The sequence below is a fragment of the Neopelma chrysocephalum genome, unplaced genomic scaffold, assembly GCF_003984885.1.
Source record: "Neopelma chrysocephalum unplaced genomic scaffold, ASM398488v2 Primary Assembly neopelma1_81, whole genome shotgun sequence".
Classification (NCBI taxonomy): domain Eukaryota; kingdom Metazoa; phylum Chordata; class Aves; order Passeriformes; family Pipridae; genus Neopelma; species Neopelma chrysocephalum.
The window spans coordinates 2,860,500-2,930,483 of NW_020897743.1; the positions used below are offsets into that span (position 1 = coordinate 2,860,500).

Here is a 69,984-nt window from a genome sequence, read left to right on the forward strand (position 1 = left end):
GACACCTTCCACTAGCCCAGGCTGTTCCAAGCCCTGTCCAACCCGGCCTGGGCAGTCTACGACCTCTCTGGGTTGTTCCAGCTCCTTCCAGCCTTCCAGGTGCCCACTCCTCTGCCTCTTCCCTTGTGGGAAATGATGATGTGCCCATGCTGGTCACCAGAGTCACGTAGCAGATGGGAACTCCTTTGGTCTGTGAGAGGAAGTCCTAAAGACATGCAAATACTTGAACCCAGAACCATGGACCTTCCCACACCGCAGCCTTCCCCTGCTGACCAGGCCCTCCCACTTCCCAGATGAGCTGTGCCCATGGGAATGGTTCCATCACAGGCTGAAAATCTCCTTTCCTCAGAGCCAGTGGTGATATCTCAGGGAGGTTCCCGATGGGGATGTCCAGGTTCACACCACTCCCACAGCATGTGAGAGTTGACATGTGATAGTTCTGAGGTGAGTTTGGTTCCCTGGTGTGATGTTCCAAGACAAGAAGATCCTTATGCAGAGAACTCTAAACCTTGTTCATTTACAACCTTTAAACTGAGTTGGATCTCACCAGATTGTGCCAGTGTTGCTCCTCCAGGAAAACTCCAGGAAAATAAAGCTCCAGAAGACATGTAAAGGATGAGTTCTACACCCTGTGCAGGTAAGGAAAAGGCATCTCATGTGCCAGCTTGTAGCAGCTGCTCCAGGGTTACTCACCAACACACCGACCCCCTCGGGAAGGGAACTGTTGCAAAGAAATGAAACTGGGCAAAGAAATTCAAATCACCACTGACAAAAATAGGAATTCATTTCCCTCTCCAGGTCCCTCTCCCTCAAAGTATTCCTTTATCCCCTCCAAAAGGGTCGCTGGGTTCTGCCTGTCAAGGGATTCTGAACTGCAAAGGAGGGAGAAGAAGTTTCAGCAAAGACAAGCACTGAGGTTATTTTTAGCACCAGCTGGATGGAAAATACTTCTCAGAGTCTCTGGCTGGTGAGAGGAGAAGACATTTCCTCCTTTTTAGCTTCTGCTGAAAAACAGAAGTCAGGAAACAACCAACAATAACAAAGGGCAACGGTTCTGACGGGCAAATCCTTGTGGCTGCTGTCGGCAAACCCCAGACAAGCCCAGGAGAAAAGCTCCTGGAGCTTCCTCCAGCTCCAGGGATCCAAGGTGCTCAGCTGCTCCTGGTAAAACCTGGGGCAGGCTTCCAAGGTTTTGGGTACCCCAGACTTGAAAGCATCCCAAGATTTCCTTTCCCTTTCTGCTGCCAGAGAGGACTGTTTTTGTTTTGTAGGAACACTCGGTGTGAACGTTTTCAGTTCATTCTTTATCCACAAGTTTCCAGAGCGCAGGGAAGGGAGCGACTGCCGTGGGATGCAGCCAGGGATGGGCTAAGGCAGAGCCAACAGGCTTCTCTATTAAGAAATGCTCCTGTTTTGAATTAAAAATCTCTCCATTTCCAACAGACTCGGTCTCTCTGTCGGGCAGAAGTGCTGTGTGTGTGTCTGTGCTGGGAGCAGAGGAAACAATTAAAACATGGTTTAGCTCCCAGTGTAATTGTGGCTCTGGAACAGCACAAGAGTCTCTAACAAGCAACGAGGCTTCAGTGGCCAGAAAATGCAGGCAGGGAATTCGAGATTATTTCTCACAGTCCACCCCGTTCTTACCTTTTCCATGTGGCTGCTGCTTCTTTTTTTTTAGTGAGGGAAAAAGTATTATCAGCTCAGGACCCAAATACAGAGATGAAAGGGCAGAATTTTGCAATGTTTGCCACTCTCTGTTCCTTTTTTTGTTATCTGACTGTTTATAATAAACAACACATTTATGTAATTTAATCTCCATATGTGCTTTGCACTTTCTAAGTCACTGTACTCCTTTAAATAAGCCTCTAAATTTTCCATGGGAAGAATCACAGAATCTGGATATAAAGATTTATTTTCTGCTTGACACAGTACACCTTCTGACTAAACTTAGATAAACTTCTTGGTAGTATCTTTTGCTGAATATCTGCTTTTCCACACTACAAAGTCTTGAGTTGACAGCAAAATCAATTTGCTATCCCTGCTATGACATGAAATCTAAGGCTTTATTTCATTTATTGGATGCTCCACCCATGTTATTATTATTTATTGGATGCCCCATCCCTAGAAGTGTCCAAGGCCAGGTTGGACAGGGCTTGGAGCAACCTGGGCTAGTGGAAGGTGTCCCTGCCCATGGCAGGGGGTGGGACTGGATAAACTTTAAGATCCTTTCCAACCCAAACCATCCTGGGATTCTGTCATTTCAGACAAGTGTTAATGATTATATAATATTGTTAAAATTTTTATATACTAATGCATTGGGGTTTTTTATATATATATTAATAATAATTCAGACATGCAACTGTTTTTCCCCTGGTTCCTACTAAAGGGCTGTAATTTGTCTTATTTGAGATTTTTTTTCCCCTTCTTTGATTTCTCCCCTTGTACACGTGGAAAACATCAGACCTAAAAACCCAATTTACCAATATCCCAGGACTAAAGCACACTGGTGCTGTCACTGCCTGGTCAGCCCTTCGGATTTTGGGAAAGAGCTAGGAAAGCAAACAGGAGCATGAAAAAGGCACAGAAACGTGTTTCTACGTGTAACAGATAATTCTTTTGAGTGTGATCCTTCTTTTGAATGTGATCCTTCTTTTGAAATCGTTTCCCTTGCAGCAAACAGGCAAACGAGGAGCCATTTTTCTGCATTAAAACCACAGGATTGCTCAATTATCCCTCACACAACGGTGGCAGCGCCGGCATCGATGCCCAGGTGGTTTTGCAGGAGCCAAAGTCTCCTCTGATACAGGTAATTATGTTAACTAATATTTCTGGGAAGCGGTGGCCAAGAGCAGGAACAGCCTAGTGCTCCAAAAATCGAAGTTTTGCCTCCATAATTGGGGCAAAGGGCTCTGCAGGGAGATTACAGCTGTAACCAGTGGAACTGGCTGCAGAATCTCTCGAGTCAGGCCCCTTTATCAGCAGAAAAAGCCACTTCCTTGCCCTGTGTCCGCAGGATAATTGACAGGCAACGCTGATGAACAAGGCTGGAATCCTCCAGGCTGCTTCTACCACAGTCCCTTCTACACCTGAAGGGTACAAGACAGTGCTCAGGTCACCCAGAAGCTTTTGGAATGTTTGTAACCTCCCAGCTGAGCTTCACAAAAGCCCTGGTAGCAAAAGTCCTTCCGTTTGGGGCAGGAAAACGTTCTCCCCTCTTTGCAACTGCATCAATTGAAGCAAGAAGAGCACTGTGTGGTGATTTTAGATTGGATAAATCCCAGCAAATATGCTTCCATTGCTGATTGAAATAAAAATCAGCTAAACAGGATGTGCTGATAAACACTGAGCACCAGCCAAACCCTCACTATTGCTTTGCATAAGCCCATACAAATAATTTTAAAATAAACACCTGGCAAGCTCCCAGCTTGTACCAACCTCCTTCCACAACTCATGGAAATGGGACTGTCTGGAAAGCACAGTGCTGGATTTTAGGGTTTGCTTGTGTGGGGCGTGAATTATTTGAATCAGACCCATTAGTTTTGGTTTCTGAGGTTCCTGAGCAGTCAGACATCAACACCTCCATTGTCCCCACGTCAGGTGATCGCTGCAGGGATGTTTGACTTCACACTCAGACCACAACAGAGCAGAGTTGAACTGCCAAGGGCAGGGACAGTCAAGTTGAACTGCCAAGAGCAGGGACAGGCGTGTGCTGGGAGCCAGAGGGAGATCCCAGAGGGGCAAACCAGGTCAGATTCCCGGTGGCTTTCTGAAAATCCAAACCATTAGATCCTCCAGGGGGGTGAAGCCCTGGCCTCACCCAAGTGTTCAGCCCCTGGGATAAGGGAGGCTGGATCTGTGCCCCTTCCTTGAAGCAATGTCACAAGTGCCACCCTTTGGCACTGCTGGCAGGGAGCTCCAGCGAGTGTAAACTGAGCTGCTGGCTGATTCAGATCAGGAGAAATGTCAAGCAAGGCTCACACAGTGCTAAAAAAAGCCATTGGGAAGTAGGACCTCATCCCCAAGATCGAGCCCGAGGTGGGACAGAGCAGCCACCAGCTGAGGCTCCTGCACAGAGGGCACTGTCCTCAGTCAGGAAGGGAGAGTAAAGCTGAGCTTCCAGGGAGGAGCAGGCAGGACCCTCGGGGGTGTTTCCATGGTCAGCTCAGAGCTGTGCTTGGAGAGGAGGAAGAGCTGGAGAGGAGGAAGGGGTGCCCTGCACCCAGCTCCCCTGGGGACCTTCTCCCACGTGGGTGCCGAGCCACCCCGGCGGAGCGACGGGAGAGAAAACACGTGGGACAAAGGCACATAACCCAGTTTTGGGGCCGCTGGGAACACACACCTGGCCGGGGCCGAGCTCAGCGGGGCTGGGAGCCGAGCGATTCCCAGCGGAGCAGCAGGGACTGGGATCCAGCAGCCCCAGCACCGCCCGCAGGCAAAGCAGCACCTTGTGGCCCCGTGATGTCACCCAGGTCCCCGTGCTCGTGTAAACGGGGCTGGAGTGGGGCAGAGGGACTCGGCACTTCCTCCTGAGCCGGGCTGCGCTGAGCTGGGCTCTGCCTGCAAGGTAAGGCTGCTTTTAAACTCTCTCCTTGGATCTAGAACCACCTCAGTGCGCCCCGTTGCTGCTCCCTGCAAAATCCTCCCTCTCCTCCTGCTTTTGCTTGGGGATTGGCTCTTGACAGGAGCAGATTTGTGGCACTTTGAGTCTTGCAACAGCAGCAGCCGCTGTCCTGGTGTGGCAACCCTCTGTGTGAACACATGGAGGAGTTGAAACAGCGGCTGCTGGCGCTGGAGAAAGCAAAATGTTAAGCGTGGGCAATTAGAGGTGCTCCAACTCTCCTCCAGCATCATTACTAGGCACAGTTACAATTTCCTTCTCTTGCCTGATTTTTCGGGGAATATATTGTATTTAGAAGTCATTCTCTGCAATAAGAGCAACTTGCAAATCTGTTTTTTCCAATGGTGATTTGTATTGCCATAAAAAAACCTATGGGCTGCCTGTTTTGTGCCACCCAACCCTCTGTGACTGAGCTGCAGCAGGAGGAAATTATTAATAGTCAGGGGACACAATATGACAAAAATAGCAAGATTGCTTGGACAGGCATTTGTTAATGAGAATCCTGAGGTGGTTTTAATTCATAATTCAAACTGCAGTCACTGCTCTGGATTAAACCTTAACTTAAAGGACTGAAGTTTTCAGCTGTAATTTGTAAAAGGTGTTTTTTTGCAGTTTTTGGTTTCACTTGCACCAGCAGCTCAGCTCTGCTGGGAGCCCAGCAAAGCAGCACGTGTGGGTTTGGTGCTCACAGACAGGATTTGTGCTGGGTGGCCCCTGAGTGTGACATTTCTTCAAGTGAATGGAGAGGGAATCCCAGGGAATGGGGGTCAGGATGTCAGACTGCAGGAGAGGGTTCCTCAGCAGGCTGGAGCAGGAGCCGTGCAGGGAAAGCGGGATTTTGGTTCTAGGACATGTTTTTCAGTGTCAAGTGAAAGTGCTGTGACTTTGGCTCCGGTGCCAAGATCCCCAGCCACGGGAATTCCATCCATGATGCAAATCCCTGCATGGGACAGCCCTTGCCCTGTCTGGGAGGAGCTGCAGCTGCTGCTGCAGGAGGGAGAGTTGTACCGGTGCTGCAAAATGAAAATTTCTCAGAAAACCCAGATCTGCTCTTTTTCTGTGAAGAAAAAGTCCCTTTAACTGCTGAATGTTCCACTCCGAGGGCAGAGGTTTCGCCTCGTTGCAAGTGCAGTGGGTCAGTCACAGCCCTGCTGGGAGGGCAGAGACGTTTGTGTCCTCATCATATCCATCAACCTCTCTGCTCATGGGCTTCTCAGAAAGATCCAGCACTCTGGAATGACATTCCTGTGCTTCTCAGTCCTTTCCAGAGGAACACCTTTTTCCTAGAAATGCCATGGTTATTTTCCAAAGATCCAGCAATAACACGCACACTTATTGTGTCCTTTCTGCAACAGCCTCAGAAATACAGACTAACAAAAATGTAAAAAATAGTAGTTAGATCACAGCGTATTTGTTTATCACTAATTATTTTTTTTAAATTTCATATTCTGAGAGCCATGTTGCAGTAGGAGCTGTCTCTGCAACATGTAAATCAACACTGATAAAATCTGATGGAACTTAGCCTTCTACAGCCTTTACTGCACGCACACATCATGCAGAGAAGGACTTTGCTTTCTTGACAGCTTTGGAAACCTCATTTTAAGGCACTTAGTGGTATTTCTGTGTGTCTGCTTTTGTGCACAGGTGGGAGGATAAGGGGATGGTGTGGGATTGAGCTTCAGTCTCAGCAGAAGTGGAAGGAAGGGCAGAAACGCAGTAATTTTGTGGTCCTCTGTGCATATGTCTGGGAGCATTTTGTTTAAAGAGATGGTTTAATCTGGTTATATTTTTATGGCTTTGTGGTGAAGTCGTTCATGCTCAGGCTGATGAGCCAGCAGACACCACCCCTGTGTGCACTAATTGTGTTAATGCCTTAGCTCTGCCAGCCAGGTCACCCTGCTCAGCCCCTTCCCTTCAGTGGCCTGACCCCTAGTTCCCTGGATGCAGAGAGGGATTTTCTGACTCTCCCTCTCTACGTTATATTTGCTTGGGGTGGTGGGGCTGGGACATCACCTGCATTCCCACAGAGTGGGTTTTATAACCTCTTGGCTCCAAGGTTCACCTGAGCTCTGTGGTCTCCATCAAAGTGCAGCTTTCCAGGACTCTTCTACCTGTAAATAGAATCACAGAATCGTTTAGGTTGGAAAAGACCTGTATGATCATCAGCAGAGATGACACCAGCAATGGGACCACTCCTGGGTGCATTTTTCCCCTAATATCAGATATTCAGCAACACAAGATATTTTCAATTTGGTGTCACTCTAGAAGATAACAACACTCACACCACCACCTCTGCCACTCAGACAGCACTTGGGGGTTAGAAGTGTAGCTTAAAGAGGGCAGAGAAATGAAATCTTGATTAACTCTGACACCTTGTGGACAATTAGCAGAAGGAGGTGGGAGCTGGATGAGGGGGAGCCTCCCCACGCTGTGGGGTGTGCTCAGCCCTGGGCTGCTCCCTGTGCCTGGGCATGGTTTGCTGCCAGCAGAGAGTGATGGCTGAGCTCTGGTGTCACCCTCGTGTCACAGAAACACATCCTGGACACGCTGGTTTACCCCAAACAGCCCATTCAGAGCCCAGTTTGAGTCAGCACCAACCCCCCGATCGCTGGCGCTGCGCTCTGGTCACACGGGATGTAAATAAGGACTAACTGTAGCTGAGGACCTCAGTGAGCAACTGGCTGATGTGACTCACTGGAGTGAAGAACATGCACCCATGGCCAGCATTTAAATATAAACCTGGCCTTAAAATACAGCATTTTGCAAATGTCTCTAATCCTCCGTGGTTTCAGTGGCCATCGAGCTGTTGGGTTTGGAGGAGCACCAGCCAGTCAGTCACACCTCGACATCCAAGGGAAAGCAGGCAGATAATGACACTGAAAATGGCTCTTTAATGGCTTCTTAGCAAAGTGGGAGATCACCTGAAGGGACAGTAGTTGGGTGTGGAGAGCAGTGCTCTTACCAGAGAAAGGGCAGCAGATGGCCACATCCAGCTGGAGCTGCAAAACCAGATGGAAATGCAACATCCTGAGCCCCAGAAATTCTCAGCACTGCCAGGAAATGGGATGTAACCCACATGTACTGTTCTGAGAAGCAACAGCCTGAGGGAACACCCCAGTGCTCAGCTCCATGCCCTGCCACTCCCTGTCTCAGTGTCCTGAACACCAGGACGGAGAGTGGGAGGCCTCCAGTGCTGCTTCTCAGAGTGGTGGAGACAAATCCATGAGCCAGCTGCATCTTTCCACTGTGTTTCCAGCACCATTTGAGCCTCTTCCCTCTTCATGGGCGTGTTATGGTGTGAGAGGAGCAAGGCTGTGGTGTCCTGGGATGGGGCAGCTGGGGAACATGAACATCTTGTCCCAGAGCTGCCTTGTGGGGAGGGTTATTGGGAATGAACTGGAGGGATAAAACCAGCTCTGAGGCCTCCAGCAGTTGCGCCATCTTGGAGGAGGAAGGGGACTAGACAGAGAGTTTCTCAACTGCAGCACTTCTGAGATGTTTGGTGCAGCTGAAGGCGCAGGATATAAACGTGCAGACCTTGCTTTTTGAAGGCATGAAAGATAGGTTGAAAAAAAAAAAGCAAGAATCTGCCTGGGGAGCCCACAGGAGCAGTGTCACTGTTGGTATCAGCCAGAGCCAGGGCACCCATGGTGAGGGTGGCTGTGTCCCATGGGGACCTTGACATCTCTGGGCTTTCTGGGGCCTGAATCCCAACCCTTCCATGGCAGCCTGGAGCAGTGTCTGTATGAGCTGCCAAATCCAAGCACTTCAATGACTAACAACCTGAAAAAGCAGCTACTGGTGTTCTGTGTCGCTGAGAGCTCCAAACTCAACCCTTTTTTTGTAGCATGAAGGAAAAAAACCTTAGTAACGGGGTAGGAGTTAATAATATGTACCTACAGAGACAGTTCTTCTGGCAAATGCCCCTTGCCAGTGGTGCAGGAAATGAGTCAGAAGCAGTGAATCAGTGTCTGCAGTGCCACATGAAATAGGAAGCTGATATTCAGTTTTAACCGTTATATTAACACAGGAGGGAATCACTGTAATGAGAATTATAACCCTGGCGGGAAAACCCCGGCAAAACCAAACTCCTCCTGCCTGTGTTGCCTTCCTGAAAACAAGTTACACAACTTACTGGTCCCAGTTCCAAAAGCTGACAAGACAAAGGTGGCCCAACAGTTCAACACAGGGTGTTTCACCAACACAGTTGTACCCAACAGAGCCCAGCATACACCTTAAAGTGTCCAGGGCCAGGTTGGACAGGGCTTGGAGCAACCTGGTCTAGTGAAAGGTCTCCCTGCCCTTGGTAGGGAGCTGGAATGAGATGGCCTTTAAGGTCCCTTCCAACCCAAATCATTCCATGATTCCATGACTCAGTGGTTGTCACCCACATTTTGATCACTGGGCAGTGTGATTGCTCACATACAGAGGTTGGGCTATGGGCCACCTTTCGCCCCTGATACCCAGAGACCTAACCACAGGTGACCTCGAGGAGGTGGCCAAAAGGACAGGTAGCTTCTCATGCTGCTCTATGACCAGTATAGTACAGCTTCACCCGTGCTTGCGGGACTGACACACCAGGAATGGTTCCCAGTTCTGTGGGAACAGTGGGACCTCTGGAAGGGCAGCTTTGAAGAAGGCAGCAGAATGCCTTATACAGACAACAATTCCAAACCTCTACTTTGCACTGAACAGTCAAACAAGAAAGGCAAACATGAACATTGACACCTCCCTCAGTGCCTTTGCCTTTACATCCCATTTTTGTTCCTGACAGGAATGACCCACCTGCCTCACACCACCACAGACACTTCCAGCAGCCCAGTCATGATCCAGAGCAACCAGTCCTGCTCCAGTGACAACATCACGTTCAAGTCCACCCTGTACGCCACCACCTACACCCTCATCTTCATCCCCGGGCTCCTGGCCAACAGCGCTGCCCTGTGGGTCCTGTGCCGCTTCATCAGCAGGAAGAGCAAAGCCATCATCTTCATGATCAACCTGGCCGTGGCTGACCTGGCCCACGTGCTCTCGCTGCCCCTGAGAATATACTACTACATCAACCACACCTGGCCTTTTGGGAGCTTCCTCTGCCTGCTGTGCTTCTACCTGAAGTACCTCAACATGTACGCCAGCATCTGCTTCCTCACCTGCATCAGCATCCAGCGCTACTTCTTCCTGTACCAGCCCTTCAGGGCCAAGGACTGGAAGCGGCGCTACGACGTGGCCATCAGCGCCGTGGTCTGGCTGTTCGTGGGGGTGGCCTGCCTGCCCTTCCCCATCATGAGGGGCTACGGGCTGGCCAACAACAGCCACACCTGCTTCGCCGACCTCCAGGTGCTGCCCCTAAAAAGCAGCGTGACCACGGTGCTGATGACGGGCATGGCCGAGCTCTTCGGCTTCGTGGGCCCACTCGTCATCATCTTGTTCTGCACCTGGAAGACAAAGAACTCTCTCCGGGGCTTCCACGTCCCACAGGAGAACAGCGGCGAGAGGCGCAAGGCCCAGAGGATGGTTTCCATGTGTGCTGTGGTGTTCTGCGTGTGTTTTGCCCCCTACCACATCAACTTCTTCTTCTACATGTTGGTGAAAGAGAACGTCATCACCGACTGCTTCCTGAGCACCATCACGCTCTACACACAACCCTTCTGCTTGAGCCTCGCCAGCCTGGACTGCTGCCTGGATCCCATCATCTATTTCTTCATGACTTCAGAGTTCCAGGACCAGATAACCAGGCACAGCAGCATGGTCATCAGGAGCCGGCTCATGAGCAAGGAGAGCGGCTCGTCAGTCAAGGAGTGACAGGAAAGCCAGCTGAAAAAAACTCAGATATTTCATAGGAGATCTGGGACTGTTCTGGGATACTCAATTACCAACTCCGTTGTGGAAGATCCTGCCAGTGCAGGGGAGTTTTGTGGCAGTGAAAATCTTTGATACACAGAAGATAAAACTCTGTCTATGACTGGTGTGTTGGAATCTGATGAGAGACCCAGCTGGCGGGACCCTTCCCACCCCTGGGCCACCCACGCCTGACCTGGCTGGACTAGAAAACATAGAGGAGGGAGAGACAAAGCTTTTGCTAGGAAGTGGTGGAAAAGTCCCAGGGGCTTTTCTTCTATTTTCCCAGCTCCATGGCTCTAGGATGAAGCCAAAGACAATCCCACATCCATACACTGACATCTGCTGAAGTGTCTTCTCTGGTAAAACCACACAAGAACATAAAAATGGCCAGTAATCATAAGAGAGAACTGGGGCTGTGGACAGGTGGAGGTGTTGAACTGGCTCCAGCCCACTCCTGGCTTTGTGTGCATCCCACTGCTCACCACCTCTGCTTCACCCTTCCCACACTCACCTTCCCACTCCCCTCCTCCATTTCCTCCTCATCCACCTCTGTTTGCTCCTTAATTGCTGACACATCCTATAACTTGCACATACAGCTGGTGCAAGATCCCCTGAAAGACAAGTCTCCTCCAGCACCCCAGAGAGTGGCACCTTCCCTTGCTCCAAGTGACTTTCTTCCCCTGTTGGCAAGGGGGGCATCAGGACATGTTCTTCACCTTTGGACCCCAGGGGCAGGACCACGGTGGTCCTGCCATTCGTGCAGGTGGATTTATTGATGGTGGTGGTACCACTCAGGTCCTCACTCTCTTCTGTGTGGGGCATCTTGGGCCAGAGGTGCCTGAGGTGAATCTGCCTCATAAAACCTCAGCTCAACGGGTTCAATTGATGCAGCTTTTTAAAAAAGAGGTCCTTGCCAAGGTGATTCCACTAACAGAGCACAGCCTAAGTTCATAAATTATTGTGGGTTTTTTCCACCAGCTCCTGTCATGATCCTAATGTTTACATTTTTATGTAGCTGTGCAAAGCAGTGACAAGGGGGGATGTCATTTACCCCTTACATTAAATTAGTAACAGTGTGATACCTGGGAGTTGATTTGGCTGAACACAGGCACCGATTTATTGCCTTTGAAAACTTGTATATTTTCAAGAGAATGTGTACAATTTGTACAATGTACAACCTTGCAACAGAAAATATCTCACATGTTGCTACAAAACCAGCAGAACGACCAGAAACACTTGCTAAGTGTATTTTAAACCTTACCACTCAATTCCACTGAGTCACATTTTAACTCAGCCAAATATTTTCTGTATATTATGTTTTCCCACTTCTCTGTTTTACAAAACAAATGGGGGAAAGCAAACAGTAGCCAGGTTTAAACAACCCTTTCACTGGAGTTGCTCTAAAAGGTGCTGGCACACTGACTAAGCACAATAAGCTCCCATAGTTCTCCTCCCACGTGTGAGAAGATGATTGTGGGCTGCAGTAGCATAAACTGGATCCTGCACTGGGGTTGATGGAAATGTTTTCTGTGAGGTAACTGGCAGTTTGGGATGCCAGTGACACCCAGAATTGTTCACACACTGCAAGTAGTCCCTTCACAAAGGGGTTGATGCTCAGGTACAGAGTTAACCAGAATAAAATTGTTCTCAATTCAGCAGTTTCTCATAAGCTACACTCTGTATGACATTGTCAGTGAAGGAGACTTCAGTTTTGATGGTTGTTTTGAGGGTTTTTATAGACTTTGCTCGGATGGCACGTGACTGGGAGCTGTTTCCTGTCATTTCTTTCTCGTACGATCCTCCCTTGATCAGGTGAAAACAAGTCAAAGGCACCGTTACGGGAACTGTGTAGCTTGTTCTATGTTTTTCTTCCCAGGAACTGATGCTTTAAAAAATAAACTCAGTTTTGCAAACATCAGCTGCATTTCGTGGTTACAACTGGTATCTGGAAAACTCTGTGGGATCAGCTCCTCCTTGGAAAGAGGAGTTCAAATGATGGAGCACATCAACTTCTATAGATTTCTTGCTTGTCCGCAGAGAGGTTTTCACTCTCACTAGTGTTTGTTTATTTATTTATTTAAATCTACTTAGAAGCTCCTCACTTCCAACCACTTGAGTCATGTCACTGTGACGTGCAGGTGACCAGACAACTTGGTCTGAAGGTCTCTTGTGGTGTGTGGGGGAGTGCCCTGGTTTGGGCTGACCCTGTTCAGCTGCCAGATGGGGTTAAACCACGATAGAAAGTCAGCCAGGATGGTCATGAGGGTGAACTGGCCTAGAGAGCAACAATTCGAAGCAAAAAGAAGTCAAGGAGAACTTGGAGTTTTCTGAAAGCACCTAAAAAAGCAAGGATGATCAGTTTGGCCTCCACAAACCCAGCTGTGAAATGCAAAGGTTAGTTCAGGTTCTCCAAGGCCTCAGTGTGTGTCTCAAGAGAAGAACAGACAAATCCAGAGTTCTGTTGAGGAGAACAGTATTTCAGTTGCCCTCAGGGCTGGTTGGGGCTTGATCTGACACAGGACCTGAGCTGCAGGTGCTGGTTTATCTGCCAGTGCTCTCAAACATTCAAAGGCACAACATGCCCTGCTCCAGTTCCTGTAATTCACCCCATTTCCTGTGACCAGAAAACATGTTTATTATTTTGACAAGAGGAAACACAATTTCATGATGTTGCTCCTGGATTATCTCTTGTGCTGGTCCCACTGCCCAGACTCACCAGCTATAAAAAGGCATCTTCATCTTTCTTGGGCAGACACCAAAAAAGTGTTTCAACAGAGATGCCACAGAAAGGCAGAATTTAACCAGATCAAAAGGTTGGGAACAGCACAATGCCAGGAATGTGAAGGGTGGATCTGAAGGGCTCGTGGTGCTTGAACATCTTTGTGTCCAGACTGATCCTGAAGGGAACTGCTCAAGGTGGAAACATGGTGAGGTCTCCAAGCCACCTGCACTGACACAGTGCACGTCCCTATGGCACAACCCTGGGCAAAACCACAGCATGACCTGTTCTTTTCCTCTAGAACACGAGCCATTCACCTGTCAGCAAAAGAAAATGTGTTTTCTGCAGTGCCACCCCATTTTAACTGGTATCAGAGGTCTGGTATCTCCTCTCCTGCTTGAAAGAGCCCTCCTGTGCACGACAGCAAATGTTTTTGGGAAGAATCCCTGTGGGATTTAATGCCTTTCTGCAGCCTCAGGTTCTGAGCTGCAGGATCTCGTGAGCACCCCAGCTTCATTTGCTTCCCTTAAATGAAATTACTACCCCTCTGCACAGAGAAAAAACAAAATATACTGCAAATGCAGGATAACAGCTCAACAACCCAAAAACATGAAACTGCTTCATTTCATTGAAAAGATTTTGGGGATGACTGGTGCACTTTAACCAAAAATGCTGGTTTGTGGATTGGACGAGGGCTTAGCCCAAAAAGTAAGGGAGTGATTGACAATTATTTGCTGCACAAATAAATCCAACCTTCCCCAAAATGCTGCCCCTGTAGAGAGAACTGGGCAGGGCTGAGGGGGACTCACCAGCCCCACGGGCCACGTGCCAATGGCTCAGCTCAGCCCACAGCAAGTCTGCACAAGGGTGAGCTGCTTTGTGTGAACAAACCCTCCTCCTCCCCTTGTTTTTCATACATCCTTCAGGTGCATCCTGTCAGATATTCTCAGTGCTGAGCGCTTGAGAGGTGCTGATCATCTGCATTTGGCCTCCTGCCCACAGGATACCGGGCTACAGGCAGAGACAACCTTCATCTGGAGGCCTTAGGGAAAGTCTCCCAGTTATTTAAAAATTCCTTTGTGCCTTCTGCCTTTGAAAGGAGGACACTGCCAAGTGTAAAATGCATGTTGACATCAGTAATGAGCCAGAAATCCAAACGCTACCCAAAAACGTGCTCTCAGTTGAAAGAAGAACAGAGAGGTTGAGTGGTGTGTGTTGAAGGAGGAGGCTTGATGTCAATCTATCAGCATTTCATGGCCAGGAACATTGTGATCTTCTCCAAAAGTTCTCCAAAAATCCAAGAAGCAGAGGAAGGACTCGGCGTGGTTACAAACCCCTCGCTATGGTCCGACATCCCCCGACCTCTCCTTCCCCAGCTGTAAACAACCAGCTAAAAATAGGGCTCAGGGATGGCTGGATGAGCTGCTGGGGACACAGAAGTAGGATGTCCCAGGCAGGATATCCTGATAAAACAGCCACTTTGCTTTGAGATTAACCTCTGACCGCTGGGGAGGGACGGGCGCAGTGCCAGCCTCCCTGCTGGGATCTGGGAATGCTTCCCAAATACACGAACTCTGCTCCTTCTTCCAGGGATCAACATCAGCTGCTGCAAAAGATGCCCAGGAAGAAAACCTGGAATGATTTGCATCTTCCAAATCCCTTTGCTGTCAGTGGAGATGACAAGTGTGGGGCTTCAGGTTGCCCAGAGGAGTGGATGCCCCATCCCTGTAAGTGTCCAAGGCCAGGTTGGACGGGGCTTGGAGCAACCTGGGCTGGTGGAAGCTGTCCCTGCCCATGGCAGGGGGTGGGAATGAGATGGTCCTTAAAGTCCCAATGCAAACCATTCCAGGATTCCATGATTTCCTTGCTGAGAGAAACCTGGCAGCTGAGTGGGTGGCAGAGCTGATGGATTTTGGTGCACCCTCGATCCCAGACCCTGAACTGGGAACTAAAGGTTCCTTCTTTCATTTCTCTTCCACAGCTCTGTTCCCGTTAACTTCGAGGGGTCATAGAACCAGTTACAGAAAATTGATGAATAGAGCAAGAATGGTTCTATTTATACTTTACCTAGAACTAGAAAAGGAAAGATGCCAGCAGCCAGATAATCCATAGAGCTCTGGGCTGTGAGATGTGACCCTGGATATCGGGTAAAACTGTTCAGCTGGAAATGAGGCACCTCAGAAGTTACACCACAGAATGTATATGCCTGCAGTGCTCAGCAATGCAGAAAGCTGGTCATGCTCAGCAGGCAGTAAAAGAACTAAAATATATATATATATATGCATATAGAAAGGAAAGGAATTAAAGGAGGCAAAAAGAAAAAAAATTGGGAATGATGCGCATTATGAGTTTTTTTTATACAACGATATTTTGGGAAAATCTCCACCTTAAACCATGCTATTATTTCAGGAATAAAGTCCAAACCCTTTAGCCTGTAGCCTTGATAGTCTGAGGCTAACCAAGCTTCCAAGAAAATGAAGGAAAATTACTCCCTTCCAGTAACTTACACTGGCAGAGAGTTCAGTTTTCCTTCAGCGAGCCCTTATTGGAAGGTTGGTGCTTCTGTATTTTATAGCTTTTAGCAGACCAATGGCAAGTGCCTGTGGAGAGGAGCAGGAGCAGGAGCAGGAGCAGCTCAAGGGGAGAGCACCATCACCTCCCAAAACTCCTGTGCCGAAAGAGGGACAGAAATCCATGGTCTCCATCCCACGGCACTTGGACCAAACGACGTCATCGCCTTCCCAGCGGCTTTAACGTCATTAAGCTGCACACGTTTTGTGGGAGAAGAGAAACAAAATACAGGATTTCCTGTTCTGCAGCCACTGGACCAGGCTGCAGATGCCGGCAGGATTCCAGCCCTCCGAAAACATGTGGAAGTTAAACGAGGAGCCGCTGGGATGGCTGAGGAGCTCGGTGGGCAATAAAAGCCGGGCGCTCGCTGCTCGTGCTCTCTAGCATGGCTGTGCCCCCCCTGGGGCATGGCAGGCACGGGAAGGTGAGTGGCATTTCTGTCTTTTCCTCAGTAGAACGAAGCTGGGGCGGTTTGCAGCGATGGGGTTGCTTTTTTTAGCTCCTCAAGAGACGGTATAGGGCAGAGCCGGGCGACGTCCTGTGCCCGTGCCACAAGTGTCTCGCTCAGCTGCCGAGGTGGGTGAGCACAGTGGGTGCATGGGGCAGGCTGCTGTGGGGGGCAGGACGTGAGGAAAGCCTCTTTGATCCCAAATCTCTCAATTTAATCCCAAACATCTCTATTTGATTCCAAACCCCTCAGTTTTGCCCTCACTGACAGAGGCTGCCGTAACTGCCCAGCTCTGTTTACGCGTTTCCTATTAGTGCCGAGATTAAACAAACAAAATCATTGCTTGCAACGTCAGTGCCAGAAAACTCCACCGCTTAAACCAGGAGCTTTTTTCAAGCCAAAAGTGGATTTAGTTTTTCTCCCAAGCCTGCTTTTCTCTCCAGCATCCCAGCATTGAAGGGAGGCAGCTCTGCCCCCGTCCTCTACCTCTGGGGCTCTCCCCAGCCATGCCTGGAGTTCAGCTTTAGCCTGGACTGGCCAACCAGCCCATGGAAAAGATGAGGATGAGTTTGCCAATGAATTGGGAGCAGTAAATGCAGTAATACCACCGTGGTGTGGGGCTGGGTGGGGCACAGGGTGATTCAGAGGAGCCGGGCGGTTTCCAGCAGTGACAGCCACACAACGCCTCCAGGAACAGATACTGCTCCAAAACACTCTGAAAATGAACCCAGAGCTGCCTTGGCCTCCTAATTAATTGCTAAGGTGCTTGATGTTTAATGAATTGTGGTGCTGCATCCACAACCAGGAGTCTGACTCCTTGGGCAGTGATACCGATCTCCCCTCTGGAATTGCAGCTGGATAAAACTCGGCTTTGACACTTAAAGAAGTGGCTTCAGCCCATGAATAAAGCCATGTGTGGATGAAATAGGGAAAATAATCAAGGAAAAGCAGGGAGGCTCCTGTCCAAGATTTATAAAGTTGCTGAACAAAACTCCAGCCAAAGGCCACAGGAGCATCTCTGTCCTGACACCAACGGCAAAGCAGGGGGAGCTGGAGGGGCTTTGGGCAAAGGGAAAACTGGAAAACAATAATAAGTTTTAAAATCCACCCTCCCAGGAATTGTTGTAATGAACAAGCCTGGCCTGACCCCAGGGCAGGGTGGAGATCTCTCCTGCTTTCCTGCCAGTGCCCTCAGAATCGCTGCCACCCAACAGTGTGTGACACCCGACCCTCCTGCCAAGGCACAGACACTCCTGTGCTCCCAGGGAAAGCCAAAACATGGAGAAAAACAGCAAGGAGGCTCCTCATGGACTAGGTTTAGGATTTGGGCTGAGACACAGCAGGGAGGAGATGGCAGGACAGGGATGCTGGTGCTCTGTAATCCTTTCTATGTGCCCACACCAACAAGTGCCACCCCATCACTGGACAACTGTGACAAAAGCTGCTCTCTGGCAGTTTTCCCTACCTATTTTCTGCAGGGATGTGAAGACAAGGTGTCCTGCCACCACTTTGCCAGGGTTAAACAGAGTCAGTGCAAAGGGCACTGCCCTGCACAAGCCCCTTGTGGGTTTTGAGGCAGGCGAGGAACAAACATAGAGATATTATGGGGAAGAAAAGGGTTTGTTTCCCACTGTCCCCTCATGACAGATGCCCCCTCTCCTGCCTTTCCCAATTCAGTGGAGCAATCAGAAACCTCTGACACAGTCAGCAGCCAAAAAGTGCCCTCACCCAGCAGCCTCAGTTCCACTTCAACCTTGCTATTTTCTGCAGCCAAGCCCTGAAAAAAATAAGGAAAAGGAAGAAGGCAGTTTGGGAAGGGCTCAATTTGGAAAGCAGGGTGTGAGCATCAACCCTCCTTGCAGCACAGCAGGGTGGTGAGCAGCCAGCAGAGAGGCTGGGGCTATACCTGATGTATTTATCTGTATATAAATATATGAAATATGTATTTTCTCCTGAAACTGAAGTCATGGTAACCCCAGTGAAGAGCTGCCCAGCTGAGGAGGAGCATGGAGGAAGAGCCTTCACCCTGTGCCCCAAAGCAGCACTGGTCACCACTGTGGGTGATTCATTCTTGGAAATCCATCCTGGGGTGAACACCAGGCTCAGGGCTGTGGGAAACAGCACCATGGCAGCTTCTTAATTAATTACCAGTGCTGAGGGGTCAGTGACAGTGACAGGAGGAGCTGAGGGCTCTGCCAGACCCAGCTCCAGGCAGCACAGGCTGCCCACAGGCTGCTTCCCAGGGGAAAATCTGTTTGTTACAGATGATGCTCCAGCTCCTTGATTTGTGATGTGCTGCTGCCAAATCACCTCTTCCTGAAAGAGCAGATTGTTTCCCATGGGCTCTGCTCAGGAATGGCAAAATCCATCACCTCTCCAGAGAGCACCTGTGAACTCTCCATGACCCACCGATCCCCCCTCAGCACTGGCTGGGTGAGGTGGGCTGGGCAAATGGATGAAAAGAATTTCTGCTTTAACTTGAAGGGAGATGTATTTATCTTCCTGCATGTCCTGAGCAGTTACTGAAGGATAATTCCTGTTGCTGCAGCACGATGCCTGTACAATGTGCTGGGAGTGCTGGAATTGAGTTAGCAGGACCAGCAGAGCAGCTGGCGTGTGTTGGGCCAGTTATTAGTTTATAAATCCAGCCTTAAATCTGGAGCCAGAGCTGATAGATCTGTCTGCACCTCTCCCACTGGCCTCTGCTCCAGCTGCCTGCCAGCACCAGCCTTTGCAGATGTTAATTATTCCCTCTGCTGCTGATTCACATCAGATTTCTGCAAGGATCTGCAGAGACAGTGTCTAGATCCATTTAAAATCCCTGTTTATTTTCAGTCCCACCAAAATTGCCCGTAGACATATCAGAGAGCATGATTTTGACAGGAGCTGGATGGAAAATGTAATGAAATAAAGTTGGTCCTTAACAACCCTGGGGAGCTAAAGCAACTCTCTGGCATCAGCAATGAAGAGATTGATGCTGCAGAGCCCAGTGGGCTTGTCACTGTAACTGGGGCATCTCACGAGATCCTGAGGAGCACATCCAAAGGAGATGGGTGGAAGATGCCCAGGATCACTCCCTGTGAGAGGGGTCTGGCTCCACACCCTTCCCAACACACACACTGACTCACCCATACACCTACACAAAACTTATTCTTCAGTACTAAAGTGCAGCTGCCCCATGGAGAGGCTTTGGCTTTACAGCACCTTTTTACTCCCCACAGAAACCCTCCACCTGCCTTAACCACCCCATGAGCAAAGAGACTCAGCCGAGATGGAGAGCAACGTGTCCTCCGGGAACTGCACCGACCCCCAGATGTCCTTCCAGTCCACCCTGTATGCCACCACCTACACCCTCATCTTCATCCCCGGGCTCCTGGCCAACAGCGCTGCCCTGTGGGTCCTGTGCCGCTTCATCAGCAGGAAGAGCAAAGCCATCATCTTCATGATCAACCTGGCCGTGGCCGACCTGGCCCACGTGCTCTCACTGCCCCTACGGACGTATTACTACATCAACCACACCTGGCCTTTTGGGAGTTTCCTTTGCCAGGTGTGCTTCTACCTGAAGTACCTCAACATGTACGCCAGCATCTGCTTCCTCACCTGCATCAGCATCCAGCGGTACCTGTTCCTGCTGCACCCCTTCAGGGCTAAGGGCTGGAAGCGGCGCTATGACGTGGCCACCAGCGCCCTGGTCTGGCTGTTGGTGGGGGCCGCATGCCTGCCCCTCATCATCGTGAGGAGCCCGGCCCTGTCCAGCAACATCAACACCTGCTTCTCGGACCTGGGGGTGAAGCAGCTCAGCCCCGGCGCCTCCATCACGCTGGTGACGGTGGCAGAGCTCTTCGGGTTCGTCATTCCCTTCGGGATCATCGCGGGCTGCACGTGGAAGATGTGGCAGTCGCTACGGGAGGGCCCCACGCAGCTGCAGAATGCGGGCGAGAAGCAGAAGGCCCTGAGGATGGTGCTGATGTGCTCGGCCGTGTTCTTCATCTGCTTCACCCCCTACCACATCAACTTCCCCTTCTTCATGATGGTCATCGAGAACCTCATCCGGGACTGCGCCGTGCACCAGAGCACGCTGCGCTTCCACCCCATCTCCCTGTGCCTGGCCAGCCTCAACTGCTGCCTGGACCCCGTCCTCTACTACTTCATGACCTCCGAGTTCCAGGACCAGCTGCTGCGCCACGGCTGCGTCGCCCTCCGGGCCCGGCTGGCCCAGCGCCGGAGCAGCCTCTCCACTGCCGACACCGACATCCGCACCAGGAACAGGAGCTTCCCACGCTTCAGGTTTTGGTCTTTCCCCAAGTTCTTTGGCCGAATAAACAGCGTGGAAATGCCCCCTGTGCCGCCTGATGAGCTGCTGCTGGAGTCCATCTCCTGAACATCAGCAGCTCTGCCTGTGCAGGGGCTTCTTGTCGCTTGAGGACTGCATTAGGTCTCCAAACACGTTCTGAATTCCCCTTGTGTGCCACAGATGGCAGGATCTGACCCAGCAGGACATTGGGATGCCAAAAGACTTGCTGGTTGTGTTGTTGCTGCTGGGGGCTGTCACCTGACACCACTTTCCATTGGAATACTGGTAAAATCCCTCCAAAAGCTGTCAGCAGTGCCAGAGCTCCTTGTGCTGAACAACAGCAGGTTCAGATCCCTCTCATTTTGGTGTTTCAGTGCTTCTACATATTTGTCACATTTGAAAATCCTTCTGAATCCTGAGTTGTGAGCTCTGGGAGTTCCAGCTCTGAACACGGGCACTTACAGCCCATAATAACTTAGAGCATCCACCACACTCACAGGAGGCTCTGGATCAGGACAGTTCAGTATCTCCACATAAACTGAACCTCTTTCCACTACAAAAATCCACCACCCAGACCTGATCCAGGCTAATCTGGACTGCAAGACAATAACTCTACAGACATACACCAAGCAAAGATCATTAACCTACAGCCCACCAGTGTTAAAGGGAGTGTGCAAACAAACTGGGCTCAGCTCACACTACTGGGAAAGGCACCCAGAGCTCAGCAAGAGGATCCACACCTGGCTCCTGGGAGCTGCAGGGTGCTCAGCTGATGGGGGGGATGAATATTTGAAGACAAATAGTGATGGATATGCCACAAGCAAAGAGGAAGATGAAGGATGTCTCCCTGGGCACGTTTACTCACAGAAACCTGGTGTGAGCTGCAAAAGTGAGGACTCATGTTGGTGTTGCTGTTTCTTGTGTTGTTATGAGGAGTGTTGTGTTATTTGTCACCTTGCTGATGCCTGTGGTTGCAGATTCAGATGTTATCCAAACGTTCAGTTTTGCTTTGAATACCAGAAAATGCCCCAACCCTCGCTGGGTCCTGAGAAAAGTTTACAAAGCTGACCCAAGTACATCCTGAAGGCTTCAAATTCCAAGGAAATAAAATGATTCCAACACGTATTTTAGCTTCAGAAATATTACTTTAAGTGCTTGTAAATGCCCTGAGAGCAGACGTGGTACATAATAAGAATAATTATACAATTTGGGGATGGACACCCCAAATTGTGGCTCAGAGAGGTGCCATTGTCACCACAGCCCCTCACAGAGTGGCCAGTGTAGGGGCTGGGAGGTTTCCTCCTCCTGGGCCAAGGCAATGCCAAAAAACCCTTGGGGAATTAGAGAAGTAAACGTAGGAGACGGGGTTTGATAGAAAACAGCTTTTCCCATGATTGGATGCACATTTCCAAGCCATGCAGCGTTTCTGGGAACAACGAGAGGGCGGGGGTTTATCCTCACAGTGCTGAGGCTGGAGGGGGGGACCAGATGAGGAGATCCAGACAACCTGGAGGAATTTGCTTTGGTACCTACAGTGTGCCAGGGACTGGCAGCAAACCCCGGGACAGGGAGCAAACACGCTGCTCTGCGGCTCATTCTGTCCCGAATCTCCTCCTCCTCTCACAAAAAATATAAATAACAAAAGGGCATGTTTTCCTTGTTTGCCTCGGGGCAAAAAAAAACAAACAGAAAGTTTTCAGGGGTGGAAAAATGCTGTTTCAGATGGCCCAACCCAGCAGCGTGTGGAGGCAAAACAGGAAAGCCAGGAAAACCTCACCGATGCCAGGACTGGCTCCGGGCACAGACAGGACTGGTCACACCACCAACACCTTCACCAGGAGTGTGGGTTTTCCTGAGGGTGTGTTTTGGGAATGGTACAACCCTGAGCAGCTGGACTGGACATCCAGGTAGCTCTCAGTGACCACAGACAGGTATTTATAAGTCCTGCTGAGCCACAAATCCCGTATAGCGGCTCTAACCTTCCTGGCAGCACCAGCTCCGGGTTTCCCAGTAGCTCCAGTTCCCACTGGGACTTTGCCAGCTTGTTATCACGTTGCTTTGCTGACATTGCAGTGCAGCTTCCCCCTCCCAAAGAGAAAACAGGAAAGAGAAAGCAAACCAAGAACTCTCACTAATCTGTCACGTGGGAACTCGGCAGCAAACCCTTCCTGGGCTGTGGGAAATACAGCAGGAAAATCCCTTTCTGGGATAGATGCACTGGGGAACAAGGATTTTGCTGGGGTTTATGCAAACCAAACCCTGAAGGAACATTCTTTTTCAGTAGAAACTGGTTCTTCCTGCCCTTCTGGAGCCACAAGACACCTGCCAGCCTCCTGTTTTATCAGTCATAGAACCACCATGGAATAGTTTGGGTTGGGAGGAACCTTAAAGCCCAGCCAGTCCCACCCCCTGCCATGGGCAGGGACACCTTCCACTAGCCCAGGTTGCTCCAAGCCCCATCCAACCTGGCCTTGAACACTTTCAGGGATGGGGCAGCCACAGCTTCTCTGGGCAACCTGTGCCAGGGCCTCCCCACCCTCACAGGAAGAAATTCCCCCAATATCCCATCTAACCCTACACTTACATATCCCTACAGTTGTGCAGTACTTGGGAGTATCCAAGAAGACATCCCTGTGCATGACTCTTTCTAGGGCCCCACAGGGAAGGAGGGCAGTTGCTTTTCTCTCTGCTGAAATTACCTTTATCCTCCCTCCATGACCACACGCTTCCAGCCCAGCCCCAAAGTGACTTTGCCTCTGGAAAACCACTCAGCCCCAGCAGAACTCACACCCCTGAGCCAGCAGTGAGCCTCAGACTCTCCTGATTTTTGGCACCACTGCTGGCAAGGAGCAGCTTCTCCACCCACCCACCTTGTGCTGGAGAGGGGGAAGTGCTGTGCCTGGCAAAGGAACAAACACCGACACGAGCTTCAGTGCTGAGCACAACCCAAATACACAGTGAGCAAATTCTGCTGCTTCAAGCCCAGAAGAGCGGCTTTCCAAGCCAGGGAGCAGTTTTCCAGACATCCATGATTTCATCAGACCCCAATCCAATTTTGTGGTCCATGGGCTCAGCCAGCACCACCCTGCACAGCCCAAGTCACGGGGTGTGGTGGGACAGCACTCCAGGGGTGTCTGTCAGTCCCTCCTGTGCTGCAGGGTCCTTCTGGGGACACAAGGGAGGGGATTTGGGAATTCTGCCTGGACGCCATGGCCATGTTTAGCACTGTGAGGGTGCTCAGCACCCCAAGGAACAGCCAAAGCCTCGGCCCTGCCCCAGCCAAGAGGTCCCTTCCAGCAGGCGCTGCCTCAGCTCAGTCCTGCTCCTTCAACAGGGATTTTTGGTTTGTAAAGAAAGATTCCCTGCCTTAGGCAGACAGGGCAGGAAAATGCAGGGGATTTTAGCCCCAGCCCAGTGCCAGAGCTGTGGCTGCAACCCTGGCTCTGTGCAAGCCCAGCTGCACCCCCCTTTCCAGACACGCTCCTACCAGTGTGTGCCCTCCCCTGGGACATCACCAGCCACGTGGAGAGCAGACACATGACCCATTCCCAGGAATTATTGCTATTAAAGACTCTCTGCAGATCAGAAAGGGCTTGGTTGCTTCTCCCTAAGGAAATCCCACAAGGTCATGAAGGACATTCTTAGCTAACCTGAAAATTTCCAATTCTTATAAAGCAAAAATGTGAGTAAAGGTAAAATATAAATAATAAGAGAAAAATACAACTATTAGATAAAATTTTATCTTATACTGTAAAATAACTGCTTTGTGATTTGGTGCCCAGCTCCAAGTCCTCCTGATTTCTGGTGGCCTCAACTACAGAAGGACTGGGGAGGGTCTGGCCAGTGCTGCCACTGTGTGCCCCGGGGACAGCACAGCTCAGAGACTGGCACTTGGCTACCAGTAAAGGCACCCTCAGTTCCCATCCATGCCCCCCAAGGAGGCTCCTGGAGTGATGGGAAATGGGATGGATGCTGGTGGTGATGCACACAGAGAGCAAAACAGGATATGGTTGTGCTCTGAAAGGTGTTTCTGAAACAAAATCTCTCTCAGTGCAGCACATCCACTCACTGCCCGAGCTCAGGCTCTGCTTTCTCATAAACAGGCTGGTTCCTGGGGAAATGAAAGTGAAGTGGAGAATCCATCACGTGTGTGAGTGGGAACAGCAAAGGAGTCCATCCCCAAGGCCAACAGTGCTCAGCCACAAGGGGTTTGGTCCTTCTACTGTTCCTGGCCTCAGTTTTGTGGTCTATTAAAGTCTCTTCCAAACCATCCCCCCAGTCCCTGGGGGAGGCAGGGGGTGCCAGGGGCACACAGGGAAAGGCGGGGGGGAGCAGGGACAGAGCCTGGGGACCACCAGGGGTGACATCACAGAGTTTTGGGGTGAGGGAGAGGAAGTAAAATGTTTTTCTTTAAATCACTACAGTGAGAACACTTTGCAAAGTGTGAGAGCAGCAGAGGCAGCTGCTGGGAGGTGCTGGGAATGCTTCACATCCCAGATCCTGCCGAAACTAGGGAAGCACCCTGGGACTGATGTGACCTGAGGCAGCATCCTCCACTGAGGGCTCAGGGCTCATCCCAGGAGATCACAACAGCAACAAACCCCATTTCAGCACTAAACCCCAAACCCCCAGTGCTGCCAACCCAAGAGCATCAGAGAGAAACCCAGCCCCGCCCCCAGGGGACAACTCTGTGGTGAAGATGCCACAGTGCTGAAGGCTCCCAGTGCTGAAGGCTCTGGCTCCCACACCACATTAATTAAGGCACATCAAGTCATCAGCAGCCTCAAAAGAAGGCTGGAAGCTTTGACCAGCAGGAGTATCAGCTGCTGGAACAGGCACATGGCTGCATTTCTGGGAGGTGTGATCCCAGTGGGGAGCAGTGCCACCACAGGGGTGACAACCCCATGCCCTGCAAGGCTGTGAGAGCCCACAATGTGCCCAAGAGATTAATTTCTTATAAACAGAAATAAAAAGGGCTATCTAGAGCTACAAACCCCTGCTGTAAACAGGAATTGTGATCTGAGTAAATCAATGATGCTTGAAAGGTGTAGGTGACACAGAGACCCCGGTACCTGCTGCAGGTGTGAGATGTTGGGGTGGGGACACAGCACCTCACTACCTGTGTGACCCTTTGCAGAGCTGAAACCCTCTCCACAAACCATGCTGCAAAGTGTGTCTTGTTCTCCTGAGCAGACACGTAAGAAAAATGAGTAAATGCAAATTACAAAGTTGCAAATCTTCAATTTGATTTGCAAGGTTTTGCAAGGTTGAATTGCTACAGAAATGGTTTAAAAAGTCATTTTTCAAATTAACCAATTGAATAGAGACTCGGTGATCACTCTTGATCTTAAAAAGTGGTAATTCTAATGTTTCTTGAGCTGGAGTCCCCAGCTGGATAACCGGGGAAGTGCTGCTTTTCAAAATCAAACCAGAGCCAGCTCTGCCCTCTGCCGATGGGGACCACGATGGCTCAGGAACCTGGGGATGGGTGACACCACTTCATGGCACGCTTGGAAGAGTCCTCGGCTCTCACCCTGGTTTGCTCCGTGAAATCCACTAAACGAGAAAATAACAACCGTGGAGAAGCCGCTGCTTTTGGAGGAGCCCAAACCTGACCCCGATCAGCACCCCCGGAACACTGGAACTGCAGCACGGGGGTAACAACACCCAGATGAGACAGAAGGGGACAGTGAGGGGAAGGAAACTAATGGATGAAGCATCTCGCTCCCTCAGCCTCAGCCCCGTGCCCTTCACAGAGGGGCTCTGCCAGTGGGCACCTGCCCCTGGGAGCCGGCTCTGCTTTAGCAGGGGTCGAGCACCCCCAGACCCCCCTCCTCCAGCAGCAGGGGCAGCTACTGGGGCAACAGTTACCAAAACACCCTGAAACCACCATCAGGTCTACAAATACAGACATAAAAAGCACAAAAATGGAAAAGGAAAGAGGAGGAGGGTCCAGCCAGGCCCCAGGGCAGGGGGAGCACCCCAAAAGCGGTGCCCTCCCATCCCGTTCCTCTGCGCGGGCGCAGCCGCGGCTCCACCAGTTGCACTTTTGCTTTGCACGTCGAGGGAGGGACCCACTGGCAGCACCCACAGGGCCACACGGAGCAGCCTGGCAGGACAGCAAAGGTAGGACTGACCCCTCTGTCCCAGCCAGCTCTGGTTCCAGCTAAAGGGTTTAAACTGGGCTTGTTTTCGATAACTGCGACAGAGCCGGGGCTGCCTCTCACGGGCACTGGGAGTGTTCAGAGGGGATGGGACACCCCAGGAAGGGGCAGGGGGGTCCTGCCTTAGCACCAACCCTGTGTGTCTCCAGAAGTTAATGGGCAGAAGGGAGGAGACACAGAGTAAGCCCGGGTACAGGTAAGGAGCTAATAACTCATGTTTTGGAAGAGCGAGCTCCTGTGCCTGCTCACAGATGCTCTGGGAACCTGAAGGAGAGCAGGGGGATGGCTGGAGCCAAAATACCCAGACCTAAAGGGTCAAACTGTATTTTCTGCTATCATTATGTGAGTATCAAGAAGCTGAATTTAAGGATTAACATCAAACCCAGCAATTCTCAGCCTTTGCAAACCCACAGCTGCCTGTGGTGGGACTTGTCTGTAAGTGGACTCTGAGGCCATGCAGCCCCATCCCCACAACTGACCCAATACACTCACTGCTCTGGGTTTTCCTGGGGTTTGTCTCACTCTATTTGTCCCATGGGTTTTCCCAAGTGGCCTGTTCCTCATAGGAGGCACCACACGAATTTTCCACAGGTCTTTTTCCACTTAATTGCAAGAATCAGGGAAGGGGGGAGGCAGGGTTATCACATCCCAGGGACGTGGTTGTACCTCCCCGGGGGATGTGCCCTGCTGGCTTGGGTGGAAAACTCACAGCTTTGGTGCTCCTTGCTCTGAACATCTCCCAGGAGTGTTGGGGTGTGCCAGGGAGGGAGAAGAGAGCTGGGGGATTAGGTTAACACACAGCACGGCTGCTCTGGGGTATTTTTCCCTTCTTAACCAAGATTAATATTAACAAAGGAGGACAGGAGCTTTTGCAAAGGATTAAAAGGCCAAAGCAGAGTATTTCATATGGCATTAAAGCAGAGCATTTCATAGAATATGCTGAGTTGGAAGGGACCCATCAGGATCAAGTCCAACTCTTGGCCCTGCACAGGACACCCCAACAATCCCACTATGTTTTCCTGTATATTCTTGGAATTCAGTTAATACAGCAAAGGGCAATGTTGCCCCTCTGGAGGAAGACAAAAACCACAAATATCTACAAGGAAACTGCTTCAAGGCAGAGAAGCTTTTATCCTCCCCTGATGTGAATTAAAAGAATCAAAAAGAAAACCTGTGCAATGATCAGTCTCTACTTCTGTGACTTCTGTTTTCAGTTAATACCTACTATTAATTAATACCCACTAGTTACTAATAATTATCTCTGCCAAAACAGGACAGCAGCACTTCAGGTGAGCTGAAGAACAAGTGGGCACTGGGAGAAGCCCAGCACAGGACACCACTGGGCCCTGTCCCCACACCCCCAGAGAACCCACACGGGGGGACAGAACCACCCTCACTCCACCTCCACCAGCGCAGCTTCAGCAGGAAACTAAAATTTCCATTTCGTGTTACCCATGTGCATGTTCTGCTTTTATTTTAGGTTGTGGAGGAGAAGGAGTTAAAATAGAAGAGAGGTGCCAGGCAGCAGCACAGCCCAGCTCCCCCCAGAAGGGTAAGTCAGCTGGTGACACCAGGGTGCTGCTGCTGTGCTTGGGTCACCTCTGGCACAGGCTTTACGTGTTCTTACAGCACAAATACAGCCCCAAACTGAACCCAGGGTGGCTTGGCACCCACAGCTCACCTGTGCCAGCAGCAAGAATGGTGCTTGGGGGCAGGATCCATCCAGGCTGATCCCTCACCCTGGCTCTGGGAAGGAGCAGGAGGTGTGGGACAGCATCCCAGCTCCTGGGGGCTCCAAGAAGGTTCCAGGCACAACACCACAGCAGGAACAACACCCCAAACCCTGCCTGGCCATGAACTGCCGTCCCCCAGGCTGGATTTAAAACCTCTCCCCCCACCCAGCTGGGTTTAAGGGCTGCTGTGGCTTTTCCTGGGGTAAAACCCTCAGGATTTGCTGACGAGCCCCTGGGTCGACTCAGGATTTTTAAGCACCCTCAGGTGTGGATGCTGAGCCCTGATGGGCTCTGAGGGGGTGATGGGCTGTGATGAGGGCACGGGGCAGAGCTCACAGCTGTGACCCCTGAGTGGCTGCTCCCCCATCCCAGCCCCTGCACTGCTCACATGGAGCATATGGACACAGGGCTGCCCTTCAGCACGTGGAAAATGCTGTCCACAGGCCATGGCCAGCTGTAACAAGCTGGTTTAAGGTCTGGCTGCAACTTCTACCTGCTGTCTCTGCCTCATGAAGCACAAAGTCTTTGTCCAGTGCCCCAGCATGGCTGACTGGGAGTTCTTGGGAAAATCAGGGGGGAAAGCCACTCAGGGGAAGAAGGGGACTGTGCCTGGGGAGAGCCTCTCCCCTGCCCCCCTGTGCTGGGGGGAAGCGAGCACGGAGCACACGAAACAAAATTTCCTCTTTCTGGAGCTTTTTTTAGCCTCCTGCTGGTTTTTACACAGCACGTGGGGCTGAACTTTGTGATGTTGCTGTTTGGGATTTCCAGAGTACCATTTCTCACGTTGCTGAGTTTTTATACCCCTCTCCCTGAGCTCCCAGGGTGTTTCTGGGGGCTCTGGGTGAGCATCCTCAGTGCTCCCCACCTTTAGCTGGGCCTTCTGGGACCCCTCGTGCCACAGGGAGAGGCAGAAGGTGCTCCCAGTGCATCCCTGACCAGGGCCAGGCTGGAGGGAGCAGGGTATGGAGTTCCAGGAGAGTTGCTGTGCAGTGGGGATGGGAAGTGCAGGAGCTGGGGCACAGCAGGAAAAATATGAGTGTGCACATGTGTGTGCAGTGGCTGTGGATGGGCTGGGGCTGCACCTTGTCCTTCCCCCTGTGTCTCATGGCCCAGACACGGAGTTAAAGTGAGTTTACCCCCGTGGGAATGCAGCCAGAGGAAAAAGGAGCACGATTGAGTCTCCCTGAGTGGGTGACAGGAGCCCCTGCAAGAGGTGAAACACAAGCTGCTTTAAATTAATTAAGAAAAAAAATGAAGATTAAAGAAACCACTGTGAGGAAGAGCTGGGTGACGTGAGCTTGGGGCTTTATCTTGCCCTGGATGCCCCAGGGATGATGCCCAGCCTGGTGCAGTGGTGCCAGCTGGGCACCCCTGCAGGAGCAGGACACCCGTCTGGGCAGGGAGAGAGGACACCTGAGCTCCTCTGCTGGTGCTTGGGAGCAAATGTCAGGCAAGGAGCTGATGGAATCATGGAATGGTTGGGGCTGGAAGGGATCTTAAAGACATCTCATTCCACCCCTGCCATGGACAGGGACACTTTCCTTAAAGCCCCATCCAGCCTGGCCTTGGACACTTCCAGGGATGTTCCAGTCAAGCCCCATCAAATGGAAATCAAAGCCCTCAGCCCAAGTTATCCACCACTGATGGATAAAGCCCAAGGGGTTTTAGGTGAGCACCAGTGAGTTTTCCTGCTTGATGAAGAGATTACTCACATTCCTAAAGGTTTGTGCATTGGAAGTTGGAGGGAGAATTGCTAAAGGAGTTGGAAAGTCTTTGAGCTGAAGGCTGGTTTCTCTGTGGTTTATTAATCATTGCTCCTGGAGTTTAATGGGATTATTTCAGGAGCCATTTTGCTCCACTGGTTCTGTGGAAGGAAGATTGTCTCAGTCTCCTTGGACTCATCACTCAGTGGTGATGAAAAGGCAGGAGAAACTACACAAATAGACACAGAAAGGCTGCACCCCCCCAACCATTTCCTTTTGTAGAAGATTTCGTTTCCACTCAAAGCTACTTCAAAGTTTCGGTGCCATCACACCAAGTGTTGAACATCAGCATCGTTAATAAGTGTTCACATTTTAATACCTGCACCTCAAAGCACAGGAAAAACCAGCAGGGACTGCAGCAGGGTGTCATTTTACCTTTCAAATGAAAAAAAAAAATTAAATTAAAACCTTTAAAATTAAATAACTGACCCTTTGGCATCCGGGTTGGTACCTCCAAATTTCTCCCACTTAGACCTGCAGGTTAATTCTTCCTGTGGAAGCCAAAGGCAAATCTGAGAGAGTTCAGGCAGAAATCTGAATTTCCTCCAGATTTATCAGAGCTGGCTGAGGTTTTTGTGTCTGACACATTCAGATATCATCAGCTCTTTACCGTGCAAACAATTTGAAATAAAGTCCACCCACAATTCCCTTAGTGCCGGTGTCTGGTATTTCCAACAGCCCCAGCAGTGCCAGAGTGGGTGAGGAAAGGCTTGGAGAAAGCAGCTGTGAGAAAATCAGATTTAATCTACTGCAGGTTGTTGTGCAGCAGAAGGTGGTCAATAAGTGGCCAGTTGTCCCTGCTTGCAGCAGGGATGGTTCATGTTCTGTTTATGAGCAGAAATGACAAAGCTGACCCTGGTTTGGTGAAAGCCACCAAGCTGTGACTTCCCCTCCGTGACGCGGCGGCTGCTCCGGTGGGAAATGTTTGTGTCACATCACGTGTTACACAAGGAGCAGATCTCCCTCTGTCACCTCTGGCCGTGGGGAGGGTTGAACCTTCAGAAGGGCTTTCCTGGGAAGAACAGGGGAGTGTGAGGTGAGACTGTCCCGGGCAGCCTGTGGGGAGGCAGGCACGGCACTTGCCAGAGCATCTCGGCCACATGCCTGGACACAGGGAGACCAACAGAACTGGTTGGTAGCAGCAATTAAACACATTTTCCATTTATTCCTCAGTGGTTTCACACTTCCACTGGACAAGGCATGGTGCTTGCTAGGCAGGAGAGAGCTGACCACCTCCAAAGTCAAAAAGGTTTCTGCTGGACAGAGGTTCCCATGGCTCTTTCCAGCTCTGTTTGACCCATGCCTCCCCACAATGCTCTAACTGCATCTTTCTGTCTTCCAGCTGCGGGGCCACATCAGTTGTTGAATTCCTGCATTGAGAGAAGTGGCTGAAATGCCACCCAAGAGGTGACAGAGGCCCAACTCCGTGAGGCCCTGCCCACCTGGGCACACAGCGATGCCCTTCCCGGCGTGGATCCCCTCCCTGCCCATCCTGCAGGACAGCACAGCAAGGGCTGGTACCATCTGACAGGGAGAATGAGCACGGCACGTGAGCAGGGCTTGGATTAACTCCCTCACCCCAAAGTGACAAAGCTCCTCCCCAGAGCAGCCAGGAACCGAATCCTCACACAGGGCTGAAACACTTCAGTGAAGCAGCTGAGGACAAGGTGGCTGCAGGACACGCTGAGGGACATGTTATGATGCCGGGGCTGAGCACAGGCCTGGAGAACAACCATGACCAACAGCTCCAACTGCACGGAGACAGACCTGAAGCGCTACTATGCCGTCACCTACACGGTGATCCTCATCCCCGGCCTCATTGCAAACACTCTGGCCCTGTGGGTCTTCTACGGGTACATGAAGGAGACTAAAAGGGCCGTGATATTTATGATCAATTTGGCCATCGCCGATTTACTGCAGGTTCTGTCCTTGCCCCTGAGGATTTTCTATTACCTGACGGGCACGTGGGAATTCGGGGGAGGGCTCTGCCTGCTCTGCTTCTACCTGAAGTACGTCAACATGTATGCCAGCATCTTCTTCCTGGTGTGCATCAGCGTGAGGAGGTACCTGTTCCTCATGCACCCCTTCAGGTTCAGCGACTGCAAGCGTGTCTGTGACATCTACGTCAGCGTGGTGGGCTGGGTCGTGGTCTGCGTGGCCTGTCTGCCCTTCCCCCTCCTCAGGCTCCACAAGGATAAGGAAAACACCTGTTTCGTGGATCTGCCCATCAAGGAGCTCGACCTTCCCACCTCCATCACGCTGATGACAATAGGGGAGCTGGTGGGGTTCGTGACACCCCTGCTCATCATCCTGTACTGCTCGTGGAAGACCATCCTGTCGCTAAAAGAGAAAAACTCTGCCTTGCACGACCTGGGGGAGAAGAAAAAGGCTTTAAAGATGATTCTCACCTGCGCCCTGGTGTTCCTGATTTGCTTTGCACCTTATCACATCGGCTTCCCCCTGGACTTCTTCGTGAAGACCAAGCAGATCAAGGGGGGGTGTGTGCAGAAGGTGATCTCGGTGTTCCATGCCGTGGCTCTGTGCCTCGCCAGCCTCAACTCCTGCGTCGACCCCGTCATCTACTACTTTACTACAGATGAGTTCAGGAGACGCCTCTCCAGGCAGGATTTGCAGGACAGCATCCAGCTCCACCACCTCAGCTACGCCAGGAAACACTCCAGGGACGTGCTCGTGGAGGACACCACGGAATAGAGACTCACTAGATTTTGGGCTTTGGCCCACTGTTCTCCCCACGACTCAGGCAAACTTCTGCTTTCAGTGAGGGTTGGAGTAAACAAACAAACAAACCCACCCCCCAAACCCCAAACCTGACCAAAGATGTGTTGATTTAAATACTTTAGTTGCAGTTTTTCTCTGAATATAAATAACAGCGTTTCCATTCCTAAGCTGGGCAGGCTGGAGCAGGTGGAGGACAAGGACCCGTGGCAGAAGTGATCTGTGCCCTGTTGTCACCTGTGGCACTTCCCAGCCACATCCTGGTCATGCACTTCAGCAAGAGGCAGCAAAGATTTTGGGCTCCTGCTATGCAAAACAAATTTGAGCCAAAAAAATTACAGGATGACACAATATTATATATTTCTGAAGCACAAGACAATCCAGCAGGGACTAACCTGTGCCAGGAGCCTCCAGCCACGTTGACCACGGAGCGAGGAGTAAAAAGTGGCCCCAAAGGACTTGCCATTTAAATAATTAAAGAAAACTCACTTTTGGGGTGTAGCAAATGACAGACCCCCAAATCACACAGTCATTGAAGCTTCCAGACACTATTTTTGTGCCTTCAGTTCCCATTTCTGGCTGGAAAGTCACGTGGTTTGGAGCCATGTTGCGTAGGGGGCTGTGTTTGGAGGGTGTTTATTCAGGCTTTCAGGTCCTCTTTTCACCAAAAACGGGGCAAATTATCTCCCTTTCACTGATAACTGACCCACAGATCACATCCACTCTTCATTAGCAGGATTAAAACAAAGTCAGAGGATCCAAACCTTTCCAGAGTTTGCTTTGGAACTCCCTGTGAAGCAGAGTCAAAGGTGCCACCCAGGAGGCTATAAGTGATTTCTAACAAAGGCTCAAATGTGGATGTATTTTTAATAATAACCTCTTCAGAATCGAACCACAGAAGCTTTGGGATTTCGAGACTTCATATGTACCTTCTTGTAAAATGTATTTTTCTGTGAACATTTGAAATGTTACAGTTTGAAACGTAAAATACTGTGACAGTCTAAGTCTTTATTTATGCCAATGTTGTTTTATAATTTATAGGAAAAACATAAATATTGTAGGAAAATCATGTGGGGCCCAGAGAGTGTCGGAACACAGATTTTCTTTTTTTCTTTTCAAAAACTCTTCTAGATAATAAAACTCCACCACCTCATCTCTACAGGAATCTGAGCCAGTTCTATACCTGAGTGAAGGCTGAGAAAGCACTGATAAATCAAGGAAACCACGGAGTACATTGTAATATGTTAACAGTACTGAAAAAAAATATTTATTTTTGTATTTCCTCTTGTATATAATAAAAAAATCCTTTTTAAAAATGCTTTTTAAGTGTGGTTCTTGGCCCACTTTTCCCTTTGCATCACCAACACACACTTAACATGGGCCAGCACATGGCAGCCCCCCCGGGTTGCTGATGCCTCTTGAGCACCTGCAGAACATTTCAGAGGCAAAATTATTTTAACTTCTCTCTTGTGCACTGGGGAGAAAAGCAAAGGGGTGGGTTTACCAGGACAATGGGAATTCCTAAAGCTGCAGGAATCAAGGCCATCACTCTCCTCTCTGGTCCCCATGGGAGGGAGACAGGAGGGCCCTGTCCAACCCCCCAGAGCTACTTTTAGCTCCTGAGGGGAAAAAGATGTTACATAAAGCGGGGTCAGAAGTTCAGAAATTGGACAGTGAGAGAAACCTCAATAAGCTGATGTTTCCCCCCAGAAAATCCCATGGGTGCACTCACTGCCACAGCAATGAGGGTTATTCAGATTAGAATTAAACATCTCTTTCTCACAGGAAGTTGGGTGAAGATGAATTCAGGAGGGACCTGCCTGCCCTTCCCTGTGGCACCTCTGCTCCAGGTGGGATCTGTTTGGCCACACTGTCCATCACTGAGGTTTCACAAGCCCCTGGAGATGCTGCCATGGACATCTGGAGAATCAAGGCAGCACTTAAATTAACAGGAGGTGTATTTTCATGCCCCAGAGCAATCACACACCAGCAAGGAGGTTCTCTGCTGCCTTTCTGCCACCCAGGAAAGCCTCATGTGGGGATGGCACGTGGCACAGGGGAGGTTTGGAGGAGCCAAGCAATGCCCAAGCACTGCTGCAGCAGAAACAAGTGCTGTTTGGTGGCTGTTCTGCCCAGCTCTGAGCTCTGTGCTTGGCAAGAGCCCACTCCTCACCTGGACTTTGTTCTCCATCAGCCTGTTCAGAGCCAGCAGAAGCTGAGGTTCCCATGAAAATCTTTTCTCTGGAAAGATTTTTGAGTAATATAATCTGAATAATCTCTTCTCAGCATAGGACTGGGAATCTGAATGAGAACATAACTGAGAACATAAAAAAATACCCCAAAACATCCCCTTTACTCTGCATGAAGTATTTCCTCTGCTTGCAGCTCTGCCCCCACAGGGTTGTTATCACTGAGGAGCAAAGCACTGAGGTCTCTGCCAATGATCTCACCAGGCTCAGTCTGTGCTGGAGTGACAAGTGGCTTTTGGACACAGAATTAGGTTTAATTTGGGCTGGGCCAAAAGAAAAGTCATCGGGGCAGCAGCACAGAGCCAGGGAAGGTCTTGGGGATGCTTGGGCAGCTTAAGCTGTTTAGAAAGAGCATCAAGGGTTTTGGTAAGTCTTATTTACACAGGAGACAAGGCGAGTGAGGCTGACACAGGGCTGGTGGGAGCAGCTCTGGGTGTGTTTCTGGCACCTTTGCTGTCCCTTCCTCTTGCACCAGGAGCAACTGGTTCCCTTTTCAGCTCCTCTGCACGCCTCGTGCTGTGGTGGAGGTGAGGCCTCACCATGCTCAGGACCTGCAGCCACCTCCTATCCCTGGAGATGGGAGAGGGCCACATGCCAATGGCCATGGCACGGGTCCTCCAGCATTTCCATTGCCCTCTTCATCTCCTCTGCCATCACCAGCCACTGCTCATGAACCCAAAATATCTCCTTTCAGCACGAAAAGAGCTGACTTACAGCTCCTCTTACCTAAGCAGAATTTTCCCCCCCTTACATGTCTTTTTTTTATCAGCACTAGGTTTTATTTGCTATTTTGTCGGCTGGTTGCTCAACATCCTGGGCAGCCTCCTCGTTTCTCTGTAACTGTTAGATTTTCCTGCCTGGGTTAAGCTGCAGCAGCAGCAAACTTTGACACATTTAACTGCACAGTTCACTTCCTTTTTTGCTGTTAGAGCCCAAAAATGAGCATTGTCCCAGCTCGTTGGGCACAAAGGCACTCACACCTCAACTAAACCAATCCACAGCCAGTGACCCACACACGAGTCCATCCTGTCCAGCACAAAAACAAAGAGATAAAATCTTATCAGAGATGGTTTGATAAAAACCTGTGACAAAAAATAAGCTGGACCTGTCAAAGCAGTGTTTGGTTAAGCCAGGGTAGAGGAGCTCCAGTCTTTGGGGTGATAAACTGAGCTCTGTGAATGTGACCTACAGGATCTACAGCAGTGGCCAGGAGATCTAGTCTGGAAAAAAACAAAGCCAGTTACTTAAAGCATCAAGAACCAAACAATAGTAATAAAATGTAGTAATGTCACTGCCCCTCCCTGTAGTGAGGGAAACCTGCAGCTTCCACTTGATGACCAAAATCCCTTGGGAGGGAAGGGAAGCGGAAGGTGATTTGGTTCTGGGGGGTGATGATCCCAGTGGTAACTTGGCAATAAATAATTAACTCCCTGCTTTGGTTTCTCTGCACTTGGTGGTTGTAGCTTTTGTCACTCTCATGTCCTCAGCCCTGTTCACTGATTAATTCTTAATATTTTAAAAATCAGAATCATAGAATATGCTGAATTGAAAGGGACCCATCAGGATCATCAAGTCCCACTTCAGACCCTGTACAAAACACACCAAGAATCCCACCCTGTCCCTGAGAGCATTGTCCTAACACTCCTTGAGTTTAGAGGGCTGTAGAAGCCTTGTCACCCTGCCTGAAGCTGGAAGCAGTTACAGCTTTGCCTCCTTACATTGTGACAAAAAAACCCCAAAGGCGGAGGAGGCTCAGCCTCTCACCCGAGCAGCTTCCGTGGTGGGAGCGGAGCTGTAACGGCCCCTTCCCGCTCACCCCAGACAGACAGGAAAGCCTTTGTGCTTATCAGCTACATCTGTGCTGCACTGAGAGCTGCTCTCCTGGGCCTCTCTGCCCTCCTCAGAGCTTCACACAAGTCACAGGCCACCACTGGAGCGGGTGGATCTCTGGATGACGCTCCAAAAACATCTCCTCCTCTTCCTGGCTATCTGAAAGGGTTTTCCGTGGTGGAGCTGTGCTGGTGGAGGTGGTTCGGCAGAGGCAGCGCGGGTGGGCTGAGGAGAGCCTGTCCCCAGGATTGCTGGCTCCTGGGATACTGCTCAGGCCTGATTTTCCCTGTAGATCAAGACCCTTGACTGAGGGAAAACAAAGTTTCTGGTTGAGGGCCTTGAGTGTAGGAGAAAACAGTGAGCTCCAGGTCTCCACAGCCTTTAGAATCCCAGGATGGTTTGGGTTGAAAGGGACCTTAAAGACCACCTGGTTCCACCCCCTGCCATGGGCAGGGACACCTTCCACTAGCCCAGGTTGCTCCAAGCCCCATCCAACTTGGACACTTCCAGGGATGGGGCAGCCACAGCTTCTCTGGGCAATCTGTGCCAGGGCCTCCCCACCCTCCCAGCCAAGAATTCCTTCCCAATATCCCATAGAAACCTCCTCCACCCATGGATCTATTCCTGATGAATCCCACACGCTGATGCTCCCACTCCAGAATTACAGCACCTGGTTCCATTCCAGCAAGGGATTAGGTCTGTGGGAAGGAAGTTCCTTGTTCCAGAATCAGGTGTCCACCCGTGGCCTTAACCCACAGCAGCTTGAAACGTCACCAAGGCCTAAAAGGGAACAGCTCAAGGGAACCCAAACGCTTCTGTAAGACACAACATCTACATCCCAGGTCAGAAGGAGTTCTCAGACAGTAAACTCACTTTCACATCTGTTAACGTGGAACTTGGGGGTGTCCCAGCTCAAAAAGAGAGAAAATACACTTAAGTAAACAGAATAGTTGAACTATAAGAAATAATTTCCTTGGGAGGTGGAGTTTAGGTGGAGAGCCTCTAATTATTTCAAGACAGGAAATACACCCATCTGTACTGCCTAGGCAATATCACAAATATATGTACTTAATGAAGGACCAATTTTAATGAAATAATGTGGCTGTAATTATCCATATTGTAATTATTTTGGTTGCAGCCTGGAAGCTTCAATCAGTGCTGGCATTTGGGCTCTGTGCCACAGTTGGCAGCAAAGCCACCCCTCCACGGCCTGGAATTAGGGCAGGCACAGCAGATTTAATCCTTCCAAACCTGTCCTGGAGCTCAGCCCTCCAGGGTGGTAATGCAGCCCCAAAGTGGAGGTTTGGGGGGCTGCACCCCATTTATGTGGCCCCACATTGCTCTGCTCTGGTGACACCACATCTGGAGTGCTGTGTCCAGGTCTGGTGCCTCCAATAAAAAGAGGACACAGAACTGTTGGAGCAAGTCCAGAAGAGGCCGTGAATCAAAGAATGGTTTGGGTTAGAAGGGACTTTAAAGCCCATCCAGTCCCACCCCCTGCCATGGGCAGGGACACCTTCCACTAGCCCAGGTTGCTCCAAGCCCCATCCAACCTGGCCTTGGACACTTCCAGGGATGGGGCAGCCACAGCTTCTCTGGGCAACCTGTGCCAGGGCCTCCCCACCCTCACAGTAAAATAATTCTTCCTAATATCTCACCTAAATTTCCCCTCTTTCAGTTTTCACTCATTCCCCCTTGTCCTGTCACTCCAGTTCCTGTCACTCTGGATTCCTTGCTGGCCCCTTCAGATCCTGGAAGGTGCTGTGGGGTCTCTACACAATGTTCTCTTCTCCAGGCTGAACAGCCCCAGCTCTCCCAGCCTGTCTCCACAGGGGAGGGATTATCATTATCAGCTTCATGGCCTCTCTGGCCTCACTCCAACAGTTCCATGTCCTTCTTAGATGATAAGGGGACCAGAGCACCTCCCCTGTGGAGACTCTGAAGTTCTAGGTGTAGACCAGCACCTCCTGTAATGGAAGGGTCTGTCACCACCAGCCACCCACACCTCACAGTCACACGAAGCCAGGAGGCTTCTCCAAAGGTCAACAGCACCTCCTCCAAGTAACAAATCCAAGTGTGTTCTTAATAATAATTATTTTTCTCTTGTGTCTTTCTGATTAATGTCCTTAAACTGGAAGAAAAAAAAATAAATCACATGTAATGCTGGAAGAGGAAACATCCAAAGCACTGGACTGCCAACTTAAAATTGCTAAAGGTATTTAAAACTTACATGTAAATGAACAGATCAGAAAAATAACCTGCAAGCTAAAATAAACTGTCAGTACATCATTGCAGAGCTGGTGATTGCCCTGTGCACACTGGCTGCTTTTCCAGTAAACACACATGTAAAGGAAGCTATTATAGTAAATAAGTATGCATTTGCATCCCAGCAGTGTCATCCCTTCATCACCACACCCATGCCTGTAGTGCAGTCCTACCCAGATATTAAACAGGGTTTTGCACAGGTTACAGTTGTACGATCAAAATGATCCTCACTAAGAAAGACACTAAGCATCAGCTAAAGGAAGCTCTGATCAAACCATTTTAAGGTTTAATTTTGGCAAAATACCTGAAAAACTCTCTGTTAGATGAATACACCAAGTCTTTACCAGTTACACACACTTTACACCCAAATGTTTGCTGCCTGTGCCATCTACTGGTGCAAAGGGCTCCAACTTGTGCTCCCTCCTGCTCCCTACAGACCAGCTGAACACAGGAGCTGCTCAAAGCCAGACAGCACGAGGAGATCCCAGGCATACCTTAAAACTCCAGTTTTTTGGCTTGGACACCCAGCCCAAAATGCTCAGGGACAGATCACACGTGAGAGCAGCCCAGCTCCTCTCTCACCACGGGAACAGGTACAAACAATCCGTTCCTCCATGTCCTGGCGCCCTGCCTGGAACATCTAATGACTTCTCAAGGAACTGACTTCATTGCTTTTGAAAGCTTTACCAGGCAAAGGTAAAAGAAAGTGTTTCAGTCCCTCTGGAAGCAGGTCCAGCACTCCTGTACATGGCTGGAGGTGGCCAGACTCTGCACAGACACTCTGAGCTGGAAGGAACAATTCCTGGGGTATATTTTCCATAAAATCAAACCTCCTGCTGCAAGAAAGTGCTTCTTGCTCTCCACAACCAACACATTTCCAAGCCCTTCCACTCCAGGTTACCAAAACAAACCCATCCTGGTTGTCCCCCCAGACAATCCTGAGGAGGGAATCCCCACTTGTCCAAGCACACAGCAAGTCTGGAGCAGAAACATTCCAGTGCAGCTGCTTCCCCCAGTAACACTCCTGAGGAAAGCAAACCTGACTCTGTGACAGTGATTACAGCTTTCTGCAGCACTTTATTTCAGTAAATTCAAGTATATAATGAATCCTCTCCTACACACACTATTTTAGAGCCAAAGCTGTAGTTTTGGGACACATCCTCTGCATGGCATCACCCAGCACCTCAGGGGAAGAGCTGTGTTGGTCTCTGTGTTAGAATTCCTGTGTTCTCCTCACCTCTGCAGAGTTTCATGAGCAATGACTGACTCCTACAGCCACTTCTTACTCCCCCCAGTCCTCTGCACAGAAATCCTGCTGTTTTCCTTCCAGCTATATAATCCCAGCCACTTTCCAGGAAAGCCAGAAGGAGTCAGGACACGCTTTAGCTCTTTGAGTCACAGATATTTCACTGCAGGACTGCTGTCTCTGAGCTCTCAGCCCAGCAGAGCTCAGGGGCAGAGCTGACCCCAAACTGCTCATTAACCCTCCGCTGCCTCAGTCTATCATGACATGCTGAACAACCCCCTCATTAACAGTGCCCTGGGCACACTGGGACAGGCCAACCTTCCATCACAGCCTCATCAACATCAATATTCAAATGAATTGCTAAAGACACCCCTGCCTTGCTGTGCCCCAAGTGCTCTGCTCAGCTTCCAGCACTGAGCACACCAAGAGCTCCCCGTGGGGATCACGGTTGCATTTCACACAATATTCGGAGTTGGACTGAGGGGTCTTTTCTCCCCTCTGCTCCTCGAGCTTGTTTGGCACCTCGAAGCATTTCCACAGCACCAGGAAGAGGAAATCCAGCTTCACAAGTTGAAAAAGAGGTTAAGAGGGGTAAAAGAAAGAGCACTGCGCGCTGCCCCAGGCCCACAGCATCACTCCCCTCACCTCTGAGCACCAGGAAGTCACACAAACACCAAAGTTTTAGAGAAACATTTATTATAGGGTTGCAGAATTTATGCCAATATAAAGTCCCTTAATAAAACTCTCGAGTTTATCAACTGCAGGACACTAACTCTTGGTTATCTTTAAACTGCAGCTTTCAAAAAAAAAGGAACATTGCTCTGACTGCAGCAGTAAAGCTACTTGCTCATAAAAAGTTGATCTAAAAAGTTTATATAAGCTGGAGTAGTTTAAGTTTACAACTACAGTCACATTCACAAGTGAGCTACAGCAGAAGAGATCCTTGAAAGAGGAAGTTACGGGATAAACCAAGTCCTAACCAAAAATACTGACAAGCTTTAAGAGCAACTCTATCCAAATCTAACAACTAAATGCCACAAAACCAAACCAAGGGAGAAGAACTCAACGAAAGCTCGGGGAAGGTTCCAAATATACATACGAATTCAATACAGTAATTGCACAAAAGAAACAGGGTAGTGTTAAAGGTTTCTGGTCACTGAGCTTGGATTTTACATGCTTCACACATGGTCGTTAAAATAAACCTTTAATGATCCAGATCAGGGGGGTTGAGCCAGGACAGGGAGCGCAGAGCTACTCTACAGAACTACACAAGATGTGCAAACCACAGATTATTAATATTAATCATTCTGTGAAAGTTAAGGTGAACATAACTGGTTCCAGCCAAGGAACTGGTTAACATTTTTATATATATATATATTTTTCTGCCATTCCCAGGTTACACTAAATCAAACACATTCAACAGATAAACTGGTATTAGCCTTCTAAAAAAAAAAACCTTACTCAAATTTAAGTTTTACATGAGACAACTAAAAAGTTATACCAAGGATCAACGAAAGCTGAAATGGTGACTTTGTCTTTTGAAATACAAGCAGTACACAGAAGATGCATAAGGCTTTTGATTATCACTGCACGTTTTAATTTCAGAAGTCGATGTCTAATGCTCAGACTTCCCCAGGGAGGTGTGAACAGGTCACCTCTCATCCACCACCCTTCACTGCTGACAGATCTTTGTTTCAACAACGAAAGAGTTTTCGAAGTGTCTGATGGAGTGACAGTTCTCTGCTGCCCGTTTCTGCACACCTGGGGATGAGAGAGGACGAGAGCTGAGTAAAGCACAGCCACAGCCCAGCAGCAAGGACTGCCAGGTTTGTATCATCACAGACAGCAGCAAGATACCATCACTCAGTACATCGTGTTTCTTCAGCCAGGAGTTGCCAGCAGAGCCTGGCATTGGGTTCTTTTCCATCAGAAATCCCCCACCCAGTGTGCATTTCCCAGGGTGTGCTCTGCAGAGCTGCCTTCACCTTGGGAGGATTTGCCACTCAGCTGATGACCTCCCTCAAGTTTTTCCTAACACTATTAAAGTGATTTTCTCTATTTTGGGACACGCCAGCATTGGGTCTGACTCAGGCAGCTTACCTGTATCAGCTGTGACTGTTTACTAGGGGACAAGAACAGAGCAGTTCTACAATCAAAGACAAGCTGCTCACCTAAAGCACCTCAGCAATTAAGAGAAGATTTATGCATTGCTTAATAAGCAGAGAATGTTCACAGTAAGCAAGAGAAGCACTAGCTCTTAAACCAAACCCAGCAGGGCACTGCTGTAGTTTATAAACACTTAAAACAGGCTGTGCTGCAATTCCAAGGTATTAAGATGGAGATGAAGTTTCCAATGCCCATCTAACAGGATGACCTGTCTGGTTTCTCCCATGCCTTCAAGTTAGAAATCCAGGGAACTGCCACAGAACCTGAGGTCAGTTTGATCCAACAGATCACCCAGGAACTCTACAAAATCCAAGAGCCAAAGCAGGAACAGCTACATGAGAGAAGCTAAAGGAGTTTATCCATTTCTGTTTCATTTATGTGTGTGCATGGCTTGGACACGCTGCAATAAAGGTCTGCTTTATTATTATTATTATTATTAATATAATATATAATAATAATAATAATAATCATCATCATCATCATCATCATAAATGTGATTGGGAAGGCATGACAAGCCCTGAACAATTTTCTCCTCAGCAGCAGCAGTCTGCTGTTTGACTTGACTTTCCACCCTCTCTCCTCCACAGGTAAACAAGGAGAGTTACAGCACAGCAACAGTACCAGGAAACATTATTCATTTACCAGAATCCTTTTGTGCAAGAATTCTGGAGAAATCTTTTACTCTGCAATGAAGATGTCAACAACATGCTCTAGCAGGATGATTTAAGGAAACATCACAAACACTCTTCACAGTACTGTCTGCAGACTTGCAGTGACAGCAGCTGTCAATTTAGCCCTGTTCCCAAAAATCACCCTCCCCACAGCTCACAGACATGTGCCTCTCCCTCCCAGGAGGGCAGCAGTTCCTCTGCCTTCACGTGCCCTACACCATGAGTTACAAAGAATCCCTTTTATGTTCCCACATAGGGAGCCTGCCCTCCATCCAGAACAGGACATTGTACAAGCAGCACATGTGGCTCCTGATGCCGCAACTGGGCTGAGGGAACTCTTGCCTAAGAGCTTGGCAGGAAAACAGAAGCAGAGAGTTCCAACAAACCAAACATTTGCATTCTGAAAGGCTCTATCTGACAAAGGATTAGCTCCCTGGGTTTGGTGGGAGCAGGAGATATGAAATGATTGAAGAGCTACAGTGAACCCAAATTCACAGCCACAGATTTCTGTACCCTGGGCCTCCTCCCAGAAGGTCAAAGCACTGACACCTCAGGCTCTTCCTCAGAATGGCAGGGTGGCAGGAGGAGACAGGCAGTGAAGGAACAGCTCAGCAGCTCCTCTGAAGTGTCCTTCCTCTTTCAGAGAGGAAGTCAGGGATGTCCGGAGCTCACTGTTCAATTACTTTGTTTTTCAGAGCAAGTGAAGCAGAAGATAATGTTTGTACTTGGTGTTCCTGTAACCCAGTTTTAGATAGGACAGTGACAGAATAAGCTGCACCTACAGAGACTCACGTTATCTGATGGATTATATGAATTTTGGGGCCAAACTAACTTACAACTCCGACCAAAAGATGGAACAGAAATAAGCTTAAATTGCAATTTGGCTTGGGCATGTGATCTGTAATTCTGTAAGTGAAACTTTCTCAGCATGTTCAAGTGCCACATATGTGAAAGCACAGGAAATACCCAGCACATCTATGCTTGACCTCAGCTCATGCTCAGCACTCAGATTTCCAAGTGTCAAAACTCCCAGAGTTTAAGTATCTTCCTCTTCCCTACTAAACAATAGATTTATTTTGTTACTGAGGGGAACTTACCCAGGATCTGGTCTCTGCGCTGAAGTCTGAAGGTCTCTTTTCCCACACAGAGCTGGTAGATGAAGATGCCCAGATCAGACACATTATCAATCTCCTCTGTGACCACCATCTCCTCACGGACCAGGTAGGTCTGAGGCAGGTAAGAGCCAGTCTGAAAGAAGAAAAAATCTGCAGATACAGATTTCTGCTAACAGACAAACCTCTACATTTTACTCCTTGCTTTGGAAGGGCTTCAGGCTGCAGATTGCAGTTTTCCTTCTATTTAATACTAAGATATGCTGGGCTTGACCAGCTGCATACCAGAGAAGTTAAAACCTGACAAAGGCCATTTCAAACAGTTGCAGTTACACCCAAACAAAGCCCAGTTAACCTCAACGCTGCCGGCCTCACATGAAGTAAACCTAAACAGAACCTGGGCAAGTTTATTTGTGCACAACAAAGTTTGCAGTTACAAGAGAAACAAAGTATTGTGAAAGGTTCCAGGTTTGAGGCAATATATTTCTAATATAAAAAAAGCAGGGCAACACACAAAAGGCTTTATCAGAAGATCACAGCACTACAAACAGCCTCCCACCCCTCACAAGCAACTCCTAAAAACAGGGGCAGGGAGACACAGAGCTTGTCTTCAAGAAGCAAACAAGACTAGTGGCCTCTGGAATTAGGTCTAAAACAGTCAATGACTTTTTTAAAAAGTCCATTTGACACCCCATAGCTGAGTATTGCATTTAATTGGGAAGTAGCAGTAAGCTCCATGAACTTGACCCATAAGTCACCTTGGAAAAACACCAGTTTTAGTGACTGAAGAGTCCAAATGCTTGTGGTGAGCTCATAACTGCAGTGCCAACAACAAGGGAACAAGTTACCATTGTTCTTTTCATCAAAACTCTCACGGGGCAAACGAGCTTTCCGGGAGGAACTTTCAGGTTTAGGCTTTCAATGATATTTGGAGCTTTATCAAATTCCTTTCCAACAGCTAAATTTAACCTTATCTGCTGGTTGCTTTCAGCTCTCATAAAGCCAGGTATTAATAAGAGCATTAGGCATGAATCTACTCAACATAATATCCACTGACAGCTGGCCTTAACTCCAGCACAGTGACTGAGCCAGGGGATTATGGACTTTGATGGCAGGAGGACTGTTCCAGCAAGAGCCTGGAGCTCAGGAGCAGCACCAGCTCTCTTATCAAAAGCCATCTTGTCAGCACAAGTCAGCAGCAAAGCTGCACATACCGCCAGCTTTGCAAAGAGATCCATCAGGTTCCTTGGAGGCATCACTATGGACGTGTTCAGCGGGATCACGTAGCAGTTGCCCAGTTGCAAGTCGAGATACGCTGTCAAAAGCTATTTTAAAAAAATAAGGTTTCAGTTAATTAAGGGGGCCTTGGATTGTTAAAACACAGCTTTACAAGGACTAAGGAGGAAGCTGAAGAAGCTGAGATCACACACAGCTACTCTCAAGAGATGCATTCAGGAACTGTCTACTGTGAGAACTGAAATGTTAACAGTTTTGCAAGCCAAAAGTGGTTACGGTGATAGTTTACAGAACTTTTGTACAGAATAGAAAGCTGACTATAAAAGCAGTTTTTATCATAATTCTAAAGGAGTACAGTTTGTACTAACACAGAGGAAGTATTTGTGATCATGCTCTCAAAACTGAAGAGGTCTAATTAGGCACAGTGCAAACAAAAGGTAGCCAGCTGCTGAGAAACAATCATTCCCTGTAAATAGTTCTTCAGGAAAAGTATTAAGCTCTAGAGGGTCTCATCAGCATTACCACCGAGCACAAGAACTGCAGAAACTAGAATTATCTATTTATTCTATCAGCATTGCCAAGGTTGGCTTTACAAACAACCTACTAGAGCTTCTACAGCTGACTAAGGATAAATGTTAATACTACTGACATGACTTTAATAAAAACGTCAAATTAAAGCCATCCTCCCACCTTTGCCTCACAGAAAACCCGTGCAACTAACACAGTATTGTCAGGTCAAGGTTTCAGCTGCTTCAAGTGTTTTTTCAATTCCCTTCTCCAAGGCCCATACCTGTTTGCAATCCTGCATTTTGCTGTAAGTTTGGCAAAGCCGTAGGCCGAATCCTCAGCTTCTTAGCTCACATTTACAATATTTTTCTACCCTCACTGCCATTTACAGGGACAAAAAAAGCAAGTGGCACTTCCAGACATCCCATGGGCAACAATATTTAAAGTTGCACCGCATGGAGATGCATCTTCCTGAGAAACAACTCGGGGAGAGGAGTTCACCCCCACAGTGACTCCAACACCCTGGCAAAGTTAATCCTATTGCAGAGTTCAAGGGGTCAGATCTCCCACACTGAACCCAACCCCACAGAGCAGCTCGCACTGACAGAGCTGTGAGGCCCCAGAGTGGCAGCCCCGGGGCTGGGCCGTGCCCGCTGTGCCTCACCCTGTCGAAGTCGTGCACGATGGCGGCGGGGTCGCTGTCGGAGAACTTGGGCACGGGGACGTCGATGATGGCGATGTTGTCGTCCTCGCGGATCTCGGCCTCCTCGGCGATGGGCAGGAAGTACGGCTCGGCCGCCCGCTCCCGGCCCTCGTTCTCAAAGTAGCACATCTCCCCTCGGTACACCTTGTGCTGGGAGAGCAGGCTGGTTAGGCACAGCACAGGAGACTGAGAGCTGCATCTCTGACAGCTCTGCTGTGACACAGCACAGGTCTGTCACACCTGCAGCTCTTAGAAAGGACACCGCAGTCCTCGCGTCCCACTTCCTGAAGGTTTTCTAGTGTAGTGTAATCCATTTATAATTACACTCTTATATTCACTGCTGCTTAAACAAAAAAGAACTTGGAGATTACCTTGGGCATGAAGTACTTGTAGATGCAGGCTCCTCCAACAACCACCCCCGCCAAGATGAAGGCAAGACCCAGCAGAGTCAACAGGCATCTTCCAGACGAGCTTTCACCCCTGTGTGTGGCAACTTCTGGGTCCTTGAAATAAAGAGGGACGAGAACTTAGAAAGTGCAGCTGCTCTGAATTTAAAGTGAGCTGTTATCGACTGCTTCACTTCAACCCACCATCTTCTACTTCTTCTAACTGTGAGAATTGCAAGCCAGCATCATACAATAAGAAAACACTTACATGAAGTATTACTGCATCAGATTAAGATCAATTTTCAAACAGTCCTGAGAGTACTTTCTTAGTTAGATGATGTTTTCTAGACAAACCTTTGCCCAGAAACTATTTGAAGTGTAAGAAATTTAAATAAATTTAATAAAAGATACAGTGCTGCAGCTACAACATAGTTCAAAGAAAAAGCAGGATTTGTAGATCAAGGTCATTGAGGAACAGAGTGTTTTCAGGCCTCTTCCCTCTCCTCCTCTTGCTATCACGTGCACTAACATTGCTTTTCCTCACAAAGCTGGATTAAGAGACGAAGCCAAGATGCGACTTTGTTGGCTGAGGAACAGACAACTGGCACAAGTCACCAGGTTTCAGAACTTTTAATATGCACAAGCAAAGTCCACTCTGAAAGAAAACCACTCGTCAGCTTAAACTCAGCTTCCAACTATGCCAAATAAAAACAAGGTCCTGTGGCACATCCTACCCTGCAGCTTCAAAATACTGTCTCTTCTACCCAAATCCCAGGAAGTTTTGTTTCTAGAGGCCTGAAACGTCCCTCTTTAATTCAATAACTTGTTCTACCCCTGCCCGGTGTTCCCTCAAACACAAGATGACTGCACCCAAGGGAAACTACTCTCACATAACATGGTGGTGAGTTGAGCAATACCAACCACAAAGGTAGTGGTGGTGTCTGAATGGCAGATTTAACCCTCCAGAGTTCCTTCAGCACCTTCCCAGACTTCCAGGTGAAAGGCTGACACAAGCCCAGTAGGGAGGGGAACAGCAAAAGTATTTTGAAACACCAAACCATCAGAAGAGACGTTTCCTTTGGGCAAACACACACTGGGTTTGGGTCTTTCAAATGGAAAAAAAAAAAAGGGCAAAACCCAAAAACAACCAAACCCACAACGTTTAGATAACCTCTGTATTTGGTCAAGTATGTCCCTTTAATGATTCCTGAGTCTGGGATTTAGTAGCTCACTTTCAAGACCTGCTCTTTGTACTGGTCAGGAAGGAAGAAAACTGGATTTCCCAGTAAAAGATCTTTTCCTGTGAGGTGCTCCCAGAGTCAGTGGCTGGACTGGGCACAGCAGCTTCCATGGCCTTCACTGGGTCCCACTGTCTGCACTCCCAGAGAACACAGCACATGAAGTGACCTGCGCTCACAACAAGCCACAGCATCATCACCAAGGCTCCACAGATTCCCTGCTCAGCAAGATGCAGCAGCATAAAAGTCAAACATCAGTTATGCAAGTCCCGAAACAAAACCCAAGCTGTTTTGTGAAAGTCAATACTCCCACATTCCGCTCGCACATCCTCCAAACACAAAAATGTTGCTTCAGCAAGACACAAGCTGCTACAATTGGCTTGATAAGCATTTGCTCAAAACAAAACAAAACAAAAAACCTGAAAAAGCAAACTCAACTTCAAGTCAGAATTATGTCACATTTATACGGCGCTACGTGAAAAGCATCTCGCAGGGTTAACCAGCTTTATTAATTCTGTTCTCTTCACATTCTCCCACCTGAACCTACACCTTTCAGTGCCTTACTCATCCAGCCTGTCACTACTTGAACACACCAGTCTGCAGCAGTTTTGGCACCCCAGCCATCCCAGGGCCGGGATGATGTCGACATGTAATTAGCTACACTTGCACTACACCTATTTCGAACAGAGCAAAGGGATTTTAGCACATTAAGCAGCAATGTGGGCAGCTCAACCTGAAGAGTTGACAGAGCTGAGAACACAATAAGACTTTGCTCCAGTAGGTTACAAAACCTCTGCTCAAAAATAACAGATAAAAATCATTAAAAAAACCTACACAGAAAATGCAGTGCTAAGCTGTAACAAGCTTAGACCTTGTTACAAATGGGGAGTAGGAGAGGAAAAGAAAAATAATTTATTTTAACACTGTTGCCAGTCAGACCCATCGCAAAGACTCTGCAGGGAGGGTATTCTGCAACCTCAAGGGTTTTGTGCAGATATTCCAGGGGACTTTTATTGTGCTGTTTCAGCCAACATGAGCCCTCAAGCTTGTTTGCACTGCACAAATATTCCAGCAAAAGGAGACATTAACAACCACTCGAACAAGTTTGTCTTGGAGTAAAATTATGAACTTGATGTTTACAGGCAACTCCAAGCCCTGAAGTCAGAGTGAAGAGTTGTTAAAAACCCACGTAGTGCAAACACTGAGAATATTCCAAATTGAGAGGAGCAGCTCCCACGAGAAGAAAAAAAGGAGTGTAGGTGTTTATTAGAACTATTATGCTCAGAACTTGTACGGTACAGGGCTGTAAATATATATATATATATATATATAAGAAGTTGCCTCAGGAGTAGCTGATGAGTTTGTCTCACAAGAAACTGGTTCATGACATCTTCAAAATTTAAATTATTTATCTACCCTGTTTCCCTACTTTCTCTCTGTCCTTTTGATCTTGTAACTGGGAGCCACTGTATTAAACGTGCACACATAAAACTCAGAAGAGTGCACTGAGCAATAAAATCACTCTACATCCCTTCTCCTTCTAAAGGGAGGCTATTTCAGGTGAGGCTGAGTGGGTTGGAAGGCCAACTGCCTTCCTGATTACAGCTTAGAAGGGGAAAAAAAAGAAAAAAACCAGACACTGGAGTCCAACTCCGCAAGTTCTGTTGTTGCTTTTTTAAGTTTCCTTACTCCCTCATTACAAATAAACTCGGACCACCCCATATTCCCCCCTCCAGAGCTGTATTTACCTAGAGGGTGAGCTCCTCCGACTAAAAGCAAGGCACCTTCACAACGAATTTCCCACAAACTGGGAAGGTTCTACCCGAGCCAGGGACGCGCGGCTCACTGGGAAGGAAAAGCCAACCGCAGGGCGCTCGCCCGGGTTTCTATTTAAAACCCTTTATGGCAGGTTTCTTAATTTAAGCGCCACTCAGCCGCCTCCCCGGGAGGCTCCGGGCGCCGCAGGACGAGCGCTGCTGTCCCGCTTTGTTCGCCTGGAAGGCGCTGCCGGGGGGGCCCTTTCCCCGCGCTCCCCCCGGCCACGGGCTGGGAGGTTTAAAGCCCCGTCAGGAAACGCGGCGCTGGCTCGGGCCCAGCTGCGAGATAAACACCCGGTGCCGTCCGGGGCTGCCGCGGCACGGCACGGCGCGGCACGGCACGGCACGGCACGGCACGGCACAGCACCGCGGCCCCTCACCCTGCGGGCAGCGACCCTCCCTCACCCGCCCGGGGGAGCGGCCCCACACGAGCCCGGGCCCCGCGGCCGCCGCTGCCTCCCCCGGCCGCGAGAAAATGGCGGCGACGGCGGCTTCACCTCCTCCCGCTCCCCCCCCAACACCGCCCCGCCGCTGCCGCCGCCCGCGACATCGCCGTGCCCGCACCTTGTCGGCCACGAGCGCCTCGGCCGCCTCCTTCTTGGGCTCGTCCTTGAGCGCGAAGGGCGAGTTGAAGGCGATCTTCACCATGGCGCCGGCGCTCCTGCCGCCTCCCGGAGCGGCCGCGGGGACAGCGCGGAGGGGGCGGGGCACGGGCAGGACACGCCCCCCCGCCGGCCCCGCCCGCTGGCGGCGCGCACAGCGCCCCCTGCTGGACAAGCGCCTCACGCGGCTCGCCCGCTTTCACGCCCCCCCTCGCTCCCCTCGGGATTATCAGACAGGGAGCCGAGGGATTGCTGAGGTGAAAAAGAGCTCTGACATCATCGAGTCCGACCTCTGGCCAATTGTCGACCACCTTATCACTCAGCCCAGAGCGCTGAGCGCCACGGCCAGGCGTGCCTTGGTCACCTCTAGGGCTGGGGACTCCAAACCTCCCTGGGCAGCCCCTGCCAAGGCCTGACCACCCTTTCCAGCAACAAATTCCTCCTGATGGCCAACCTGACCCTCCCCTGGCACAGCTGGAGGCCATTCCCTCTCGTCCTGTCCTTTGTTCCCTGGGAGTCCCCCCTCCTGGCTCCCCCCTCCTGTCAGGGACTTGCAGAGCCAGAAGGTCCCCCCTGAGCCTCCTTTTCTCCAGGCTGAGCCCCCCCAGCTCCCTCAGCCACTCCTGGTGCTCCAGACCCTTCCCAGCTCCCTTCCCTGGACATGCTCCAGTCCCTCAATGTCTCCCTTACTTGAGGGCCCAGAGTTGGACATGGCACTCAAGATGTGGCCTCAGCAGTGCCCAGCACAGAGGGACAATCAGTTCCCCAGATCCTGCTGGTCACTCTATTCCTGATATGGGCCAAGTACCTCTGACCGTGACATAAAGCTCTTGGGGTGATCCAAACTCCCTTTTCTCCTCATGTTTGTACGATGAGCTCCTTTGAAAGGTGTGATGGGCCAGGGATGGGGATACTTTTATCCAGGTATCCCCCTGCGTCATGAAATACAGCCCAAGACAACACATCACCATTCATTTAACATCTCCAAAGAGGGACAATCACAAGATCACATGGAATCACAGGATGGTTGGGGTTGGAAGGGACCTCTGGAGATCATCCAGTCCAACCCCCTGCCCAGGCAGGGTCACCTGGAGCAGGTGACACAGGGACACATCCAGGTGGGATTGGAATGTCCCCAGAGAAGGAGATTCCGCTCCTTCCCTGGGCACCTGTTCCAGGGCTTTGCCACCCTCCATGGATAGAAGTTATTCCTCATGTTGAGGCGGCACTTGTTGTCTTTTAGTTTATGGCCAAAGCTCTCCAGATGTGGCCTCAGTAGGGAGAATAAAACGTGTCATGTATTAGACTGTCTGAAACAATCTTCTCCTTCATGTGGATGGAAATCTGTGTCTGTCTCACTGGAGTTTGACTTTACAGCTCTAGAAAGAAATCTGGTTTGAATCTGGTGCCCACACTAAGGACCCCTCCCTTGCAGACAGCTGTAATTAAACAGAGCTGAACACTTATGCAAATATTGCAATAAGTAATTCTGCTGAGAGTAAACAACCTGCAGTGTGTATTCCAGCATTCAAAGCATGTTCCTGTTATTCCACAGATGCAATTCACTGTGTTTCCTTTCAAGATCATAGGTTTGATATTGCTGCCTTTCATGTTCCTAAGACTTTTGACTTTGACTTCAGTCAGAGGAGAACAAAGTCTTCTGTATCTATTTAGTCTGACTTGGTCTAGTACCAGAAAACATTTTAACCCCATTTTACCAAGAAACCAGTGAAAAATCAATCTTCATACTTCCTAGCTTTAGCATGTTAGGAATAAGTCAGGCCATACTCTCAAAGTCACTGAGACACAGATTTAGGACACATTAAGAAGTTTCTCAATTTTTCCTATCCTTACCCAGCTGATACCAACTATCAGCTCAGTCAGTATTTGCTCCTTCCAAACACATCTCCTCCTACAGTAATCTGAGTGTATCTTGTAGAATACCAGGTTGGGAAGACAAATTCCACCCCAGAAGAAAATTCAGATTTTTTCCCATCCTGAAATCATCAGGGTGAATAAATATTAGAGATCTCCATGGATGACTCCACTGCTTCACCTCTAAAATGCTTTTGCTTCTTAGTCCTGGCCCAGTTTTCTTTCAGACTTTTGTGATTTATTGCAGGTCAGGCCTGGAAATCCCAAGACATCTAAACAATTAATATAACTTCTTCTTTGGAATTCTGTAATATTTCTGATTTTCTTTACTGTTAAAATACTCTGGGTTTAGTTTGCTGGTATTTATTCTGAGATCGTCTTTATCACCTTGACTGGCAAGAGATTATCCCCTGATCCTTAATTATCCTTTCGATCCCTCTGGTGTCTGTAATGTTAAAGCAACACTGCTTAAAAAAATAACAAATATATGGAATAAATTGTCTTAGAGAGTGAGGGAATTTGGCCAAAAGAAGGGAGAACTGGTGTGCTGGGATGGCTGGGATTCTGTTATGTTTAATTTTACTCACAAAGAGGACTGAACTGTATTTCTTAAAAGTGATATTAAACCCTGACACCTCCCATCTAGTGGTAGTGATGCTGTAAGGAGCCCAGACAGTCTAAGAATATTAAAGACCAGGGTTTGTAAGGTGAGGTAGTACCTTTTATTGCACCAATCCCATAATCCCACTGGGAGCTCCTTTTTGAGCAATCCTGCATGGCACTAAAACTAATTTTTACTGTGTGAGAGTTTTAAACTATTCTAATACACTCTTTAAAACATCCAACTTTGAAATACATTGATATTTATTCCATCTTCTCCTTTTTTTTAATGCCGGGAGAACACTTTACCTTTTGGGAACAATGTGGTGTTATATTTGTCCTAGTTTTTAAAGTATTCTCACACACTTTGAAGTAGGAGGTGCTGCGTCTGTGCATAATCCTCAGTCGTGGATCTCGTTCTAGTTCAAACAGAGCTGGGGGGAGGAAAGCTCAGTCTGGCAGGACGTGTAAGCACACGCTCAACATCTCAATGGTCACTCACAGCTCCGTGTTAAACGTGTTTTAAGCGCTTTGCTAGACCTAAATGTATTTGCTTAGCTGGAGCTTCGCACCCTCCCTGGCATTGCAGGAGCTCACGGGGACAGGGGCTGTCAGAGCATTGCACTGCTGAGCCCAACCTGGACTAGAGGTGTAAAGAAACAGTAATTAGCATATAATTATTAACAGTTTTAAATATACACTATATCCAGCAACTGGATTTTTTTATGAGCACTGTAATTACTGAAGAAGTACCACAAAAAGTAAACAACAAGTGCGTCACACAGGACTGTTAAAAATGAAAGAGAAACTACAGACTTTCTCCTTCAGAAAATACCCTCTCCCAGTTTGACGTTTTATGTTTTTCCAGATGTCTGAAGTTCTACTTTTTGCCTCCAATCCTTTTCCAATTCTCTTGCTAAGAATTCCTCCCTCCTCACCTCCTCACCCTCACTCTCCAGCTCTGGTATTCCATGTCTCCATTCCTTCCCTAATCAGTGACCTGGGACCTCCTTTGCCTTCCTACCTGTTCCTAAGGCTGTTTAGACAGAAGCCATCTGGATTTCAGACCGCTGAGAGCTGCCAGTATAAACTTTGGTAGAGGAAAGTTTTTTCCACCAAATCGAGGTGACTTTGAGCCCTTGACTGAGGATCTGTGTGTCTGGACAACAAATGCTGTTTGCTCTGCAGCCTTCCCTTACTGCCTGGCAGGCTTTTCCTCACTGCAGCAGTGTTAGATTAACATCTGTGGCAAAGAAAACACACATTACTCACTTCTACTGATGGGCTTGTTACAAAACACTACAACAGGAATTTAGTTAAATGGAAAATCGCCTATTTACACGCAGGAAGAAGTCATGAGTCCCTTTTCTCTGCAGTGACCAGGCGTGGAAGGGATGAGAAGAGGGAGTCTGAAGGAGACAAAGAGGTGATTACCAATAAAGCAAGAACATCAAGAGCACATCCTGGCTGTGTTCAGGCCCACATTGAAGCGGACTCAGTGCCCACACCACCACTGCCTCACAGAACAGAATTCCATGAGAAATTCCAATCCTCTGGAAAATCTGCCAAGCAAGCAGCACGCCCAGAGACATCAGCAACCCCAAAGGATGGAAGGGCCAGCTGTGCCTGTGGTGTAACTGCAGTGAGGCAAGAGAGATCTGCCAGAACCCTGGCAGAGTCCTGGCAGATCTACAAAAGCACTGGAAACATGCTGCTGGAGGGCAACCAATAATCATCCAAAGCTCAAAGTGCCTTTTATGGAACTGACTAAAACCACATTTTTGGACAGAGATTAAAATTTACCTTGCCATTGAAGGGTGGCATCTGGGGTTCCCCCTTTTCCTTTCAGGATTGCTTCCCCCCAGGCCCACCCCAGCAGTTCTCCTTCTGGCCAGGTGGGCTCAGGTCACTGCTCAGCAGCACCGTGGTGTGAGCTCCCCTGCCTGGGGCTGCTGCAGATGAGGACCCCCAGACTGGGCAAGAACCATCAGGGACTATTTGTTGTTGGACATCCTAAATGGGAATGTGCTGAGGACAACCCCACCCCTCCATCCTTGGCATTCTCTCTGTCTCCTGATCCCTAAGTTCAAGCAGGAGCTGCGGTGGCTCTCAGCCATCCTGCTGGAATGCAGCACAGCCGGAGAGCCCACACCCACCCCGTGCAGACATTGCTGCAGTGGGAGCCTCTTCTCCCCCAGGGGTTGCCCATGCTGTGCCCACAGCCGTGCCTGAGCTCAGTTTAATGCTGAGCGTGGACGTGGGTACACCTCGTGTGGCTGTGCTGTCCCAAACCGTGCCCAGCTCACCCCGGGCTGAGCCAGAGCTGTCCCTGCACTGCTGGATGAGGATGTCCCCACTCCATGGGGCTCAGCTGGCAGAGATCCCCAAAGCGCTGTCACAACTCTCTGTGCACTGGCAGAGCTTGTTTGGCTCGTTCAGTGTGGGTTTGCTCTGCAGGAGGCGATAGGGCCCTGCCCACAGGGACAGCTGTCTCCTGGCTTAATGACACACCTATAGAGCTGGAACTCCTGGACTCTGGAAATCATTGCTGGGAGGCCACAGCATCAGTTTGACATCGATTAAATCTTCCAGTGAATCACAGAATTATTGAGGTTGGAAAAGACCTCCAAGATTATTGACTCCAGCCTTTGACCAGAGCACTGACTACCACATCCAAATGTTTCTTGGACAGCTCCAGGGACGGGACTCCACCACCTCCTTGGGCAGCCCCTTCCAAGGTCTGACAACTCTTTCAGTGAAGAAATTTTCCCAATATCCAACCTGACCCTCCCCTGGCACAGCTTGAGGCAGTTTCCTCTCCTGTCCCTTGTTCCCTGGGAGCAGAGCCCGACCCCTGTCTGGCTCCCCTTCCTGTCAGGGAGTTGCAGAGAGCAAGAATACTTTATTATATGACACCTACAAACCTTACTTCATTAACTGACATAAATCAACCCTGGACTGTGAGCAAGAACACATCACCAATTTTTGCAGCAGCTGCACCACCCTTTGCTTTTTTCTACTTAATGAAATAACACAAACTTTCAAAAACCCCAAATATTGATGGAAAATGGACCTGCTTTCACCCTCATCTACTCCTATGGGTGCTTTTTTTTTTTTAGAATACAGGTGTCTCTTTCCATCTGTGTGAAGCCTGTGCTGTCAAAAATAGCAATACCACAGAACACCTGTGCCAACAGCAGCTCCGAGGACAAATATTGTCAGTTAAAGAGATTTAGTGCTGGTTTGTCCTGCGGATTGTCAGTGACACTGTGCAGGGGGTACAGGTTTTCTGTTGGGGAGGTGACAGTGGTCTCCTGTGAAGATGTTTATCTGTGAGCAAAGGGTCTGACAGCTCCAGAGCCTCGGCACAGTGTGGTGGAGATGAAAGGTGGGTGTAGGATGCTGCCAAGCCCGGCTGGTGCTTCCTGTTCACAGTGTGGAGGAAGCCTGTGATCAACACACACACGAGTTTCCTCTTCACAGAGAGAGGAAAAGACACGGTCACACACACACAGGTTCACACAGGCACAAGCACAGACTTACAAAAACCAAGTTTAATCCATGTATGAAACATTACATTGTCAAAACAGACCTTAACAAAATCGTGGATTTTTTATGTCCTAGTTTTGAGAAGATACCTTTTGATTTCAAGGGAAAGCAAATCTGCAGACCATGGGTTTCACTGCAGAAGGTGTTTTCTGTTCATGGCACAGACACCACATCATGATAGAGGAAATGACTTGTGGTACTTTCTTTTCCTGTTCCAAAAAATCTCTTCATACTGAGGAGACACCTGGTGATGTGAAAAGTCTTTGATGGGACCCCATGTGCAGCTGTCTTTGAACGTGTTGGCTCTGTAGCAGACAGTGGAGTGAACAGCATTTGTGTTTTGAAGGAGTGGAAATTTAAAAAATCACTAAAAAGTTGTAGTTTTCTTCTATTTCACTTTTGTGTGAAGCTTCCCAGTTCAGAAAAGAAGTATTTTTAAGGAAAGCAATTCAGGATATATTGAAATCTCCCTAAGTTAATGTTAAAGATGTTCATTGGCCTGAATTTAAGATCCAGAAATATGCAAGTGTTTGGAAGAGAAATCTGTTGCTTTTTAGCCCAACCTTCATCTCAAAATAGAACTATCACCAACATTAGATTTGGTTTTCTGGAGCTGAATCAGTCATCCCAAAGGAAGGACCTAGAGGCAGGAGGAAGTGTTTTCTTCCACTTCTCCAAGGGTTGCACCATGACAGTTGTGGTGCAATGTTTCATGTCCTGGTAGTGCTCCAATAAACCAGGAACCAAATCATGGTTCATCATCGATAATCTTGAAATCCTTGCATTGGGAATTCATCCAGGATCATTTTCCCAAAGGTCTACAGACTCTTTAGAGATTCTTCTTTTGGGATTTCTAATATTTTCCAAAAAAAATAGAGTGTTTCCCCTGCTCACAGCCTGCTGCCTTTGCTGCCATGTGAAGTGGCCTCCACATGCCTGTGAGGCTCAGCAGGAAAATTAGTTCATTCTCAGCACTGCTTGAGCATCCCATGGGGCTGTCAGGAGAGTGATGACCTTATTTCCAGGTTATTTTCTTCTACTTCTTCCCAGAAGAATATTTCCATTATTGAAGGACACGATGTCCCCTACTCTGTCCCCCTTACTCTGTGTCATACTCTGGGGGCCTGGAGATGATGCCATTTTGAACCCAGATTTAACCACTCTCTTGAAATTTAGCTGCTCTCACTCAGCAGAGTTGGATGGTGGTTTCTGATTGGAAAAGATGCCACTGAAATTCATACAGCATTTGAAATTCTGCCATTTATATCCTGTATAACCCACTGGGAATAATAAATACACTGTATAGAAGGAATGTCTTTGGAATTGCCTGCTGAGAGCGTTGTTTCAGTTTCTTGGATGAGCTGTTTTTTCACCTTAATTAGCAGAACTGGGTCTGGGTGGTTTCAAGGCTTAATGAAAATTAACACAAGCTGAGACCAGTTTCTGTTCAGTTACTGCACTGACAGGACAAGGCGCAGCCTCAGTCCTGGTTTCCATCATGGATACCTTGGAAGTGGTCATCCAACTACAGCTGTTGCACAGAGTGTTCCTTCAGAATGAAGTTGTTCACTGGTTTTAATTAGTCTGAACAGCAAGACAGGAGGGGCTGGAAATCTCTGGGCAATGGATGGAGCTGGGGAAGCAAGAACAGCAATGGGAGGAGAGGGAATGTGGTGCAGGGCAGTGCTGGGGAAAGAGGGAAGGATTGGCATAACAAAAAATCCAGCGCTCCTTAAAAATATTCTGCCCTTCAGAGCACCCTGGAGAGCTTAGAGCACCTTCCAGTACCTAAATGGGCTCCCACAGACCTGGAGAGGGACTTTGGACATGGAGGGCCAGGACAAGGGGGAATGGCTTCCCGCTGCCAGAGGGCAGGGTCAGATGGGATATGGGGAAGAAATTCTTGGCTGTGAGGGTGGGGAGGCCCTGGCACAGGTTACCCAGAGAAGCTGTGGCTGCCCCATCCCTGGAAGTGTTCAAGGCTGGGTTGGACGGGGTTTTGAGCAACCATTCCATGATTCCATGAGTCAGAGATCTGTTATGGGCAAGTTACTGCAGCCCTGTGGCCGCCCTGGACTGAGGACAATTCCAGAGCTCTCTTTATTCTCAGGAAGTTGATCCTCAGTGCACTCAAGCTGAGCAGATCCCTGTCTCCTTACACTTCTCTCTGTCCCAGGAACATTGACATTTCCAATTGAAAAACAGAAAAAGGGGAGCGAAATTCTTTACAATGTCTGAAAATAAAGATTCGGGCACAGCTACAACTGAGTCACTATTTACAACTATTTTTATGATCATAAAAGGGAACTGGTACAAGAAACCTCACGAAAGGGTGTTGGCTTTTTATCTGAAAAAGACAAAGACCTCTCCAAGGGTGGAGCTCCCAGGAGAGGGATTGCTCAGGCTGGAGCTGTGAGGGCTGGAGAGGCAGCTGCCTGCAGGAAGCCTGTCCAATCCTGCCTATCCATGCTGCCCAGTCCTGCCTGTCCATACACTTCCCAGTCTCAGCAGGCTCCTGGATTTGTGCTCTTGGCTGGGGATGGGCAGGGAACGTGGTGTATTCCACACAAAATACCAGCCAGGTAGATTTTCTTGCCCTCTGCAGGGGCTCAGGCCACAGTCAGCCAACAATTCTGCTGGAAAGGTGTGGACAGGAGGAATTCCAGAGTGCTGGGAAGCTTGGAGTGGTGAAACCCAGAACTGGATTGACCATGGCACTGTAAGTGCTGATCCAACACCTCCTTCTCTCTGCTCAGACAGGGCTTCAGGCCTTTGCTGCTCCTGATCTAGAGATAGTCCTGGGATGGTTTGGGTTGGAAGGGGCCTTAAACTTGTCTGGTTCTAGCCCCTGCCATGGGTAGGGACACCTTCCACTAGCCCAGGTTGCTCCAACCTGGCCTTGGACACTTCCAGGGATGGGGCAGCCACAGCTTCTCTGGGCAACCTGTACCAGTCCCTCACCCAAGAATTCCTTCCCAATATCCCATCTAATGTGATGCTAAGGGTGAAATTCAGGAGGGAGATCATTGATCCATGAGCTGGATCATTCCTTTGGGATCCATGCACCAAAGGAGACAGAAGGCCAGAGGGATGAGGATGCCGAGAAGTCTTGCAGGAGGGATGCCTAAATACCCACATTTGGGGTTATTTCCTTTAAAACCCACTTTCAGAGACTTTTCTAGAGCTCAAATACTCTCAGCAAACAATGCAAACCTCACTTCTTTTCCCAGTTTTTCCACAACAATTTCAACTAGAAAAAGAAAACACTCCACCAGGAAAGTACTGTGTGAAACAAAAAGGCTGAAGGGAAACTAAATCAAAAGAGAGATGAAATCTATATACTCAGGCATTGTATTTTGGGGAAGTGCCTGTTGGCAAGGGTCAGGAGGAGGATGCTGGGATGGCTGACTCTGAAATTCTGCTGCTGATATCAAATGCTGGAACTCAGTAAAATATTTACAGTGATAATTTTGTATTACAGTTCAGAATAACTGTGGAATACATAATAAGGGGATTTTGCAGAGGTAAAATTGAACCAGAAGGTAAGTAAGGGGGGAAAAAGGTACTGCCTCTGAAATATCCCTCTTTTGTCCCCATTCATGCCTCAGCTTTCCCACAAAGTGCTCTTTCTTCCACCATCTCTCCCTTCCCAGGTAATGTCACCTGGTTTGGAGTATGATTTCTTCTTGCAGAAGAAAAACCCCATTGTTCAACACCTTCCTCTGCTGAGTTATGCCGGTGACACCTACTTTGACAGAGTCTTCAGAGTTTCCTCATATCTGACTAATAAGAGATGATGAAAACCACGATTCATTAAAAACCCCACGGATAATCATATGACCAAGTGCAATGTGTATCTTTAAATGTGGCTGAATTTTCTTAAATAACAACTAAACCTCAAACAAATGGTTTAATCTCAAGGCTCCATCTCGTGGCCAAGTAAAGCAAAGTCACTGATTGGGAAATTAATGTTTGGTCTTCCTTAATATTTGTTCTTCCTTAATTTCCCTCGGTTCTTCTGTAATAACCTCATCGTTCTGCTCACTCCTGTACAGGATAAGTTTGATTTAACACCCTTGAAAGCTCAGAGGAGCATTCAGAGCTGTGGTAGTTGTGAAATAACCTGAGTATCCTGATTTTCTGTCCATTGTCCTTTTGTGTGTTTGTAGGGAAATTTCTTGCAAAGATGTAGGATTTGGCATCAGTTTTGGCATCATTAAGTTTCGCTAAGTCCTTCATTTAGAATTCTACCAATTGTGCAAAGCAGAGAAAAGGTGTTATTATTACTGTGAGTGACTTTTGATCTGTAAACAGAAATTGTGATTACAAGGATGGTTTACAAGGGGGAAGGTGTAACCTGATTTTTGATCAGTTAGTAGGAATTCTGATTAAAAATATCACAGAACCATTAAGGTTGGAAAAGCCTTCCCAGCCCATGGAGTCCCCCCTGTGCCCGATGCCCTCCTTGTCACCCAGCCCAGAGCACTGAGTGCCATGGTCAGGCCTTCCTGGGACACCTACAGGAGTGGGGACTCCACCACCTCCCTGGGCAGCCCCTGCCAAGGCCTGACCATCCTTATCAGCAAGAAGTTCCTCCTGATGTCCAACCTGACCCTCCCCTGGCACAGCTGGAGGCCGTTCCCTCTCATCCTGTCCCTTGTTCCCTGGGAGCAGAGCCCAACCCTCCCCTGGCTCCCCCCTCCTGTCAGGGAGTTGCAGAGCCAGAAGGTCCCCCCTGAGCCTCCTTTTCTTCAGGCTGAGCCCCGCCAGCTCCTTCAGCCTCTCCTGCTGCTCCAACCCCTTCCCAGCTCCCTTCCCTGCACACGCTCCAGCCCCTCAATGTCTTTCCCTAAGCGCACCGTGCCCAGCTCCGTGCCCAGTCCCACATTGGACAGGCGGTCCTGCCTCGGCCAGATAAAGGTCCGGCTTTCCCTTGGCTTTCCCTCGGGGCAGAAGGAGAACGGCTGCTCCTTATCTGCTTCCTCCAGCTCCCCCACCACTGCGTCAGCATTTTTTTTTTTTTTTTCTAAATATAAAGTAAAGCTGGTTTTCAGCAAGCAGGGGCTGGCAAGCTTCCAGGAGGATGTCTTGGATGTGAGAGACAGCACCCATGGGTGCTCCCTGCCTGTCACCCACCCCTGCCAACCAGGGAGCCCTGGGAGCTCCGGGATGCGTGCCTGGGACAGGAAGGAGCAGCTCCTACTTGGGCTGTTCCTGCTGCTCCCTGAGTGCAGATATCTGCTAATTCTCTGTGACTGAATCCTGGAATCTCTGAGGTTAGAAAAGCCCTCCCAGCCCATGGAGTCCTCCTGTGCCTGATGCCCACTTTGTTCCCCAGCCCAGAGCACTGAGTGCCACCATGCAAAACAGCATTTGGAATAGCAAATACTGTGAAGGACAAAAATTAAAGCCTTTCTTCTCAAGTTAGAAGAAAATTTATTCAAACAACCAAGAAAACAGAGTCAGACTGGACACTAATTATACCTCTCTCTGAATTTGGGCTTTCATCTCTTTTGAATTCAGTAGTCAACTCCTGATTTTGGGATGTTTTTGGGGTGATTTTGTGTTGTTTTTTGGGGTGGTTTTGGAGTGTTCTGGGGTGATTTTTGGGGTGTTTCTGGGATGACTTTTGGAGTGTTTTTAGGTGTGTTTTTGGGATGGTTTCTGGGGTGATTTTTTGGAGTGATTTTTGGAGGTCCTGGGTGGGTTTTCCAGTCCTTCCTTGGACCCCTCCAGGGGTGGGGACTCCAAACATCCCTGGGCAGCCCCTTCCAAAGCCTGACAACCCTTTCCAGGAAGAAATTCTTTCTGTTGTCCACAATGATGATGCTTTGAGCCTTTCAAGAGATCCCTCTGCTATTTGCAACAGAGTTTGCAGTTTAATTTTATTAGATTGTCAATAAACATGCAGGGCTTAATTACACCCCAAAATTCTCTAGGCTTGAAGGCCCAGTCACCACTTCTTTGTTCTCCACGAGCTGTAATTTAATGCAAACCCCTCTGTCGCTCTCCATTTTCTAGTTCTTTCATTCACTCCTGCTGAGTACTTAAAAATGGCTTATAAATAAACACGGGGGATGATTTCCGAAATGTTCTGTATTTCCTTGCAAGGCTGGTACTTCTGTCATTGGTCCCCTTAAGTGGTTTTGAAAGCTTGTATACAGGTTCCTTTTACAATGTATTTGAAGTTTGTAATCCTGCTTAAACACACAAAAATAGAAAGGATTAACAAACTGCCACGCTGAGGCCAAAAGAAGACAGAACTAAAAGCAATCAAGGAGCAGCCTATCAGATACATGAAATAAACTGGGAGAAAAGTGGGAAACTGTCAACAAAAATAGTATGTTATGGATCCTCAAGCCTTTGTGTTTATGCTGGAGGGAGCCTAAAATCATCTGTGGTTTCTGATGTTTGATTTAGTTTTCCACAAGCCTAATTAACACCAGATTAAGTTTGCTGCCACTATAGGTTATTGCTGAGACTGATAAATCCTTGCTGTTCATTTGTTTCCTAAAAAAATGACTGGAGGCAACAACAGCATGACACAGTCAATAAGGTTGAAAACAATGCCGTAATATTCATCTTTATAAACTTCATCTTTAGGAGAAACCTCAATGACTTTCCATATTAAATTCCGGCCCCAGAGTCCTCACAAAGGGAAAAATCCCACTGATCAAGTTTCCCATTGATTTAAGGCACAACCCTGTGAATTTAAGCTAAAAATTATGGGTTTCTGGACTAGATGGGTTGTTCCAGATGTTTAAAGTAACTCAGGTGCTCTGGGGCTTGGTCAGGTGTGGGCCAGTGGCTCAGGGAAAGGAGCTGAGCAAGGCAGTGACTTACAGAGGGAAAATCCATCACCATGGACATCGACCTGTAATATGGATTTTTATGTGGAAAATATCCTGGGGTGGTATCAGCCATTAAATGACTCTGTCAATACAAATGTCACAACATCAGGAACCTGACTCCCAGAAATAGGGACTGGACAAGGGGGAGTGGATTCAAACTGACAGAGAGCAGGGTTAGATGGGATATTGGGAAGGGATCCTTGGCTATGAGGGTGGGGAGGCCCTGGCACAGGTTGCCCAGAGAAGCCGTGGCTGCCCCTGGATCCCTGGGAGTGTCCAAGGCCAGGTTGGACGGGGCTTGGAGCAACCTGGCATAGTGGACCTCTGATGCTTTTGTGGGCTCCTGGCAGACCCTCACCCTCTGAAAAAATCATCCAGGCTGAGGGAACAGATTCTGTCTGTGTTACTAAAATGTGGGGTGGACATGGATGAACAAATATAGATTTTCCCTACAAGGCAGAGCCAACCCAGTCCCCAGGTTTTCATCCTTGAATCTTCATTCCTCCAAAGCAAAGGTCAAAGTACTTCTGTCTTCATGTTGACCTAAACCTGGGCTATTTTTGGAAGGGCTGAACAGCTGAAGTGCCTGTTCAGTGACACAGCTGGAGATAAACAGAAACTCCTAAGCCAGTGCAAATATCGGATGATGAGGGGCCAATGTCAGGATTTAGTGGCTTTCTGCTCCTTTCTGCTCTAAGTTACTGATGGCAGCAGTGTGACACTGGGGGACAGCTCACATCTCTCCCTGGCCATGAGACAACGAGGTGACACCTTGGAGCATCCGAGGATGCTCAGGGACCATGGTCCTGCATGATACCTGCTCAGTGTATCTTAGAGTGTGTCTGAAATTCACCTTTTAAGGGATTTTTTTTGCAGCAAACCCCTCCTCCAAATTTCTCTGCTGAGCTCCGGTTTGTGCCAGTGGCAGGGGCAGCCCCAGGCTCGCTCTGAAACCACCATCCTGCCACAGTCACCCGAGCAGAAAAGGACAGGACTTACAGGAATTGCACCAAAATGGAAGACAAACGATGAAGATTTCTCTTTCCTTCTATCATTCAGCAAAAAACCTCCCTGAAAAAGCTCCTGCTGTGTTTAAGGAGCGCTTGGGGAGCAGCTTTTGCAGGGCTGCACTTTGTCATGCCCCGAAATATTGTGAAGTTTGCTGGCTAGCAAGTCAGACAGGTCTGGGCTGTGGAGCCTTTTGGATTCAATAATCCACTTCCAGACCTCCTTAGCCCGGATTTCTCCACCAGCTGTGCGAGGATTTATCGTTTGCTGGCTGTAGGTGAGTTGCTACAGGGTGACACAATCCCGGGAATGCCGAGGAGGAACGGTGCCTTTCCTGTGGCTGGGGTTGGGGTTGGGGCTGTGGCTGCAGGAGCCTCCTGCTGCGGGGACACCATTTCCTTCAAGACAAGGCAAAAAAAACCAAAAAGCCTTTTTTGAATGTTTAAATCACGCAAAATGCAACTGTAACTTGTGTGATTATTTTGGGATGGCTTTCAGAGGGAAAACTCCCAACGTCCTGAGCGGATGCTACAGAGATTTTTCCTTGAATATACCTTCTTAGAGGCCGAGTTCTCCTGCTCTTTGCTCTCCCTCTTGGCTCCCGAGCTCCTCTCAGTGGCTCTCGCGTCACGTCACAGCGATTCTCCTCCTGCCCAGCTTCTGCATCCCGAGTGGAGCAGGAAAACCAGGAAAACCACGGTGCCTCCTCCTGCTTCCCCTGCAGGATGTGAGGCTGGGGCAGCCCTGGCACTGCTTGGAGGACATGAAGGATCCAGCCCCTCTGAAGCCTGTGTTTTTTTGGAAACCCGTGATCCTACAGCTGCCTCTGCTGAATAGGAAGTGTTTTGGTTGTTTATTCACAGCCTCAGAAATGAGCAGCTGAGCCAGAGAACCGAGGCACAGGGGTTTCCCTGGATGCACATGCGGGTTTTAAATCCGATTCCCATCTGCCACAGGGTTGCTCAGGGCAGGGGTCAGTCCCTTTTTCCCCACTTCCCTCTTCCCACTTTCTTCCCTTTCCCCAATTCCTTTCCTTTTTCACCACTTCCCTCTCCCTGGGTCCTTTTCCCTTTTCCTTTCTTCCCCCCCCTCCTTTCCTTTCCCCACTTGTTTTCCTTTTTTTCCGCTTCCCTTCCTTTTTCTTCATTTCCCTCTCCCCACTTTCTTTCCTCTCTCCAAACTCCTCTCCCTTTTCCCTATTTCACTTTCCCCATTTTTCTTTCCCCACTTCCTTTTCCCCCTTCTCCATTTCCCCATTCCCTTTCTTTTTCCCCCGCTTCCCTCTCTCCACTTTCTTTCTTCTATGTCTACTTTCTTTCCCCTTTCTTCACTTCCTCTCTTTTTCCCCATTTCCCTCCCTTCCCTTTCCAGGGATCCCTCCCTGTTCAAGCAGGGAGGTTGTCCCAGCTGACCCCTGGGTGGTCCCTTCCATGATTCCAAGCCTGTCATGTCGTGCCCAAGGTCAGGATGTGCCCCCCCCAGCTGGTCCCCATCCCCTCAGAGCTCCCCTTGTGCCTGTAACTTGTTCCAGCACTTTGCCACGAGGTGGATTTAAGGTAAAGGAGATTTGGGGGATATTCAACTAAATCCTAAATCCACGTCAAAGTTCCTTCTTCTGCTAATCCAGATTTATCTCTGGATCACGGCGCCTGAGAGCAGGACTCAGGTGTTTGTGAGCACCACGAGCTCCGTGAGGCCTCAGGTAAAAACAACATGTCCCAGAGTGACGTGTTTTATGGGACAACATTCCATAGGGACAATTCCTACAGGTCTTCCAGCCCAGTGTCACTTGTTCCCTGTTGCCCATCCCTGTGCTCCATCCCTTCGTTAATTGCCTTGGAAATTCGATCATTTCATCCAAAAGAAGAGTTGAGGAAAACTCAGGAAGAGCTCGGATTACTGAAAACTAGAAAAATTTAATCTTGATTAAAGGACTTCCCCTGGGAGAATAAGGATCTCCTGAATCCTGATTGCTCAGGAGTGGCTCTTTGGGAAGCACTGAGCTGGGATGAGGCCACTTGGTCCTAAACAGCCTCAGAAAAGGGAGGAAAAAATCCCTTTGGAAGTGTCATTTGGAGGGCTTTTGGCTCCATCCCATTCGGGGAAGTGCCAGAATAGGGATATTTCCCTCCCACGGCCGTGATGGCCCCGTCACTCCCATGGGGTTCCTGGGAGGGAAAATAGGGATGGTGCAGCAAAGGTGAGTTCATCCCTCTCTTTAATTAAATACTGTTCTTATTTCCATGGGGACCCCTTTTCCTGACACTTCACAGAACACACACGGTGTTGGCTCTTCCCAGTGACTCCACCACACCCCAGGCAGCCTCTCTCAGGGCTTGACCTTTTGGGGGAGAAATTTTCCCTGATCTCCAACTAAACCTCCCCTGGCACAATGTGAGGAAACAGGCTGTTTGCTCTTGTCCTATCGCTTGTTACCTGGGAAAAGAGGCCACCACCCAGCTGGTGGTTGTAGAGATCCCAGAATCCCTGAGGTAGGAAAAGCCCTCCAAGACCATCGAGTCCAACCTGTGCCCAATCCCTACTTTGTCACCCAGCCCAAAGCACTGAGTTCCACGTCCAGATAACAAAGCCCATCCCCTGCCCGTGTCCATGATGTTACTGATGGTCCACACTTGGTCCTCCTGACATCCCATCCCACCTTTGCACCCGCATCCCCCACCTCTCCCATCCATCCCAAAAGGACATCTTGGGATGCTCTACTTTCCCTGGACCTCATTATCCCATTGACAGCAGCCAATATCTCCCTGCCCAGGAACATATTTACTCACGGGCACATAAGTAATTCATTTCCTAAATTGAATTATCTGCCTGTGGAGATTGTGTGTTTTGATTGTGTCGCAGCACTTCTGGAACCGACTCAGGATTGATAAAAGCCAGATGGGAAGCGGAAACAGCCCATTTCATGACTCTTTAAATGTTTAAGTTGGTTAACCCTTGTACTGCACCAGGTTTGAAGTCAGGCTGGAGTGTGGAAGCAATTTGTTGGTGAGTTCTCAGGTTGCGAAGTGGGCTGTGAGTGCTCACCAGGTTCCATGCCGAGGGGGAAAGGAGTCTCTGCAAGGGCTCCCAGGAGGGATAAGGACTTAGGAAAGAGGTATGTCATTGTGGGAGTTGTTAGAATTCTAAGAGAACGGGGTGAAATCCCAAGTGAAGGGTGTTCGGGACCAGGGAAGGTTGCTGAGGGTGTGGGATGAGCAGTAAATCACCCAGGGAGCCCTGTCTGTGGGGACAGCAAAACCCAGCCAGCATATGGACAGAAACTGAGAAGCCCGAGGTCTGTCCCTGCTGTTTGTCACCACGAGAGGAGTCACAGGCTGTGGTTCCATCCGTGCCAGTGACAGCATCAGCACTGCTGAGAATCATTTCATTTCAATTTAAAACTCACAGGTCTACTTATTAAACCACTTTGTGTATGGAATACTTTCTATATAGGGAAAAAAAAACAGATAGAAAATTATTCTCCTTCACCCTACTCAAGTTTCAGAGGAAATTCTGTGCTACCACTCAAGAGCATCCACAAGAGAAAACCGGGAGGCAGAAATCCTTTTTTCGATCCTAAAATTAACCCCAGGGTGGTGTTGCCTCCCCTCATCTGAGTGGGCTGGGATGGGCTGCACGTGCTGCCTTTGGGGTTCACTGGAAAATTGTATTTACTAGAAACCAGAAAAGCAGAAGATTTTCTCTTCCCCCCCCCCCCCCCCCCCGATCAGGTTGAGCTGCTCGAGCAGCGAACATCACAAGCAGACGGCCCCGGGGCGAGGGCAGAGCCGTGGGATGCTGCAGGGAAACCAGCCGGCTCCTGGCAGGATCTGGAGGCTGAGGAGAAGCAGGATTTTGCCTCAAGATGGCAGGAGGGAGGCTCGGATCAGCTGCGGGGTGGGATGAGACCTCCAGAGGGCCGGCCTGGGAGCGTTTGTCATTTGTTATTAATCACATCCCCCACGTGCACCCAAACTGTGCCTCATTTCACGTGTCTCACCGCAGGGGCATCGTGTGTCACGGCCCCTCTGGGCCTCCGTGGGAGCCCCCCCCGAAGCACAGAGGTCCTTGTGCCACTGAGAAAAGCCAATTTGGGGTGGCTGGGAAGTAGGGGGCACCGCTCCTCAGGCAAACCCAAGAAGGACACCTTATATATATGTTTTCTAAGTGCTAAACCCAAGGGAAATTACTTCATCGAGCCCCGCTCCAGAGCCCAATAGGGAGGCTGTGATGTAGCCAGTGTTGGACCATGTTGACTTTACAGTGCTGGAACTAATCCCCGTGCATTGCAGCTCGGTGAAATCACTTCCAGCCCGCAGCTCCGGGGCTGACTTCAACCTCCCAGCCCCAGATGCAGAGCCCTGGGAGTTGGGAAATCAGGGAGAGGACCAAGAGCCCGCTGCCTGTGCACCCAAAGGCTCTCTGTCCTCGCAGGGATGTTGGATGTGTCTCGGGGATGATCCGGACCCCAGGGTTTGTGAGGCTCATTCCGCTCATCTGCTCCCGTGGCTGTGCTTCCCACAGGGCTGCAGACAGGGGGATTTGCTGCTTCGCTCTCCCCTGAGGAGATTAGTCCCTTTTAACCCGTCTAAAAATCCCTGGTAATCTCCCCGTGGCCGCGGGTTGCGTGGGGGGCACGTCCAGGCCGATGCTCTCAGCCGTGTCTTGGGCTTCCTTGGAAAGGGGGGAGCCCAAGAACTTGAGGTCCTGCAGCCGGGCCAGGAGTGGGCATGGGGAGTGAGGGGTCCTGCAGCAGGGCTTGGGAGCAGAGGGAGCCCAGGCGTGGAGAGTCCTGGGAGGGGAGGGAACCTGGGAACGAGGGGAGCCTGGGATTGGGAGGAGCCCGGAGCAAGGGAAGCCTGGGATCCAGGAGAGCCCAGGATCGAGGGGAGCCCGGGATCGTGGGGAGCCCAGGAGCAGTGCTAGCCCGGGAATGGAGGGGAGCCCAGGAATGGGGGGGAGCCTGGGAATGGGGGGGAGCCCAGGAATGGGTGGAAGCCTGGGAATAAGGGGGAGCCCGGGAATGGGGGCTCCTGCAGCCGGGGTTTGCTGTTGTATCCGTGGCAGTGCAGATCAGCAGTCACTCCTCAGGTCCAAAATTCACCTGTGCCAGGTGTGCCAGAGCATCCATCATCCCTGGCTGTTCACCCATGCCAGGTGTGCCAGAGCATCCATCATCCCTGTCCTAA

General features: G+C 49.3%; 4 protein-coding genes across 5 annotated transcripts; 3 read left to right on the forward strand and 1 right to left on the reverse strand.

Annotated features, from left to right (window-relative positions):
- The first annotated feature begins 4,430 nt into the window (after window positions 1-4,430).
- On the forward strand, window positions 4,431-11,524 carry LOC113971097 (putative P2Y purinoceptor 10). The gene is made up of 2 exons (XM_027690655.1): window positions 4,431-4,564; window positions 9,393-11,524. The coding sequence occupies exon 2, from the start codon at window positions 9,395-9,397 to the stop codon at window positions 10,415-10,417; it is 1,023 nt and encodes a 340-aa protein (XP_027546456.1). The 5' UTR covers window positions 4,431-4,564; window positions 9,393-9,394; the 3' UTR covers window positions 10,418-11,524.
- A 4,277-nt stretch (window positions 11,525-15,801) lies between these two features.
- LOC113971098 (putative P2Y purinoceptor 10) lies at window positions 15,802-21,603 on the forward strand. Its single transcript, XM_027690657.1, has 2 exons — window positions 15,802-16,170; window positions 19,416-21,603. Exon 2 carries the CDS (start codon window positions 19,466-19,468, stop codon window positions 20,573-20,575), a length of 1,110 nt encoding a protein of 369 aa, XP_027546458.1. The 5' UTR covers window positions 15,802-16,170; window positions 19,416-19,465; the 3' UTR covers window positions 20,576-21,603.
- Window positions 21,604-26,542: 4,939 nt separating this feature from the next.
- GPR174 (G protein-coupled receptor 174) lies at window positions 26,543-34,733 on the forward strand. 2 transcript variants are annotated; one of them, XM_027690658.1, is made up of 3 exons: window positions 26,543-26,614; window positions 28,133-28,204; window positions 31,491-34,733. In XM_027690658.1, the coding sequence occupies exon 3, from the start codon at window positions 31,883-31,885 to the stop codon at window positions 32,858-32,860; it is 978 nt and encodes a 325-aa protein (XP_027546459.1). In that variant the 5' UTR covers window positions 26,543-26,614; window positions 28,133-28,204; window positions 31,491-31,882; the 3' UTR covers window positions 32,861-34,733. The 2 variants fall into 2 exon arrangements, with proteins under 2 accessions (XP_027546459.1, XP_027546460.1); XM_027690659.1 differs by lacking the exon at window positions 28,133-28,204 and having other exon boundaries at window positions 26,549-26,614.
- A 6,420-nt stretch (window positions 34,734-41,153) lies between these two features.
- On the reverse strand, window positions 41,154-51,014 carry ITM2A (integral membrane protein 2A). Its single transcript, XM_027690439.1, has 6 exons — window positions 50,875-51,014; window positions 47,241-47,372; window positions 46,831-47,019; window positions 45,638-45,748; window positions 44,409-44,559; window positions 41,154-42,235 (listed from the first exon to the last, which is right to left on the reverse strand). Exons 1-6 carry the CDS (start codon window positions 50,956-50,958, stop codon window positions 42,147-42,149), a joined length of 756 nt encoding a protein of 251 aa, XP_027546240.1. The 5' UTR covers window positions 50,959-51,014; the 3' UTR covers window positions 41,154-42,146.
- Between the last annotated feature and the right edge of the window lie 18,970 nt (window positions 51,015-69,984).

Coding starts and splice junctions, on each gene's coding strand:
- LOC113971097 (XM_027690655.1), top strand. CDS start 9,395: ATGACCCACCTGCCTCACACCACCACAGACACTTCCAGCAGCCCAGTC.
- LOC113971098 (XM_027690657.1), top strand. CDS start 19,466: ATGGAGAGCAACGTGTCCTCCGGGAACTGCACCGACCCCCAGATGTCC.
- GPR174 (XM_027690658.1), top strand. CDS start 31,883: ATGACCAACAGCTCCAACTGCACGGAGACAGACCTGAAGCGCTACTAT.
- ITM2A (XM_027690439.1), bottom strand. CDS start 50,958: ATGGTGAAGATCGCCTTCAACTCGCCCTTCGCGCTCAAGGACGAGCCC. Junction 45,749..46,830: donor TCGTGCACGACTTCGACAGG/GTGAGGCACAGC, acceptor TTTTTAAAATAG/CTTTTGACAGCGTATCTCGA. Junction 44,560..45,637: donor ATCTCTTTGCAAAGCTGGCG/GTATGTGCAGCT, acceptor TTCTTCTTTCAG/ACTGGCTCTTACCTGCCTCA.